This window comes from Peromyscus californicus, unplaced genomic scaffold, assembly GCF_007827085.1.
Source record: "Peromyscus californicus insignis strain IS unplaced genomic scaffold, ASM782708v3 Scaffold_15__1_contigs__length_86483966, whole genome shotgun sequence".
Lineage (NCBI taxonomy): Eukaryota > Metazoa > Chordata > Mammalia > Rodentia > Cricetidae > Peromyscus > Peromyscus californicus.
The window spans coordinates 57,961,943-58,032,237 of NW_026294447.1; the positions used below are offsets into that span (position 1 = coordinate 57,961,943).

Below are 70,295 nucleotides of genomic sequence, written 5' to 3' on the forward strand. Positions count from 1 at the left end.
AGTCTTTCCAGTCAGTATGGGCCCAAATGCCGATGCCCAGCCCTGAATTCCCACACCCATAACTGATCTCCCCATCATCTGGAAGGCAGCCAATGAGTCAGGCTCAGATTCTCCCTACTTCAGCAAGTCATTGCTCAATGGTTGATGCAGTTACAAACATATTTCCATTGGTAACATTTTCTTAAAGCTGTGTTGGAGCCTGCATTCTTTCTCAGTTGGAGATCAGTCTATGATGATCAGGCAGAATACTGGGCCTGGACCAACATCTTGCTTAATGTCCTAGTGACCTATGATATGCTCAGAGGACACCAGGCACAGATTTGTTTGAATGCCTATTTTCAACAGGCCTCAGACCTGGCCCTCAAGGCCCTACAAGGGGCTCAGGAGGGCCTATAAGCACTAGGTGTCTCTGCCAAGGGACATGCCCCTGCCCCTGGTGAGATGGAGATATCCTATCTCCCTCCAATAGCAGTCACTGCCCCCCTGCTAACCCATGGGTGGGGGTATGCTTGTGTTTTTCCTCAGAGTGCTACTATGCCAATATGGGTCCCAGCAAGAGATGGGTGCTTGGCCATAGATCAGCCTGCTTCCACCAAGGAGAAAATCACCCAAAATGGGTAATATATAGATTCACCTTTCTTGCTCTCATTGCCCCTCTAAAGGCTGAAGACTTTTGGAGACTTGCTTTTCCTCATTTTGTATGATGCCTTTTGAGATGAGGAACATTTGTTTAGCAGGCCAGGAGTTAGCTAAATATATTAAATGCACATGGTCAGCTAAGTTTCTCCATTACAGCTAACACATGAAATTTTCCAATTAAATCAGACAAGAGCACAGGTTATGGCCTTTGACTCTATTTTTTGAAAAGTTTTGGCATGATATAAAGAGGCTGTTTGATCCCTCCTGGATTTCACTTATGTTTTGATTGACAGAGTAGTGCTTTTGATCTTTCTCCTTTTGAAGTGTCTCCTACAGCACATTCAACAACAATAGGTGGCCACTAAGGTGACTCTGTAGGTGTTAATGGCTCTTAGACATCCAACTCATAGCCCTCTACAGGAGGTTATGCATGCCTGACTTTCTGAAATTCAAAAGGCCTGACACTCTGCATTGGGATGATTCCCCAAGGATGGACGCTCTTCGAGAGCTGGTAGTCAAGACAGGTAAGAGCTTGTTTGACAAGGCAACCTATCACAGGCACAGTCCAGTTGCTGAGCCCCTCTAAGGCAGGGTCAACAAGGCCAGAGCAAAGAACTCTGACTCCCATCCATGTAATAAAATAAAAGGGTGGAAATGTTATAGGACAGGCCCCTAGGTGCTGTGGGATGGTCTGTATGTCAAATCTGTTGCTCTGATTGGTCAATAAATAAAACACTGATTGGCCAGTGGCCAGGCAGGAAGTATAGGTGGGACTAACAGAGAAGTGAGAGAACAGGAAGCTGAGTGAAGGAGACACTGCCAGCCGCCGCCATGACAAACAGCATGTGAAGACGTCGATAAGCCACGAGCCATGTGGCAAGGTATAGATTTATAGAAATGGATTAATTTAAGATGTAAGAACTAGATAGCTAGAAGCCTGAGCCATTAGGCCAAACAGTTTAAGCAATATAAGTCTCTGTGTTTACTTGGTTGGGTCTGAGCAGCTGTGGGACTGGTGAGTGACAGAGATTTGTCCTGACTGTGGGCAAGGCAGGAAAACTCTAGCTACACCTAGGGTCAAGGAAATTGGCTCAGACAAGTTGCCAAGGCATTCACACAACATACTCCTTAAGAGCAACCTAGAGTCTGCCTGAGGGCCTAGCAACAGGAGCTGTCAGAGTTCCTGATTGTGCCCAGCCAATGAGGGATGTGTAGATGAAATTCTAAATGGTCTTAGTAAATAAGAAACATAGAGCCAAATACAGAGTCAAAGCCTAAGAGATCAGAGCAAGAGTCACAACTCCCTTTAGTTTACCACTCACTGCTGTCACTTCCCTTGAGAGAGAGACCTTCTCCTGTGTGACCCATCTTTTTATTGCCTTTCTGTTCTACCTTCTCATTGCCTCTAAACACAACCACATGATTTCCTCATCACTGCCTGTCAATACAGACCTCCAGGTCTCTATATTTGGTACTGGGATTAAAGGTTCGGGTCACCGCTTACTGTGTCCTTGACCACACATAGATTCTGCCTGCCTTGTGATTGGATTAAGGGCATGTGCCACCACCACTAGACTTCCACTAAATGGCTTACTTTTAGCTCTGATCCGCAGGCAACTTTATTTATTAACATACAAATAAAATCACATTTCAGCACAAATAAAATATCACCATATGGAAGACCTCACAGACTGGGTGCTAGAAGGAGGGTATATAAGGCCTTCCCTGTTATTGAATAAAGGAGTTTGTCATTTGTCTTCAATGGACTCCCGGTGTCTGTGTCATTGATGCAATACCTTCTCACCTCCTCGATTGAGGGGGAGGACCCAAGCTACAGTTGGAGATTACAAATTGCTCCTGAAAAGATACAAAGAGGAGATTCTATTAATTATTTAGGATATAAAATAGGTCTACAAAATAATTAGACCCCAAAAGGTGCAAATTAGGAGAGATCGATTACAGACTCTTAATGACTTTCAAAGATTATTCGGAGACATTCCCCATCTACTGACTGTTGTTGGGTTAAAAAAAAAAAGATGAACTGAGTAATTTGTTCAAAATTTTAGAGGGTGACAAGGACTTAAATAGTCCAAGAGAATTAGCAGCTGAAGTTGAGAGAGAATTGACTTTGGTGGAAAAGAAGACATAGGATGCACATGTAGATAGTGTTTTTCCAAAGCTTGATTTCATTTTGGTTATTTTACCCTCTAAGCATTATCCTACAGGAATTTTAATTCAGAGGGAAGATATTATATTGGAATGGATATTTCTACCCAATAAACAAAGTAAAAAATTAAAAACTTATGTAGAAAAGATCTGAGTTTATTTTAAAAGAAAAATTGAGACTTTGTCAATTAGCAGGAATATATCCAGTGGAAATTGTAGTACTTTAACTAAGGAGGACATTGAAAAGTTATGGGCAGAAAGTGAACCTTAACAAAGAGCTTGCAGTACTTTTTTGGAAGAGATTAACAGCAACTATCCCAAAAGCAATAGAATTGAACTTATAAAGAGAGCTGATTGGATCCTGCCTCATATTGCATGGGAAACACCAATATCTGGAGCTCATACATTTTATACAGACACAAACAAATAAAGAAAGGCAGGTTACAGGTCAGAAAATTTAAGTAAAGTGGTTCAAAGTCCTTATAATTCAGTTCAAAAATCAGAATTCTATGACATTCTGATGGTATTAATGTGCTTTTCACAACCTCTCAACATAGTTACTGACTCTCAGTATGCTGAAAGAGTGCTCTTACATATTGAGACTGCAGAATTTATCTCTGATGAGTCAGAATTAACTTTGTCATTTATTTAGTTACAATATATAATCAGGAATAGGAAGCATCCCTTATATATAACTCACATCCAATCCCATATGGGTCTGCCAGGACCTCTAGCACAAGGTAATAATGAGACCAATAAACTATTGATAGGTAATGGGCTGGAAGCCTCAGAATTTCATTTAAAAAATCATGCCAATAGTAAGGGTTTAAAAAAGAATTTTTCCATAACCTAGAAACAAGCCAAGGATATTATAAAGAAATGTCCTACATGTTCTTTTTACAATCAGACTCCATTACCAGCAAGATGTAACCCAAAGGGTACTCAGAGGAATGCAATCTGGCAGATGAATGTGTTTTACTTTGCAGAATTGGGAAAATTGAAATATGTACACCACACCTTTGACACCTATTCAGGATTTTAGTGGGCAACAGCTCTGAGCTCTGAAAAGGTTGATTCTGTAATCACACATTTGCTAGAAGTTATGGCCCTCATGGGTATACTTGCACAAATTAAGACTGACAATGCTCCAGCATATGTCTCTGGTAAAATGAAACAGTGTTTTGCTTATTACAATATAAAGCATATTATAGGTATACCACATAATCCTACAGGCCAAGCAGTCATAGAAAGATCAAACAGAACTCTAAAGGATATGCTAAATAAACAGAAAGGGATAACAGAAAACCTCAGAAATAGGTTACATAATGCTTTATTCACTTTGAATTTTCTCAATGCTAATGAGAAAGGAACAACAGCTGCAGAGAGACATTGGATAACAGAAAAACTACAGAATTAAATCAGCCTATGTACTTTAAAGATGTGCTGACCTCAGAATGGAAACCAGAATATGTGGTACATTGGGGACAAAGTTTTGTTTTAGTTTCCACAGGAGAGCATAAGCTGCTGTGGGATGTTCTGCATGGCAAATGTGTTGCTCTGATTGGCTAGTAAATAAAACACTGATTGGCCATTGACTAGGCAGGAAGTATAGGCGGGACAAGGAGTAGAATAAAGCTGGGAAGTGGATGGCTGAGTCAGAGAGACATTGCCAGCCGCCATGATGACAAACAGCATGTGAAGATGCTGGTAAGCCACGAGCCATGTGGCAAGGTATAGATTAATGGAAATGGATTAATTTAAGCTGTAAGGACAGTTAGCAAGAAGCCTGCCACGGCCATACAGTTTGTAACCAATATAAGTCTCTGTGTTTACTTGGTCCGGTCTGAGTGGCTGTGGGACTGGCAGGTGAGAGAGATTTGTCCTGACTGTGGGTCAGGCAGGAAAACTCTAGCTACAATAAGCTGTGGATACCATCAAAATTGATAAAGGTTTGATTTTAACAAAAGAGCTCTCTTGATTAGAAGAGGCGATAGTTCATCAACCAGCATGATTATTCAATTTAAATTAACTTATACCACTAACAAATGCTTTTCATTTGGTCAGATATTACTTGCCAAAAGGGAATCTCCCCAAAGTTAGGTTTGAGGAAGGGTTTCTGTTTTTGTCTTTCAGGAGAATGAAGGCTAAGGAATCTGAAGAACATTGGACAAATGAGACATCTGAAGAAAAAGACAAATCATCCAAAGAAAATTTCCCAAGAAAAATAGCAAATTTGTGTACTGGTATATCACATATAAGATTTCATAAGTCTTCCTAAATGTTTGTTTCTGCTCTTCTTTACAGACACTTAACACAAATGGTCTTTATGTAGTCCCAGTTTAATTAAAAATTAAAGCTGGCTTTGGAGTTGGAGCATGTCTCTCTTATTCTCAAAACCCAAACATGCTTGTTAGAAGAATATGCAAAATTGTTGTATCATGTCAGAAGAGCCATCTGATATGTGACAGAAGAAAACCAAAATTAAGGGACTATTCTATTGCCACTAATCTCATAATTCTTTGGTTCTATTTTGATTCTTTAAAACTTTTAAGGTATAAATTTTATATCAAAACTTATAAGATTTATATATATATATATATATATATATGTGTGTGTGTGTGTGTGTGTGTGTGTGTGTGTGTGTGTGTGTATTTTAAACTTTTGTCATGATACTAATGGCCATATAGAGTACTAACTAATTCTAGAAAAAAGGCTTCATCTAACTTCCTGTACAGGTTTTTGTGTTTTAGTCTCTACCAGTTTTCTGCAGGGAATCATGACCACTCCTAACAACAAATTTGAAGTCTCCAAAAAGATGATAGGGCCCCACAACGATGATTCCACATGGATGATGATAATACCACTAAGCTGACAAACATCACACAAAGATCAGCTTTGGACTACAAACTGCTCAGGACAATTTCCAGATGACTAGCTGAGATGATCCAGCCTCACAGACTACTCAAGCGAGGACTTGAGATAAGCCTTGTGCTTTCGAATTGTGCAGAGACTGGACAACAAATGATACAGCTACCACTCTGGAACTTGACAATTAACCCAAAATTTTTCTTTTCAGGATCCCCTAAAGATGCCTTCGCCCCCAGACAGCAGGAAGTAATTTTAAGAACATGATGCCTACATTCCCAAGAGGTGAGGTGGGTGGTTTTTGGTTTTTCAATGGGTTTTGGATAACTGTCATTGTTTAGGATGGTTAGTTACAAGTTGTTATTGTTACTGGTCAGGAAAATGGCTAAACAAAGGAGATTAGATTTAAAGTTCTTGTGTGAAAAAAAAGAGGCTATAGATAAGAGGTAGATTATTGAATCTACTCTGAAAAAAAAGATATAGAAATGATAGAATAAAGGGTACATTATTGAATCTACTCTGAAAAGATAAAAGAGAGGATATAGATATGATAAGATAAAAAAGGTAGATTATTGAATCTACTTTTAGAAGGCAACTACTAATTTTAAATATTTTGCATTGGATTGGATTTTTGTATATTGTATACAGATTTTGTATATTTATACAAATTTGAGATTGATTTTGTTAGAATATATTGTACATATATTTCTAATCTTGTTCAAGGCATTGTACCTATGCAGTTCATTTAACTATGTAATGCAATTTGCTAATCCTTGAAAGTTATTACCAACCATTTAAGATATAAGTAATGAAAGTTAGTAGTTAGTCATTACAATCAAACTTGTAGTCATATTAGGTATGTTTTTAAGGTCAAGCAGAGATATATTTTAGATAGACAGGTAATTTTCAAACACTTCAGAGATCTTTAGAATATGGCATCTAAGATGTTTTAATAACAGATTTTTTTTTCTTTTTTCATGATATTGAGACATGTCTGCTCCTGGCATCACCCATCTACTTCAGAGAAAATGATGGTCAATGAAGAAACTCCACATGGAGTTTACTTTCATTATGGCAAAAATTAGCCACTGTGCAAGGAAGTGCCCTTGCATGAATTGCTGACAGTATGGTGTCCAAAATAGACAAGCAGAACACAAAACAAAGGACTGCTGATCCTTGCCATGACAAGGTAGAAAGGCTCTTTAGAAAATCCTGCTTCACAGATGAGTCTGTCAGATATGCTAAGCCTGTAGGCCAAAGATGATGCCCCAACATTGCAGAGAAACCCTGGGTGACTGTCCAGGCAGCTGGCTGTTTGTCATAACTCACATTTTTGGAAATCACTTGTTTGTACTTCCTGTTTTACTAGGTAATATTATTTCCTTCTTGGGTCTCTGAGGGAGTTGTAGATTAGATAGTTATAGTTTTCCTTGTTAAGAAATTCAGGAGACCAGCCCACAGCTCCCATCCGGCCCAGCTCTTATCCAGCCCACAGCTCCCATCCGGACCAGAGGTGAGTGTCTGGGATCATACACAGGGAGGCCTGCCCCTAGGTCCCATCCCTGGGCACCAGCTGTTCCTGGGGAAGGCCCACCCAACTTGGCCCCAGTTTTCAGCCATCAGGCAATGCCCCCACCCCCCGCGAGAAGGTTCCCCTTCTCCAAGACCCTCAGCAGACCCTGCAATCTACATACCCTGCCTCCACACCCATCTGCCCGAGACCCCCGCCACTTCCTGAGACTTAGTGACCAGCCCCCAGCTTCCATCTGACCCAGAGAGCTCCCATCAGGCCCAGAGAGCTCCCATCTAGCCTAGAGAGCTCCCATCCAGCCCAGAGAGCTCCCATCCGACCCAGAGAGCTCTCATCAGGCCCAGAGAGCTTCCATCTAGCCCAGAGAGTTCCCACCCAGCCCAGAGAGAAAACTCTCATTGGACAAAGAGCCGTCATTGGACCAAGAGTAAACTCAGGAGACAGGGAATCTGCCAGCCCTGATTAGACCAAGAGTGGCTTTCTGAGAAGCAGAATCCACCACCTCTCATTGAACCAAGAGAGGCTTCCTGAAACGCTGAATCTGTCAGCTCTGACTGGACCAAGAGTGCTGATTAAGACCAAGAACGAATCCACAAGGAGATGGGCGGACGTCAAGGCAGAAGTACATACAACAAAATAAAGAGCAATACAGCAGCACGAAAACCTAGCCCTCCTCCCATGAACCTGAACATCACAAAGTGGAAAAAGCAGAAGAAAGCAACCTTAAGAATAACATCATGAAGATGTTAGAGGCTTGTAAAGAAGAAATCAAAAATGAAATTGAGGAAAATATAAACAAAAAAGCAGAGGAAATCAATAAAGAAAATGAAAAGTCAAACAAAAAATGGGAAGAACGCTATATAAAACTACAGGAAAGGACAAATAAAGCAGAAGAAAACAATAAATCCCTGAAAGAAAATCATGAAAAAGCAATGAAACAGATGAGGGAAACAGTCCAAGACCTGAAAAGGGAAATAGAAACAATGAAGAAGACACAAACAGAGGGAATGCTGGAAATAGAAAATCTGAGTAAATGAAGAGGAAACACAGATGCAAGCATAACCAACAGAATACAAGAGATGGAAGAGAGGATCTCTGGTGTAGAGGATACAGTAGAGGAAATGGATTCATCAGTCAAAGAAATTACCAGTGCCCAAAAAATTATAACACAAAATGTCCAAGAAATTTGGGACACCATGAAAAGACCAAACCTAAGAATAATAGGGATAGAGGAAGGAGAAAAATACCAACTCAAAGGCACAGAAAATATATTCAACAAGATGATAGAAGAAAACTTTCCCAACTTAAAAAAGGAAATGCTTATGAAGGTACAAGAAGCCTATAGAACACCAAACAGACTAGACCCCCCCAAAATAGTCTGCTCACCACATAATAATTAAACAACTAAATGTACAGAATAAAGAAAAAATATTAAGAGCAGCAAAGTAAAAAGGCCAAGTGACTTACAAAGGCAAACCCATCAGAATAACACCCGATTTGTCAATGGAGACTTTGAAAGCCAGAAGGACCTGGACAGATGTAATGCAGACATAAGAGACCATGGATGCCAGCCTAGACTAATATACCCAGCAAAACTTTCATTCATCATAGATAGAGTGAACAAGACATTCCAAGACAAAGTCAGATTTAAACAATACTTATCCACAAACGCAGCCCTACAGAAAGCACTAGAAGGAAAATTCCAACCTAAGGAAGTCAGATACACCCTCGAAAACACAGGCAATAGATAACACCACAGCACAGCAGTAAACCCCAAAGAAGAGAAGTGCACACACACTACCACCAAAAAATAATAGGAATGAACAATCACTGGTCATTAATATCCTTTAATATCAATGGACTTAATTCACCTATAAAAAGACACAGGCTAGCAGAATGGATATGAAAGCAGGACCCATCTTTATGCTGCATACAAGAAACACACCTCAAATTTAAAGATAGACACTACCTAAGAATAAAAGGCTGGGAAAAGTCTTTCCAATCAAATGGTCTTAGGAAGCAAGTGGGTATAGCCATCCTAATATCCAGCAAAATAGACTTCAAACTAAAATCAATCAAAAGAGATCAAGAAGGGCATTACATACTCATCACAGGTAATATCCATCAAGATGAAGTTTCAATTCTGAACATTTATGCCCCAAACACAAGGGTACCCACATATGTAAAAGAAACATTACTAAAGCTTAAATCACATATAAAACCCCACACATTAATAGTGGGAGACTTCAACACCCCACTTTCACCACTGGACAGATCTGCCAAATCGAAACTTAACAGAGAAATAAAGGACTTAACTGATGTTATGACTCAACTGGACTTAATCGATATCTACAGAACATTCCATACTAACAAAAAAGAATATACCTTCTTCTCAGCACCCCATAGAGCCTTCTCTAAAATTGACCACATACTTGGCCACAAAGCAAATCTCAACAGATACAAAACAATTGGAATAACCTCCTGCATTCTATCAGACCACCATGGTTTAAAGTTAGATTTCAACAACAACAAAAACTACAGAAAGCCTACAATCTCATGGAAACTGAATAATGCTCAGCTGAATCACCAATGGGTTAAGGAAGAAATAAAGAAATCAAAGACTTTCTAGAGATCAATGAAAATGAATATACCACATACTCAAACTTATGGGACACTATGAAAGCAGTGCTAAGAGGGAAATTCATAGCACTAAATGCTCACATAAAGAAGTTGAAGAAATCTCACACTAGTGACTTAACAACACACCTGAAATCTCTAGAACAAGAAGAAGCAAACTCACCCAGGAAAAATAGATGCCAGGAAATAATCAAATTGAGAGCTGAAATCAATAAAATAGAAACAAAGAGAACAATACAAAAAATTAATGAAACAAAGAGTTGGTTCTTTGAGAAAATCAACAAGACAGACAAGCCTTTATCCAAACTAACCAAAAGGCAGAGAGAGTGCATCCAAATTAACAAAATCAGAAATGAAAAGGGTGACATAACAGCTAATACTGAGGAAATCCAGAAAATCATCAGGTCATACTTCAAAAACCTCTACTCCACAAAACTGGAAAATCTAAAAGAAATGAATAATTTTCTGGATAGGTACCACAAACCTAAGTTAAATCAAGACCAGATAAACTATTTAAATTGTCTAATAACTCCTAAGGAAATAGAATCAATTATTAAAAGTCTCCCAACCAAAAAAAGCCCAGGACCAGATGGCTTCAGCACAGAATTCTACCAGATCTTCAAAGAAGAGTTAATACCAATACTCTTTAAATTGTTCCACACAATAGAAACAGAAGGAACATTACCAAACTCCTTCTATGAGGCTACAATTACCCTGATTCCTAAGCCAAACAAAGATGCAACAAAGAAAGAAAACTACAGACCGATCTCCCTCATGAATATTGATGCAAAAATACTCAATAAAATACTGGCAAACAGACTCCAAGAACACATCAAAACAATTATCCACCATGATCAAGTAGGCTTCATCCCAGGGATTCAAGGGTGGTTCAGCATACAAAAATCTGTCAATGTAATACACCATATAAACAAACTGAAAGAAAAAAATCACATGATCATCTCACTAGATGCTGAAAAGGCATTTGACAAAATCCAACATCCCTTCATGATAAAGGTCTTGGAGAGATCAGGAATACAAGGAACATACCTAAACATAATAAAGGCAATTTACAACAAGCCAACAGCCAACATCAAATTAAATGGAAAGAAACTCAAAGCGATTCCACTAAAATCAGGAACAAGGCAAGGCTGTCTGCTCTCCCCATACTTATTCAATATAATACATGAAGTTCTAGCCAGAGCAATAAGACAACATAAGGAGATCAAGAGGATACAAATTGGAAAGGAAGAAGTCAAGCTTTCGCTGTTTGCAAATGACATGATAGTATACATGAGTGACCCCAAAATTTCGACCAAGGAACTGATACAGCTTATAAACACCTTCAGCAACGTAGCAGGATACAAGACTAACTCAAAAAAATCAGTAGCCCTTCTATATAAAGTTGACAAACAGACTGAGAAGGAAATCAGAGACACAACACCCTTTACAATAGCCACAAATGATATAAAATACCTTGGGGTAACTCTAACTAAGCAAGTGAAGGACCTATATGACAAGAACTTTAAGTCCCTGAAAAAAGAAATTGAAGAAGATGTCAGAAAATGGAAAGATCTGCCATTCTCATGGATAGGCAGGATTAACATAGTAAAAATGGCAATCTTACCAAAAGCAATCTACAGATTCAATGCAATCCCCATCAAAATACCAACACAATTCTTCACAGACCTGGAAAGAACAATACTCAACTTCATATGGAAAAACACAAAACCCAAGATAGTCAAAAGAATCCTGTACAATAAAATAACCTCTGGAGGCATCACGATCCCTGACCTCAAGCTCCACTGTAGAGCTACAGTAATAAAAACAGCATGGTACTGGCATAAAAACCATCATATGGACCAATGGAATCGAATTGAAGATCCTGACATTAATCCGCACACCTATGAACATATAATTTTGACAAAGAAGCCAAAACTGTACAATGGAAAAAAGAAAGCATCTTCAACAAATGGTGCTGGCATAATTGGATGTCAACATGTAGAAGGCTGCAAATAGATCCATATCTGTCATGATGCACAAAACTTAAGTGCAAGTGGATGAAAGACCTCAACATAAATCCAGTTACTCTGAACCTGATAGAAGAGAAAGTAGGAAGTAGTCTTGAATGCATTGGCACAGGAGATCACTTCCTAAATATAACACTAGTAGCACAGACACTGAGAGAAACAATCAATCAATGGGACCTCTTGAAACTGAGAAGCTTTTGTAGAGCAAAGGACACGGTCAACAAGACAAAGTGACAGCCTACAGAATGGGAAAAGATATTCACCAACCCTACATCTGACAGAGGGCTGATATCCAGAATATATAAAGAACTCAAGAAATTAGACATCAAAATGCCCAACAGTTCAATTAAGAAATGGGCTATAGAACTAAACAGAGAATTCTCAACAGAGGAAACTCAAATGGCTCAAAGACATTTAAGGAGTTGCTCAACATCCCTAATTATCACGGAAATGCAAGTCAAAACAACTCTGAGATACCACCTTATGCCTGTCAGAATGGCTAAGATCAAAAAACACTGAAGACACCTTATGCTGGAGAGGATGTGGAGCTAGGGGAACTCTCCTCCACTGCTGGTGGGAATGCAAGCTTGTACAACCACTTTGGAAATCAATATGATGCTTTCTTAGAAAATTGGGAATCAATCTCCCCCAAGATCCAGCTATACCACTCTAGGGCATATACCCAAGGAATGCTCAATCATACCAAAGGGCACTTGCTCAGCTACGTTCATATCAGCATTGTTTGTAATAGTCAGAACCTGGAAACAACCTAGATGCCCTTCAACTGAAGAATGGATAAATAAAATGTGGTACATATACACAATGGAATACTACTCAGCAGAGAAAAACAATGACATCATGAGGTTTGCAGGCAAATGGATGGATCTAGAAAAAATCATCCTGAGTGAGGTAACCCAGACTCAGAAAGACAAACATGGTATGTACTCACTCATAGGAGGATACTAGATGTGGAACAAGGATGACTGGACTGCTACTCACATCACCAGGGAGGCTACCTGGAAAACAGGACCCCAAGAAAGACACGGGGATGGCCCAATGACGGAGAAATGGATGAGATCTACATGAACAGCCTGGACATGAGTGGGGGTAATGAAGGGCAAGGGTCGAGGGAAAGAGAGCTTGGGGGAGCAGGAGATCCCAGCTGGATCAAGAACAGAGAGGGAGAACAAGGAATAAGTGATCATGATAAATGAAGACCCCCATGGGAATAGGAAGAAGCAAAGTGCTAGAGAGTTCCCCAGAAATCCACAAAGATACCTCCACAATAGACTACTGAAAATGGTGGAGAGACAGCCCGAACTGACCTACTCTGGTGATGGGATGGCCAAACACCCTAACTGTCGTGGTAGAACTCTCAACCCAATGACTGATTGAAGTGGATGCAGAGATCCATGGCCTGGCCCCAGGTGGAGCTCCAGGAGTCCAATCAGCAAGAAAGAGGAGGGATTGTATGAGCGAGAATTGTTGAGACCATTATTGGAAAAAGCACAGGGACAAATAGCCAAACTAGTGGAAACACATGAACTATGAACCAATAGCTGAGGAGCCTCCAAGTGGATCAGGCCCTCTGGATAAGTGAGACTGTTGATTAGCTTGAACTGTTTGGGAGGCACCCAGGCAGTGGGACCGGGACCTGTCCTTAGTGCATGAGCTGGCTGTTTGGAACCTGGGGCCTATGCAAGGACACTTTGCTCGGCCTGGGAGAAGGGAGGGGGGACTGGACCTGCCTCGTGCCTCGGCTGAGTCTACCAGGCTGAGCTGAATCCCCAGGAGTGTCCTTGCCCTGGAGGAAATGGGCATGGGGGGTGGGCTGGGGGGAAGGGGAGGCGGGAGGAGGGAGGACAGGGGAATCCATGGCTGATGTGTAGAATTGAACTGGATTATAAAATAAAATTTTAAAAAAAAGAAATTCAGAAAAAAACTCACTAAAGAGGTGTGTTAAGTGTTTAAGTTTGAAAGACATCAAAAATTAGGATAGAAGGTAAATTAGATACAATCCTTTAGATTCACAAAAATAGGATAGATAATGTCAAATCAAATGGACTAGACATTGTTGATGTATTTATTGCTTGTATATATTGTATATAGCCATTGTATTTATTGTGTATAGTTTTTCTTACATTGGTTATAATTTTTTTATTTTTATTTTAGACAAAAAAGGGGAAATGTGATGCTATATTGTGCCCCCCAATATTGTGCACCCTAATAAAGCTTATCTGAGTGAGGATCAGAGGAAAAAGCTAGCCATTATAGTAAACATTGAAGTCAGGCAAAGGTAGCATATGCCTTTAATCCTAGCATTCTGAGACAGAGATCCATCCAGATCTCTGTGAGTTCAAGGCCACACTGGGAATAGAGCCAGGCATGGCGGCACCTACCTTAAATTCCAACACTAGTTAACCATAAAAGTCTGGAGGTCTGTACACACAGACAGGAAGTGACAGAGCTGGGCAGGATGAGGAAGTGATGTAGCTGGGCAGAGAGAGGAAGTGAGATTTCAGGGACAGAAAGGCATATAGGTGTGGGTATACAGGACGGAGGTCTCTTTGGACACTGAGGTGTCGGTGAAGTGAGGTTGGCTGTGGCTTGTCCTATTCCTCTGATCTCTCAGTTTTCACCCCAATATCTGGCTCAGGGTTTTCATAAATAAGACTGCTTAGTAATTCGTCTTATACTCTTGGATTCCAGCCTGGCTATACCCTGTGTTACCATAGGCCAAAACAGCTTCTTTATTAACCAATAGTAGCAACACATATTCACAGTGTACAGAAACACCATCCCACAGCAACACCCTCCATTATCTTGGTGTCTATAGAGGCTCATTCCCGGGAGGAACCCTGGAAATGCTCTTTAGAAAGCAATGTGCCCATCCACTTTATACTTGGAACTCTGACTGCCAGCTGCACCCTCTCCCACTTCCCTGTCTGGAGGCTCCTAAGAAGCAGTGTGTGTACGTGAGACCTTCTGCCTATCTCCTCGACTGGTTCTTCCAGGGCTGACCTGCTACTCTATGGGGCCACACCTGGGCTGGTCCCCCACTGGTCTGGGACTGTTTCTCCTGTTCTGGAGGCTGCAGCATGCACATAGTACCCAGCGGTGGAGGCTGAGGACATCGTCTCTGACCACGCTGGGCTGCTGTGGCTGCTCTGAGTGTAGCAGGTGAGACTGAGGACACAGAGAGGTCAAGTGACCTATCCAAGACCACATAGGCAATCAGCTGGTAGCAGGTCCAGGAACACCCAGGCAACTGGATTACCCACTGAGGTTTCTGTTCCCAGGTAGCCATGAAAACAGCAGGCAGAGCAAGGAGAAGTGATATACTCTTCAAAACCTAGACTTGAGTTACGAGTGAAAACCCAAGCCCCAACAGGGACAGTTGGCTCCACTGTTATTTGGGGAAAAGCTTCCCAAAGGGGCCCAATTAATGCCACTCTCCGACCAAAACCTCCCCTCCTCCACCCTGATGGTGCATGACCAATTCTAGCATTTGGGAGGTGGAGGCAGGAGGATCAAGATCCTCTTGCCGGTCCTGAGGGGGCATGGCTGAGCAAGACATATCTTGCTTTTTCAGAAAACTCCTACCTTGGTTCTGGTCCTGGGGGGGCATGGCTGAGCAAGATATATCTTGCTTTTTCAGAAAACTCCTGCCTTGGTTCCCAGCACCTATGGTGAGCAGCTGACACCTTTAACTTCAGCCTCAGGGGATTTGTCGCCCCCTTCTAGCTCCCTCTAGCACCTGCATGCATGTACACTAGCTCTGGCTTTCATACGCATTGTTAAGAGTGGGAAAGGATGGTCTAATACATTGACAGATTCTGGTTGACTTCAATTTGGCTTTTTATCCTGTCCAATGAGAAATGTTTACCCCTTCACTAAACCTGCTGGGTCTGGGCCTGGTTTCCCCCATGAATCTGTCCCTTCAGCTACTACCTCTGAACTTTACAAGGCCCTGGCAAGACACAGATTAAGGTAGCCTTATCATTTAGGGGCTTAAAGGATCCTCACAGAAGCAGGCTGGTGAGCCTTGCCCCCTGCCCTGGTTTGAGCACACTTGGAGGCTCCTGAATCCTACTGCAAGTTACAAGTAAAGCCACATGAAAACCAGCAGAAAACACACAGATTAGGGTGTTCTGGGGTATTTTCACAGACACCATAGTTTAAACCCAAGGCCAGCTGGAGTGAGCACCAGAGACCAGCAGAATTTAGGTCTCCTGTTGTGGGGTAGACCTCCTCCTACATCCCTGTGCTTCCTAGAAATGTCCCGGAATCAAGGGGCTGTACCTCGTCTACCTAGCTTTATTCTTACACTCCCCTTGACAACCAGAACTGCTTACTTTCTGGGACTCAAAGACTTTAGGTCATTTGCCCAAGGCCATGCATCAAGACTTGTCAGTCAAGGTGGGTTTGACTGGATTAGGAATCCCTAGAAAGCTGGTGGAGTTTTGTTTTGGGTGTGTCTGTGTCTCCAGGGCAGCCTTGACCTCTCAGGCAGGCTCAAAACTCAGAGCAGAGGACAGGTGGTGTCGGGATTTAGGTGTGCTGGCCTTGTAATCCAGACTTACTCCAGCAGTCCTGAGTTCCTGGTCTTCAACCATGAATTGAGTTATACCAGGGCTTTTCTGCTTCCAAGACTTTTGGACTTAGAAACTCTGCTACCAGCATCCCAGGTCCTTGCCACCATAATTACAAGGTCAAGCCCAAACTCCTCTGTTCACCTGCCACTGGAGGCTGAGGTAGCTTCCCAGTCCTTCTTCCCAGCTTCCAGCCTGTGTAGCACTCAAGAGGCACATGGGGAAGGAAGCCAAGAACTTGACAGCAGAGGGATTCAGGCCCTGGGGAAGTCAAGCCGCTGACCTTGCCTTTTCCTTAGCATGGTCAGAATGCTGACAGCTCCAGGGCTCAGACACCCTGACTAAGTCCCCTGCCCCAGTCTGCATCTTCTCCTGCATTTCTAGTCATAGGCAGATGAAAAAGTCCGGAAGCCCTGCAAGCCTGGGCTGCTGGGTTGTTCTCTGCCTTGTGATGTCAATTTCCTTTTTACATCTGGTCTTTGTCCCAGTTAGCTCCCCATCTCTATCACAAACTTTATGGTTGGTCATTTTAAAGACAGACTCGGGAGAGGGGACGATGAGAACTGCCTGGTCATAGCATGCTATATCTGCCCCATTGACCTCTCCGGGGCGGGCCTCACTACCGGCTTCCTGGGCAGCTAGCCTACTCTAAAGCAGCTCTGGCTGCTTTCACAACCAGTAGAGAGCTGACCTTCTAGCCCCAGAGGGGGCAGAGCTGAGCCTTTCCCCCTTTCACAATGAAAGCCTGTGAAAGACAGTGAATGACATCAGTAATCCAGGCCCCGCCCTGCTGAGAACTTCCTGGATGGAATCCTGCTGTTTGCAGAACGCTGCAAAACCATGTAGCAACTTGGCTAAACACAGACGACTTGCCATCTTAAGCCACCTCAGTATAACAGGCTCACTTTAAAGCAGGAAGTGGCAGCGGGCCCGCTTCTGTGCGAGCTGGTTCCTGAGGCGGGGTTGAAAAGACAGAGGCCTTACAGTAGCTGTGTACCTGGCTTGGCATCCATGTTGCCGCTGGCAGCTGGGTATGCCCTCCCCGTATCTCAGGCTGTCACTTACCAATAAGAGGGCAGCTCTGTGCAGCAGACCCTGGAGTAAGTACCCAAGAAACACAAGTGGTACTTTGAGGAAATGGGTGGAGTGGAGAAGCGGGGACTGGGAGGCTGGAGCTGCCCAGTGCTGGGAGGGAAGTGCTTTCTGGGTGTTCCAGGGAGAGAAGGGACTATCCTGACTTCTAAGGAAGTGAGGGAGCCGTGTGCCTGACAGCTAGGAGGGAGCTGGGGGAGGGCGGGATGCAGGGCACCATGAGTGTGTGATCCAGAAAAGACGCCAGGAAGGCTGTTGATGCCTTGCTTTCGGCCTCTAAAGCTCAGCTTGTTGGACAGAATCCAGTTCACAGGGAACCCAGGGACTGAGGAGACCCAGAAAGTGTTCTTCTGCTAGTGTCTGCACCCCAAAAGATATGTGGGAAAGAAGGGGCTTAGTCCAGCCTTAAGGGGAGAGGGGGAGCTTAATGAGACTCCTTCACATGGCAGGACAAAGGTCCATCCCTAGGTTTCTGGCTGGTGTAGTGGGTGGGGGAAGGGAATGCAGGCAGGACAGGTGATGATGGCCAGCTGAGTACCTGTTCGGGGTGCTGTGCAGAGTTCCAGATTCCCCGCTTCAGAGAGCAAGGAGCTTTCCTATGAAAGTCTGAGGATCCATGGGAAGAAAAATCAATTAAAAGCCATGAAGTAAAAAAAAAAAAAATACATATGCTGGAATATTCTTAGGAGGAGGGGGAAGGCTCTGAGCACAACTCATCTATTGGCTCTATTAATAACACATGAAGCCATAGCTGAAAAATAGGACAAGTGTGAAATCTATACATTAATGCTCAGCTAGGGAGAAGGAAGGTGAAGTGGGGGGGAGGGGGAGGGGGGAGGGACAGGAGAGAAGACAGTGACCTGGGGAGAGGAGCAGGGGGACAGAATGCACAAGAAGTGGGGAAACAAGGGAGTGGAGTCCGAGAGGGTGCGAGAGTGTGTGGAGAACTCTGAGTAACACAGCTACAGGCAGAGGAGGGACTATGTTTTCCTCTGTCCAGCTGGCTTCCAGTCCCTCTGATCTAGGTGACGGATGCCACATCTGAAATGCTCTTTTCACTCAGCTACCTCTGCAGGAGTCTGACGGTCAAGTTTCATTCACTCTTTATTCTCTCTCCGGAGTTTCTCCAAGCTCTCACCGCGTAGAAACAGAAGCAGGAGGGAGTGAAGGTTTTATCACACACACGTTTAAGTCCAGTTCAAAGCCTGAAGCTGCCTGTAACACCCAAAATGAAGGTCAGGGAAATAGGTGGCTCAAAAGGGACTGCTCCTGTTACATTGGAAGGCTGAGGAAGGTGAAGGCTTGAATGTCCACAGGCAGCGTGGGAAGGAGGACCTTGGTGGGTAATATGGGATGACTAAAACACTTGGCAGAGGGAATGTGGCTCTTGAGGCTTTACTTATAGGGAAATAGGAGCCAAAGAGCTCATGGGAGGTGACCAAAGCTGTGACACTCCAGGACAGAGAAAAACAAGAACAGCAACACCCTTGGTTCAATGGGCAGCAAGGGCTGTGCCCGTGTAGTCAGCAGACTGAATGAACTGTTCCGGTGGCTGGTGCAGGCCCCTGGGAAAATAGATGGAGAATTCCCCTACAACACAGTGCAGAAAGGCCGAGGGTGTGAGCACAGGAACTCATAACGGTGGGGCAGTGCCTTGCAGCAGACCTCCTGACAGACTGCTGCCAACAGCCATCAAACACGGGGTAGGGATCAAAAGAGGAATCACTCTGTGTGGCTGGAGTCTCTTCCTGTGAATTTCGTGGTTTATTCATACGGAATCCATGGAATTATGGAGCCCTCGCTCTTATAGCTAATTCTAATAACTTGAACCGTATGGCTAAGCAGACATGTAGGGCATTGTGTACACTGCAATCCCATCCGGACTGGGGAAAGGCACAGCAAAAGAACTGGGGAGCATGTCGGAAAAAGTTTGCCTCTGTGAACCAGGGTTTAGGTCTGGCTTTTACGTTCACTTGTATAGAGTAAACCAAACATGCACTTGAAAGGTTAGCATGTGAGGGGCTCAGGAGGTGGCTCAGAGGCGAGAGCACTTGCTGAGTGCTCACTGGGCAAGCAGAGGACCTGACTCTGGAGGGGGTGGGCAAATCGCTGTGGTTTGCTGACCACCACTGTAGCCACAGAACAGCTCCGAGTTCAGAAAAGACCCTGTCTCAAGGTAATGGAGAAATGGTAGAGAACACTCAATGATCTCAAGCCTCTTGCATGCACATGGGCTATACACACCTGCATACATGTACAAACACACACACACACATGCACATATACACGTGTGTATATGCACACATTAAAGCATTTACTGTGGCATAATATATCTAACAAAATTGATTGCCTTAACTATTTTAAAATGGCACTAAGTACATTGCCCTGCCCATCAAGGGGTCAGAAGATTTCTACTCTTGGGCTTGGGATGTGCTTCAGGGCCTAGCAACATAAGACTCTGGTTTCAACCCCCAGCACTACAAAACAAAACACCCACAATGACTTCTATCTACTACCCGAAAAGCAAAAAGCTGAGCTGTGTGAAGAGGAAGGGCTGAGCATCAAGAGGGATGTTGCGCAGGCATGAAGCATCCACTATGGAGCATTTGTCTTCAGAAAACCACTTACAGAAGGATTTGTTTGGGGTCAGTTTCAGAGATCCACAGTCTCTTGGCTCAAATAGTTCTGGTGTGCACATGGGAAGGCTCAACACTGCAGGAGTGAGCAGGTGGTGAAGTGGGATGGCTTACCCCGTGGTGGAGAGACAGACAGGAAGGACTGGTCTCAGATACCTGTAATCCCACCACTCAGGAGGTGGACCCATTCAAGGTCATCCTCCACTACATATCAAGTTTGAAGCCAGCCTGGGCTACATAAGATCTGTTACAAACAAACATATACCCCACGTTTATACTGTTTAAAGTCAGAGAACATCTTCCAACCCATCTATTGAAGGCACTTTGAAATATTCCTAAGCCCTATAGTAGAGCGGACAGTACTAATGACTTAGGGTTGTGCCAACTGAACTCATTAACGAATGAACGTACTTGGAACAATTCTTACAAGGATGGCAAGAATTACAGTTAGCTGCACTCAACTGGCAAGATAATAGGTTAGGTAACAATCAAGACCCTCCTCCTAGATTGCAGTTACGTCCTTGCATAATCTACTAAAATGAAGATGTTAACAATGACATATTCAAGTTCCTAAATCTGGATACTAAAAACAACTGTTCTAATATGCGGTAGGGAAACGAGATTTAAAATGACACACATGTGAAAGCAAGCAGTGGCTCATCTGCAAGTGTAGCTTTATCTTTCCTTCCCATGCTGGGGACCGCTCTGGGGCCACACCCATGCTAAGCATGTGTTCCCTCGCATTGGGCCGCCAGCCCCTAGCCTACAGCACCACACATTAAAAAGTGTGAGTATACTGAGTCCTGGCAGCGGGGCCACACTGCTGAACAGCTGTCTACTGCAAGTGGAAACCAGAATGATGCTATTTGCTCATGTAGTAAGAACTTGAAGAAAAGGTTGGAATGAACAGAACTCAAGAAAAAAGACAAGCCGGGCGGTAGTGGCACACGCCTTTAATCCTAGCACTCAGGAGGCAGAGCCAGGCGGATCTCAGCTGATCTACAAAGTAAGTTCCAGGACAGGCTCCAAAGCTACACAGAGAAACCCTGTCTTGAAAAAACAAAAAGGAGGAGGAGGAGGAGGGAGTGGAGGAGGAGGAGGAGGAGGAGGAGGAGGAGGAGGAGGAGGAGGAGGCCTGCTAACCATTTGGTTAAGACATCTGGGGACTGGGCTCAGAGGGTGCACGGCGAGGACTGGAGTTTGGGTCTCCAGAACTCATGTGTCCTAGTTTGCTCTCTATTGCTTTGATAAACATCATGACTGAAAACAACTTGGGAAGGAATGGGTCGGTCCATCATGAAGGGAACTAAGAGCAGAAACCTGGAGGCAGGAAGTGAAGCAGCGGCCACTGGCTTGCTCCTCACGACTTGTTTAGCTTGCTTTCTTCTATCATTCCCCCCAGAAAACTACCAGCATATTATGTAAAAGTGGGTGTGGTGGCATGTGCCAGTAATTGCAGTGTTCCTACAGTGAGATGGGAAGTAGCTCTTGGGCCAGCTAGCGAGGTGTGTGCAGTGGTTTAACAGCAAAGAGACCCTGTCTCAAACAAGTCGAACGCCAGTAGCTGAGGTTGTCTTCTGACCTCCACATGTGCGCTACTGCAAACATCCACCCTGCCCCTTCTTCCCTTCTCTCCTCTCTTCTCCTCTTCTTTCTCTGCTCTTTCTCTCTCTCACACACACACACATTCTCTCTCTCTCTCTCTCTCTCTCTCCCTCTCTCTCTCTCACACACACACTCACAGTTTTTTGTTTGAAAAAAAAAACCACCATGAAAACACCACAAAATATGCACCTGAGAATGTAACTATCTGGGTGTGGGGCAGAGCTTAGTGGGACAGCACTTGCTTTGGACACGTGAGACCCCAGACTTCATTCTAGCACCTCCTTACCATACTTCTATTACAGGAAATGGACTCTTTCCTGGAGGTAACCGTGATAGGCTTTACTTCTAAGAGCATTTGCTTTGGAAGGGCTGGATGAGAGACTATGACAGCTTTGCCTGATTCTCTCCCAAAGCACTTCAAGGATTCCCTTAGGACAGACTCACTCTCCTTGGACTATGCCTTTGAGAAAATAAACAGGAATAGACATCACTTACATGTAGTAGTTTGAGGATAAACAATTCTTCATGTTATAAAGTAACTACAACACTAATGATTTCTAATTTTTAACACTTTTTTCCCACATTTATATGTGTGCCCAAGTGTATGAACGTATACCAGGCATGCAGGATCTGTGGAGGCTAGAACAGGACATCAGATCCCCTGTAACTGGAGTTACAGGTGGTTGTGAGCCACCATGTAGGCATTGAGAAGTGACTCTATCCTCTGCAAGAGCAGCAAGTACTCTTAACTGCTGAGCCATCTTTCCAGGCCTGTTGGAGACAAGGTCTCACATATCCCAGGACAGCACCCAAATCTATGTAGCTTGAGGGTAACCCTGAGCTAGCCCTCCTCCCTCCACCATGTGAGTGCTATGGTTACAGTGTGGGGCACCATGCTGGTTTAGGAAGGGCTGGCTATGGAACCCAGGTCTTTGAGCATCCTAGGCCAGTACCTGCCAACCAAGACAAGTGCCCAACTGACCCATGACTTCTCAATGTTTTTGTTTGTTTGCTTGCTTGCTTTTTGAGACAGGGTTTCTCCATGTAACCCTGGCTGTCCTGGAACTAGCTTTGTAGACCAGGCTGGTCTCAGCTCAGAGATCCAGATCCACCTGCCTCTGCCTCTGCCTCCTGAGTGCTAGGATTAAAGATGTGCATCACAACCACCTCGAGACTTCTCAGTATTTTAAATGACCTTCTAGAGCTGTGTCTAATTTTCAGCTATTTTGTTGTTTGCTTACAAGTGTGGCTATTCAAGAGTCTTAAGGACTTAGTAAAGAAGGCCCTACGCTCTCAGAAGGGCTGGTTCCTTCTAGACTCAGCCTCAAAGAACAATTTTTTTTTCCTTGCCCGGAACTCCACCAAGGAGACTGCCATCTCCTCACCAGTGCAAGTGCTCAGAACCATGGAGAGCTACAGAAACAAAGCTAAGCTCTGCCTCAGGAGCTCCAACCCAGTCAACTGTCATTGTTTCAATGGGGCTACCGTGTCCAGGATTAGGATGGTTCTTTCCAATCTGTCCCAGTCCTCAAAGAACATCTATCTCAGGGCTGGAGCGATGACTGAGGTTTAGAGCACTGGCTGTTCTTACAGAGGATCAGGACTGATTCCTAGCACCCACATGGCAGCTCACAACCACCAATAACTCCAGTTCCAGGGGACTTGACACCCTCTTCTGACTTCTGTGGGCAACAGGCATGCACATGGTACACATACATACATGCAGGCAAAACATTTATATGCATTAAAAAAAAGAATTCATGTTTCTCTGGAAAAGTAGAAAAAGTATGTTCTTATAATGTATGAGGACAACAGTTTGAGCAATGATACAAAATTCTTTCCAAGGATGCTTCCAAGAGGTGTCATCCTACTACATTTCAAGAAGAGAAAGCTGAAGGAGATGAGGGCCTTTAGACAAAGGTATATACTATCTTCAGGTAGCAAGAGAGTAGGGCAATGAGACCTAAGGCTCAGATGTTTGTTGAGTAGCTATTCTACCCCGAGGCCCTTGGAAATCCCAAAAAAGTTTGCACAAGTGATGAGGCTGTATATTAATATCAGAAAAATTAAGGAATTCTTTGGGAAAGGTGTGGATACAGATGGAGCCAGATTTTGAGCCTTCATGAAGATAGTAGTAGCAGGAATAGGTATGAATGTTTGAGAAATATTTAGGAGGTTAACTTACCAATTTGGTGTCACTCAAGGGGGACAGAAGAAGTCAAAGATACTGCCTCCACGAGACTGGCCTATAGGCATGCCTAGGGGGTATATTCTTGATCAATGATTGACGACATGAGAGGTAGAGGCCCACTGTGGGCAGTGGTAGCCCTGGGCAGGTGGTCCTGGCTGGTATAAGCCAGATGAGCAAGCCATAGGAAGCAAGCCAGTAAAAGAGCATTCGTCCATGGCTTCTGCTTCAGTTCCTGCCTTGAGTTCCTGCTCTGACTTGATGATGGACTATAAAGTTTAAGTGTAAGCTAAAGAAACCCTTTTCTCCTTAAGCTGCCTTTGGTCACAGTATTTATCACAGCCACAGAAAATCCAACCAAGACAGATGACTTACAGAATTTGGTTGTGGGCAATAAGGGGTAAACAGTAAGGGAAACTGCTGAGATGAAGCAGGTGAAGATGGAGAGACTGGGATGGGGAGGCAGGATCAGTGTAGGTGCCCGTGGGACACAAAGCCCTGGAGTTTATCCAAAGCAGAGAGGATTGAGAACCGTCAGCATACAATGGTCAGCATACAGGTGACTGCTAATGCTGGGGCAGGTGAAGTGACTCAGGAGAGCAGACAGAATAGGGAGAGTAGCCTGGCCTGAGAGGAAAGGAACTGTCTGCTGATCAGTTCACAAGGGAAATGAAAACTGCTGGCATTTGTGGAGATGAATTCTGAACCTCTCCATTTGATTTGATTTGAGGAAAGAGTATGGCTATGTAGCTCAGATTAGCCATGTCCAGCCCCTTCAATTTCCCTCATGTAGGAAGTCATGGACTTCTGTTAGGGAGATGGATCTAAGTAGATTTGTTAAGAACTTGCAGGAAAAAGCTGACAAGATGATGCAGACCTGTAATCCATATATGTAGGAGATGGAGAAAAAGGTCAGAGTACAACATTATCCTCCATGAAAAAATGAGTTTTTGAGCCTAGCTGGGGCTGTGTAAGGCTGTTTTAATAAACAAAAACAAAATCCTTTTGGAGGGTGGGGTCATTCATGCTAGGCAAGCACTCTACCAATAGATCTATATTACATCCTTAGCTTGCCGGGCGGTGGTGGCGCATGCCTTTAGTCCCAGCACTTGGAAGGCAGAGGCAGGCGGATCTCTGTGAGTTCGAGGCCAGCCTGGTCTCCAAAGCGAGTTCCAGGAAAGGCGCAAAACTACACAGAGAAACCCTGTCTCGGAAAACCAAAAAAAAAAAAAAAAAAAAAAAAAACCAAAAAAAACATCCTTAGCTCACTAAACAATTTTTGCTTAACATTAATTACTCAGCTGGTACTGGGGCCATTGGTAAACTATGGCAAAAGCCAACATGAGTGTTTTCTCCAACAGATTCCAGAATTCCACAAGTAGAGATAGGTGAGGTAGTCCAAGGGTTGAAGTTTATCAGGCACATGTACCAGGAGAGGGTGATAAATTTCTAGTCTAGGAAAGAAAGATGGATTAGAAAACTGAAGGCCTATGGGGTATGGTGGCTCACACCTGTAAAGTCAGCATCCAGGTTGAGTGAGAAAGTGTGAGTCTGGCCTACATAGTGAAAGAGGCCAACCCAGGTTACACAGTGTGTCACAAAACACACACTACTGAAGGTCTTGGGTAAAAGTAAAGGGACAGTTGGAGAGAAAGTGTAACAATTGGGGAAGACAGGACATTTATGATTCTGGATGTGAAACTGTTCTTAGGAATAAGGACCAAGATACAGCAGTTGACAAGAGGTGATAATGAAGACAACTGGAGTTATGAAGATCAAAATACAGAGATGGTGGGGCTGGAGAGATGGCTCAGTAGTTTAGACTTCTTGGGGCTCTTACAGAGAAATTCATTTTCCAGCACCCACAATGGGCACCTTAAACTACATGCAACTCCAGGGGATCTGACACCCTCTTCTGGACTCCACAGGCACATGCACTCATGTGTGCATACTGAAATACAAACATCCACATAAGAGGTGTTGAGGTGACTGAAGTTAGCTAAATGTTTGGAATGGCTCAGGTGAGAGGCGAGGATTGTGACAGGGTGCAGGTGTTAAGTGGCACAGAGGAGGGCTGCTTTTGGTATGATCAGCTCAGAAAACCACTAGGAAAAGATTCAGGAACTCTCCAATAGAATTTTGAGCACAATGAGGATGGCACTTATGAAAACCAGTGCGGGAACACTCCTAATCCTTTCCTCAGAGAGTAACAGGATGCCATGATTGTGTTTAAGATGACAGCTCACTTTTACCCAGGCTTCTAAGCAATCTTTCCAGTAGTTGGGACTAAAAGGGCATATGATTCTGCCTGGCTGTGATTCTGAATATAATAAAGTCCTTGCTCTCCCCCATCCTTTTTTTTTTTTTTTTTAAGATTTATGTATTTATGTACAGTGTTCTGCTTGCATGTGTCCCTGCAGGCCAGAAGATGGCAACAGATCTCATTATAGGTGGTTGTGAGCCACCATGTGGTTGCTGGGAATTGAACCTGGGTCCTCTGGAAGAAGAGTCAGTGCTCTTAACCTCTGAGCCATCTCTCCAGCACCCCCCCCCATTCTTTAATCCCCAAGTTTAACACTACACAGGACACAAGGGAAGAAAATATGGCTAAGGCAACTGCCTACTGCACTGTAGTTGTCTTGGAACATGAGTGATGTCTCCTTTCCTTGTCTCACCACTCTTGGCTGCTGCTGCTTTAAGTGTTAGCTGTTTAACTCCACCATAGTGGCTTTGTGGTCTTCTGAGGGAGGAGCAGTGACAGAATCCAGGGCACTGCACATGCTAACCACACATTAGAATTATATTTCTAGTCTAATTTGCATGATTAACCCTTAAGTTCAAGTGTCAACTCGGAACAAAAAATGGCTCATAAAAATGCAAAAAAGGATGGTCTAATGTGCTGAGAAACTTAGAAGTCCTCCGCAGTTTCTGTGAACTTGCTAATTAATGTTTTCCCAGAGTACTTCGACTTATCTCAAATGTTTATAAACTTATCAACTGACTTTTATGACTCTTTCACATTGAAGCCCATGTTAAAGGCTACTCTGCAGCAGCACTGGCCTGAGCACTTCATGTTCTGCTCAACTTCCAAGTCACAGCTGGAATGCTCCTTCCTCTTGGAGGTCTTTATTCTATGAAGCTAGGATGGACCCTGACTTCAACCTCTCTGCTCTTCCTAAGAGATAAATAAAAGGGCTGGAGAGATGGTTCTGTGACTAAGAACATGTTCTGCTCTTGCAGAGAACCCAAGTTCAGTTCCTAATATCTACGTCCATCGGTGGTTGCTTACACACAAGAGCTAACTACAGGGGATCTGACGCCTCTGGCCTCTGTGGACACTTGTACTCACGTGCTCAACACCATAATCAAAAATATTAAAAATAAATAAAAGCTAGGTAAGTGCTGGTGAACTATGTGTTCATAGCCAACTTTCTCTCTGGCCCACAGGCTGCCTGTTTATCAAAGCACCCCCTTGGCCTCATGCAGGTGCTGGACTCTTAACCCCTTATCAAGCACAAAATTCCTGGCAGAGAGGACCAGGTAACTCCCATCTGTACAAACTTTTCCCACTGTACCATACTGACCTGCCTCACACACATACACAAAACAACTCCCTACAATTTCATATTGCAACAGCAAGGCAGTGAAATGTGGTTACAAACACTACTATGGTCATGCAACTTAATAGAAGATAGACAGACACACAGACAACATGAAAGGAAGGTGTTAGCTGGGAAAAGGAAGCGGCTTAGTGGGAGCATGAGTGGAGAAACTGATGGAGAGGTATATGTTTACTGAAATACATTATGTACATGTATGAAAATGTCATATGAAGCCCATTATTATGTATCCACTAGAAAGCACTATATGAACAAAGAAAAATAGAAGTTAATTTATGATAAAATTTCAACTTTCTTTTATTTATAAGCAATAGTTAGATTCATTTTCCACAAGCCATTTGACCTAGGACAAAGAATTTCACCAAGGCTGTACAAAATAAAATAATGAGTAAATGGTGTTGGTTTATAGACATGACATGAGATGCTTCATATACAGTTAGAATATTTCACCCTGATTCAAACTCCAAACCTAATATATGTATTAATTTCAGGGGTCTAAGTATCTCTTTTGTAGCCTAGATGTTAGGCTCTAAAAGATCTCTAGCTCCTACAACTAAAAAAAATACTCCATTTTTTCCTGCCTAGCTCTAGTAGTTTCAATTCTCAACAGAGCCCCAATTTCCTATTTGAATTAACTGCAAAATAACTAGACATTAGAACTAACCTAAAAGCACAGTCAGTCAGATGTAGTGGTGTATGTACTGTAATCCCAGCCCTGAGGAGACTGAGGCAAAAGGAAGGCTGTGGGTTCAAGACAAGCCTAGGCTATATAACAAGATTGTCATAAACAGCAAAAGAACAAAAACAAAAAACCTGACAATTTCTTTTCACAAAGCAGCCAAATTAGTTGTCTGTAAAGCAGCTAGCACGAATATAGGGATTGAATCAACCCCACGCTACCAGATGTAGAATTAGGATACAGTCAGATTTTTTTTTTTTTTTTGGTTTTTCAAGACAGGGTTTCTCTGTGTAGCTTTGCGCCTTTCCTGGTACTCGCTTTGGAGACCAGGCTGGCCTCGAACTCACAGAGATCCACCTGGCTCTGCCTCCCGAGTGCTGGGATTAAAGGCGTGCGCCACCACCGCCCGGCTTTTGTTTTGTTTTTTGAGACAAGGTCTAGTAGCCCAGGCTAGTCTGTAACTCTCAGTGATCTTCCTGTCTCAGCTCCCTGAGCACTGGAATTACAAACATGAGTCATCGCGCTAGTCTACAATTTAATAGTTGGCCTGATTTTATTCAAAGGAAGCTGGGGGCTGGGCACACACCTTTAATCTTAGCTCTTGGAGGCAGAGGCAAATGAATCTCTGAGTCTAGCCTGGTCTATATAGCATGTTCCAGGACAGGCAGAGCTAATACTCTATTTTTAAAAAAGGCGGGGGGGGGGGGGGGGGGGGGGGAGGCAGGCTGGCAGGCAGGCTGGGGTTGTAGCTGTGTGATGTTTGCCTAGTATACATAACTCACACAAGTAGATTCTCACTAAACACAGCATGAATAAGAGGTATCAGGTTCCCTTTAACTGACATTTCTTCTGTCCACTCTTGCCCTCCAGCCTTCTCATACTCACGCCTTAAATCAAACACATTTAAGGTAAGTTTCAGACAAATGGAAAATGACAGCAATTTCAGAGCATCAAAGACTTCTCAGCTAAGAGGCCACAACTCTGTTCGGCTGCTGTCTTGGCCAAGTGGCCAAAGAAAATATTCTTCACAGAATACCTATTACATTTCCTCAACCCTTAGTGGTTGAGAAAGCTCTGATTTCTAAGACTCTAGAAAGCTTTGCACAGCTACCACAATCCTTTCACAAGCCTATGCTTGTTCTGGTCTACCTCCCCAGCAAATTGGAAGATCTGGAGCAAGCTGGAACTTTTTTTTTTTTTTTTTGGTTGGCTTTTCAAGACAGAGTATCTCTGTGTAACAGCCCTAGCTGTCCTGGAACTAGCTCTGTAGACCAGGCTGGCCTTGAACTCACAGAAATCCACCTGCCTTTGCCTCCCAAGTGCTGGGATTAAAGGCTTGTGCCACCACCGCCCGGCATAGCTGGAACTTTTGAAGGGCCTCAAGGACTAAGAATTGGCCAAGACTATCACACAGAACACTTCTAATCTCTGCTTCCATTTTACTTTATGGAAGAATCCAAAAGTGAATAATTACTCCCAGGCACTACACTGTAGACAGATCAGCCAGAGCCCCTGCTCATACAGGTAGGAGGAAAACAGCATGCAATTGCTGGTGTAAGAAAGATGCTTTTTTAAATGCATGTCAATAATCATTTGTCTTCATGCCAAAACACAAATGTGTAACTTGGGGGTCAGGGGCAGAAGACTGCAAGTTTCAAGACAGACTGGGGAGCTATTTCGTTCAGAAACTTCAGGTATACATGGAGCCAAGACTGGCTTTAAACTTCTGACTCATCTCCCTCCCCCCAGACTATAAGCATGCACACGTAAACCTTGCTTCGACATCATGTTCAAAATTATAAGATATGTAACTGTTTAAACAAGGTTGATCAAAGATGCATATAATGTACTCTCCAGCCTCAACACTAACAACTCCAGTAGACAGGGGTAAAGCAGAATGTTCAACAGATGAAGTAGGTCGTTAAATGTAGAAACAAGTATATAATGACACACTTCCCCAAATTTTGGACTTTTCGTGGTTCACTTGAAAAGCATGTGTAGCTAGAGTTTTCTTGCCTGACCCACAGTCAGGACAAATCTTTGTCACCTGCCAGTCCCACAGTCGCTCAGACCCAACCAAGTAAACACAGAGACTTATATTGGTTACAAACTGTATGGCTGTGGCAGGCTTCTTGCTAACTGTTCTTACAGCTTAAATTAACCCATTTCTATTAATCTATACCTTGCCACGTGGCTCGTGGCTTACCGGCATCTTCACATGTTGTTTCTCATCGTGGCGGCTGGCAGTGTCTCTCTGACTCAGCCTTCCCCTTCCCAACTTTATTCTCCTCCTTGTCCCTCCTATACTTCCTGCCTGGCCACTGGCCAATCAGTGATTTATTTATTGACCAATCAGAGCAACACATTTGCCATACAGACCATCCCACAGCAAGCATGCAATCTTTGTGTTGCTTTAAAGTACATGTCATCAGCCGAAAGGATGCACAGGGGCAGAAACACTTCGCTACAATGTATCTTAAGCAATTTGACTTGATGATTTGCAATGGGGTGGGGGAAGCAAACTGTTACAGCTATAAAAAGGAAAGCACAGGGGGGGGAAAAAAGCAAACTGTTACAGCTATAAAAAGGAAAACACAGGCTGGAGAGATGGCTCAGAGGTTAAGAGCACTGGCTGCTCTTCCAGAGGTCCTGAGTTCAATTCCCAGCAACCACATGGTGGCTCACAACCATCTGTAATGAGATCTGGTGCCCTCTTCTGACATGTAGTCATACATGCTGTACACAAAATAAATAAATAAATAAATCTTAAAAAAAAAAAAAAAAAGGAAAGCACAGGCCGGGCGGCAGTGGCACACGCCTTTAATCCCAGCACTCAGGAGGCAGAGCAGGCGGATCTCCGAGTTCGAGGCCAGCCTGGTCTACAGAGTGAGTTCCAGGAAAGGCGCAAAGCTACACAGAGAAAGCCTGTCTCGAAAAAACAAACAAAAAACAAACAAAAACAACAACAAAAAAAGAAAGCACAAAATTTTCAAGGAGGCAAATGCAAAGACTTGTGAGCAAAAGGAATATTTATGACAGCGAGGAATAGGCGAAGCCTGTGTCAAGGTATCCAAAGATAGTAGGTAAATTTAGAACGCTATGATAGTCGAGTCCCACTACTGGAGCAGCCGACACCCTCAGTTCCAACAGGCACCCAACGGCTCGGTCTCCAGTTTCCGCGGGTCATAAAAGAATAACGGACACACTTCCAACGGTGAACCCTAGGCTGCGCGCGCCGCTTCCGCCGCGGTCGCCCCAGCGCGCGCCACCCACCGGCACGCGAGCTGCAGAGCCCTGGGCCGGCACCTGCGGCGGGCATTGCCCTGGGACCTTCACTCCCGGTGCCACCGCCCGCCGAACCCAGGAGTCGAGGACAAACGCAAAACAGCAACAAAAAACACAAGCACAGGCGTTTCTCGTCAGAGCAGACTTTATTGCGGCGACGCGGCCGCTGTTCGCACGCTCCGCCGGCAACACACCAGCCCGAGGCGCGCGCCCCCCTTCACCCCAGCTCTAGTTACCGTGCGCCGGGGTCACGCGGACCGTTCGCCGGCTCCTGAGGCGGAAGGCGCAGCGCCGACGCCCCACTCCCGAAAGTGGCCCGGGCCCCAAGCGGCGGTTTTGTCACTGTTGCACCGCGGAAGGCGGGGTCCGCGCGACGCGGAGCGCCGTAAGGCGACGGCGGCGCGGAGCTGACGTCACGCGCCGAGGGCCATCCAGCGCGCGTGAGGGCCACCACGCCCCCTACCCCAGCGGCCCCAATCGGGAGGAGCCGGGGTGAGTAGGCGGGGCCTCGGCGAGGAGTGGGGCAGTGCGATTGGTAGAGAGGGAGGAGCGAGAGCCAGGAACAGCGAGTGGGGTCGAGGCGGGGCGGGCCGAGGCCCTCGCGGAAGTCTCGCGAGGCCGAGCCGGAGCAGAGTGTGGCGGCGGCGGCGGCGGCGAGATCTGGGCTCGGGTTGAGGAGTTGGTATTTGTGTGGAAGGAGGCGGAGGCGCAGGAGGAAGGGGGCAGCGTAACGCCGGCCCGGAGGGCGGGAGGAGGCGCGGCCAGGGCGGGCAGCTGAGGCGAGGCGAGCCAGGCGGGGAGCAGGACAAGCAGCGGCCGAGCGAGCGCGGGGCGCACCGAGCTAGGGAGGCGGGGAAGCCCCGCGGCCGCCGCGCCCGCCCCTTCCCCCGCCGCCCGCCCCCTCTCCCCCCCCGCCCGCTCGCCGCCTTCCTCCCTCTGCCTTCCTTCCCCACGGCCGGCCGCCTCCTCGCCCGCCCTCCCGCAGCCCAGGAGCCGAGGCTGCCGCGGCCGTGGCGGCGGAGCCCTCAGCCATGGCCTCGGGCGACACCCTCTACATTGCCACGGACGGCTCAGAGATGCCAGCCGAGATCGTGGAACTGCACGAGATTGAGGTGGAGACCATCCCGGTGGAGACCATCGAGACCACGGTGGTGGGCGAGGAGGAGGAAGACGACGAAGACGACGAGGACGGTGGCGGTGGCGACCACGGTGGCGGGGGCGGCCACGGGCACGCTGGCCACCACCATCACCACCACCACCACCACCCGCCCATGATCGCGCTGCAGCCGCTGGTCACCGACGACCCGACCCAGGTGCACCACCACCAGGAGGTGATTCTGGTGCAGACCCGCGAGGAGGTGGTGGGTGGCGACGACTCGGACGGGCTGCGCGCCGAGGACGGGTTCGAGGACCAGATCCTCATTCCGGTGCCTGCGCCGGCCGGCGGAGACGACGACTACATCGAGCAGACGCTGGTCACCGTGGCGGCGGCCGGCAAGAGTGGCGGCGGGTCTTCGTCGGGCGGCGGCCGCGTTAAGAAGGGCGGCGGCAAGAAGAGTGGCAAGAAGAGTTACCTGGGCAGCGGGGCCGGCGCGGCGGGCGGCGGCGGCGCCGACCCGGGCAATAAGAAGTGGGAGCAGAAGCAGGTGCAGATCAAAACTCTGGAGGGCGAGTTCTCCGTCACCATGTGGTCCTCAGGTGAGTGCCAGCGGCGCGCCGCTGCTCAGGATGTTTTTGTTTTGAAGGGAAGCCATGTTTTATGTGTGTGATGGGCGCCGCCATCTTCTCCGCCCGGGCAAGTATGGCGGCCCCAAAAGATGGCGGGGGCGGCGGGCCGCGAAGATGGCGGCGCGGGGGAGGGGCGGCGCCCGGCTAGGCCGCAATGGCGTAGTTTGAGCGAGCGGAAGCGGGCTGTGGCGGCTGGCGGAGAGGGAGGGGCCGGCGCTCCTCCACGCCCGTGTCAACGGACGTACGGCGGGCCGGTTGAGGGCGCCGCCCCGCGCCGGGCCACCCGCCGGGCGTTGACAGGGCCGTGGCGCGGGGCGGACGCGCGCCGTTCCTCCGCCGTCCCCTGGGGGGTGTTGCGGCCCCGCCCCGCTGCCTCGGACGCGTAGCGTCTCCCCGAAGTCTTTCCCGGAGCGGGCGGCGCAGAGCCCTCCGCTGCTGCCCCGCGGTCACGCTGGCCCGGGCCGTCGCCGCTGCGGGGCGGGACTTGTGTGGCACGTAGGGCTCGCGTGTGCGGGTTCGGCGGCGGTTGGAGCCTGTCCCCCACGCTGCCAGCGCGCTCCTCGCCTGCTCGACCCGAAACAGGAGTTGGGAAAGGAAGGGCCGAGCATTTCACTGGCCTTTGAGTCTTAACGCATTGTGGATTTTGTTAAGTGTTGGGCCCTATGCGGATAGGCTGGGCTGGCTTGCACAGCTGTGGACATTTGTCACCAGACTAATAAATACTGCAAATTTCCAGTGTCTGTAGCCTCTTTACAAACAGTAGTCCCTGTTTCCCCCATGAAAGGAATTATAAAAAGTAGTTAATTTGCCTTACTATTTTAAACGGTTTTTAGCGAAAGTCCGTGTAGGGCCCAAAATAGCCTAAACTGAGAGTAAATTCCTTTCAGTTTAGAGGTACGGGAAAGCTGTCGACTGTTCGTTTTATCCAGTACTGGGTTAACATGCTAGCCAGCTTCATTGTTGGTTCTACCTAGACAGAATAATCCCACCGTAGCTAGTTCATGTAGCCCTTGTGATGATAAAATTTGAGTTTGAGAGCCTCTTAACGCTTTACTAAATTCTCGTATTTGGGCGCAGCCTCAATATGATGTGATTTATTTGTTAAAATTCAGAGGAATGAGTGAAATAGAGGAAGATCCTGAACGGAAAAGCTGGTCTAGTACTATCAAGATGACAGAAAGCTTGATGGGTCTGCGGTTCAGAGAGCCCTATAGAAATCTAGTAGGAAGTGCTCAGGGCGCTGTTCTGCACTGAATGAATCTCTGGTTAGAATCTGCTCAACTTTTAACAGGAGCTTTATGTTTACATAAAACTGAATTAGCCAGTACGTAGTGATTAATCAAACTCTGCCTGCCACACATTTTGGTGGCAACAAATAGTTTGTATACTGATGTGTTTAAACAAACCCTTTTTTTTCTTTAGTAGAAATGGAATAATGAAAGTAGGTTTAGGGCTTTAGGTGAATTTACCAAATTTGAGTACCAAGTACATTAACCATATAAAACAGCTTGTTTTACCTGTTTGACGTTTGATCTTACCAAATTGTTAGCTAGCTTTTCCAGACAAGAAAAAAACTTGGTAGTGTGTGGTATTGATGGATGAAGTACTGTGTATTGAGGCAGCCAGTTTAGGGGAGAAAGTGAGGGGCCTAGCTAATGTGGGTTGATTTACAGTTAAGTCAGCATTTAGTCATTACTTCCCTTGTGTGACTGGTTGCTTGCAAGGGCACATAGAGCAGCTTGGGAGCATTTTAATGTCTATTTCTTTAAAACCTTAATTGTCTAGTATGTTACTGAGTAGTCTGCAAAAAAAAAAAAAAAAACAAAAAAAACGGTAGTTATAAATATTTGATGGCAATAGCAAGGGATGGCCTATTTCCTCAGAAATGTCTTGGTGGTAAATGATCCTTCTTCCTTGTCTTTGTGGCTTGCAGTTATAACCAAAAAAGAGCTAAGTGGTGTGTGGTCAACTACGCATGTCCCAAGTTCAGATTCTGAAAATAATTTAATCTTTAGAACCTGAATTAAGACTGTACAATAAGAGAAGAAATGGAAGCAGATTAGTTAAATTAAATGTGTCACATGTATTGCTGTGGTAGAAATGGATCTTATTTGATCCTAGGCGTGAGTTGCAACTCCACACTGTATAGTTTGTTGAATTAATGCATTAGACTGGCTAAACTAGGAAGCCTCAGATTTACATAAGCACCAAACTTAGTTACCTGTAGCCCATGTAAAAAATAGTTGTACATGTGGTTAGTCTTGTTATTTTTTGAGACAGGGTTTTTTGTGTTTCCCTGGCTATCTTAGAACTCGCTCTGTAGACAAAGCTGGACTGGACTCAGAGATGAGTCTGCCTCTCAAGTGCTTGGGATTAAAGGCAGGAGCTACAACTGCCCAGCAACAATAGGGGCTAGTCTTAAGACATTAGTAATTTGTTTTTACCTCTTGGAATTTTGGTTTAAACACATTTTAGTAGGAATTTGTGGAAACCATATTCTTGGGTTTTGTAGGTCTCGTTTTTTGTGTGGTTGTTACCTCCTTGAACTTGAGAGACAGCATTGTTTGTGGAGGTCATGTTTTGATTGAAACAGTAGCAAAGCACTGTAACCATTACTTTAGAAGGCATAGAGGCCTGCCCCTTTCCTTCACCTCCTCTCTTGGTTTTCATAGTTCAGTAGTTTCTCTATCATCAGATACTGCACTGGGGCCAGGCGTTGGTGGCCCACGCCTTTAATCCCAGCACTCGGGAGGCAGAGCCAGGTGGATATGTACAGGAACAGAAATGACTCAAAGACAGCTGTATCTCTAAAGCCTACCCCAGCGTGGGTGATAGCTCACAGGCTGGGAACCTAGAGCACACTGCACAGCCTCCAGGTAGCTTAACAGGTTGGAGAGTGTCCTTTCCAGGTGCCTTGGTTGATCTAAACCCCTTCCATGCAGATGGTTTGGTGTGAGAATCCTTTTTTGCAGCTCAGTTTCATTCTCTGAGGGGAGTCTCAGCTTTTATTATTTACTCTGGCAGGGAGGGGCCTAGAGAATCTCTTAGTTTCAGGGACTTCCTGAATCTTTTTGAGTTTGCCTTCCTGCTTTAAGGAGCTTCTTGGAAGATGGAATGTTTCAATCTCTCTAAGAAACTGTTACACAACAAATGATTATCACTTCTTGCTGCTTTTTATTTTTTGAGATCTGATACATCCCTGGCTGTCCTGGAACTCACTATGTAGACCAGGCTGGACTCAAACACGCAGAGATCTGCCAGCCTCTGCCTCCCCAGTGCTGGGATTAAAAGAGTGTGCCACCTCGATCTGCTACTTGTTTTGAGGCAAGGGTCTAACATTGTGGCCAAAATTGGAGTGATAATCATAAATCACCACAGTGACTTCATCACAGACCTATGAGTAGTCACTTCCCCATCCCCCTCTTTTCACTATATTTCTGTCTCTTGAGTTTGCCTATACCAGATACTTTATATTGATAGAATCAGATAATATTTGCCCTTTGTGTCTGGTTTCGCATGTGCTCGTCCATTTTTAGTGGCAGGATGATCCCGTAATATAGATGATTATGTGGATAAAATTAAAACTTTCTATTTTGGGTACTTACAGTTTGGCCATGTTTTGAAATATTTGTAGTTTTCAGTTTGGTGTTTAGTTTTTTCCTTCATTATTGACAGCTGTATTTTTTTTTTTTAAATAGTCATCAGGTTCATACAGGAGTGACTTTATTTTTATACAATTAATGATAAAGGAAATCACTTAGCAAAAGCATTCAACCTTTAGAGAAACCTAGGTGGCTCTAACTATCTTCTGTTAGATCTACTATGGAAGGACTTTGTGCTTAATTGAGTGAAAACATGGGACTCTAGAAAACTACCAATCCTAAATTGAAGTAGAACCAAATGTGTTACATTTTTTTCTTGTTCTATACATTCAGAAAAACTCAAAGCTTGTCAGTATTGGCCATTTGCCATTCCTCTGTGGTAATCTCATTTACCATGTTGTTATCATGGAGTAAAGAGACGATAGTCATGAATTTCCACAGAACCAAGTCCCCAAAACTCTCCAAAGCAATCCTGTTAACTACATGTCCTACATAAGGCAACCTCAGTCTAAGACCCCAGTTCTGATCTGGTGACTGGAGTCCCAGCCTGCTAAAAAGCCTGTGTGACCTTTGACTCTCCCCTGTAGGTTATTATTAACTTTTCCTTTAGCTGCCTCTGACAACTGCTCTCTCCTCTGCCAACAGAGCAAAAAAGTCCCTTTCAGGAAAGGTCAGGACTTCTGTCCTATCTACTGCCACTAGCATTTTAAGCTTTTGAAAGAAAAGACATAAAAACAGAGGCTGAGGTTGTAAATGGTCAGTAGTTAAGAGCCTGTTTTTCAGAAGGACCAGGTTTGATTCCCAGCACCACACGGTGACTTACAGCTGTCTGTAACTCCAGTTCCACCTTCTGTCTTCCTTGGGCACCAAGCATGCATGTGGTGCACATGACATACATTTAGGCAAAACATCCACACACATTTTTCAAAAAGGACACAGACCTACGCTGGACTCGTAGGTGAGTGTTTTTCTGCTTGTTTTGAAGTTTGCCTAGGGAGTCCAGTCTCTGAAAACAGAAACTTAGGACTCTTTTATAGTGGGTTATCAGCAGAACAGTTATTACAGAAAACATTTCCTAAGATCTGCATTCTTTTGTTTAACTCCTCCTCTGGCTCAGGTGGCTGATTGTCTCTGTGTTCTTGCTTCTACTTTGAATAAGAGTAAGACTAATCAAAATATGAAAAATAAAAGTGAAAACTTTATAGTTTCAAAACTCAGGATATTTACTTCGAATTTTATTACATAGTTTTATCAGGAAAGTACCATACAATTTTTTTTTTCTGTGTATGTGTGTGTTGTGCAGTCCAGAGGACTTCCAGAAACCAGAGTAGGATGTTAGGTGCCCTGCTCAATGCAGTCCACCGTATTTCTTTGAGATGGGTCTCTCACTGAGCCTGGAGCTAGGCTGGGCCAGCATGCCTCTTGTTTCTACTCCTCCACTCCCCCCACTCCCACCTCCCACTCCCCTCAATCCCCACAGCTTTGAGTTTAACATGAGTACTGATCTCTGAACTTGGATCTATCAGTCTTACTTACTGAACCATCTTTTTGTGAGCAGTACTTGTGAAGTAGCTCAGACTGGATTTATATTTAAGACAGTCTTCCTCTCAACTCTCTAGGTGCTGTGCTTGCTTGTGCTCTCTATACAAGTCTATTCAGAACCATGGATTTGCTGATTTGATATCTGAAACATGATTTGGATGTTGAAAACATTAATTTTATTAGTTAGACTTCTAGGAAATGGTGCAGAGATCCTAGGTGCTAGTTGGCTGGTATACTGGTGTGTATTTGAACATACGTGGTCTCTGAACATGAGGTTGGGCCATTTCCTCATTCAAAGTAACTTGTTAGTAAGGTCCGTAGTGGCTTTTTGTGGTATGGGGATCTAGCCAGAGCCTTGCACATACTAGGCAAGCACTTTCCCACTGAGCTATATCTCAACCCTATGATTAATTTTTAGTAACAGCCCAGTGGTTTCAGGGGATTGTACTAGTAACCACATTGTACTTGCTTTCTAGGGAGCACTGGCCAAGGCTTCTAAACTTGGTTTTGGTATTGTTTGTTTGTTTGTTTGTAAAATGAAGGAGGGATTCCCTAGTCTTTTCTTCATCATCATCTTTTTTGAAACAGAATCCTGCATTGTAGTCCAACCTGCTAAACTAAGTTCATGGCAATCTTCCTGCTTCCGTCTCCTGAGTCCTGGAATTACAGATGCGCACTACTACACACATCTTTTTGTTTGTTTGTTTTCTATTCCTTTGACAAGGATTAAATGCAGGGCTTCATGTGTGTTAAATGTGCACACTTACCACTTAGTCACATCCCAGTCTCCATTTTCAATCTTTAAAGCAAAGAAATTGTACTTCTTTCTTTACAAATGACCAAGTGTTTCATAAGAAGCCATATACATAGTTTCTTCTTTTTTGAGTTTAGTGCTCGGGAAGAACCCTGAGACACCCTTGCCCTCAAAACTAAGATGCCATCATCATCCTGGTACTTCCAGCTCTCCTTTCCTTGGGTTTTTGCTTGTTTGTTTTGTTTTTTGTTGTTTCTTGTTTTTTTTTGTTTGTTTGTTTTGTTTTTCGAGACAGGGTTTCTCTGTGTAGCTTTGCGCCTTTCCTGGAACTCACTTGGTAACCCAGGCTGGCCTCGAACTCATAGAGATCCGCCTGACTCTGCCTCCCAAGTGCTGGGATTAAAGGCGTGCGCCACCACCGCCCGGCTTGTTTCTTGTTTTGAGACCGAGTTTCTCTGTGTAGCTTTGGCTGGCCTGGAATTCACTCTGTAGACCAGGCTGGCCTCGAACTCAGAGCTCCACCTGTCTCTGTTTCCCGAGTGCTGGGATTAAAAGCTGCTGCACTACCACCTGGCATTGTACAGTGGTTTCTAAAGTTGTTAAAGGTAATTCTTGTGCTATTGTTTCTGAATAGTGAGCAGTGCCATTTCAGTGTGGGTTTAGATGGTGTTGGTGCTTTGTAGATGTCGCTTTGAAAGTGAAACTAGAATGGCCAGGCATGGGGGCTCAATCCAGCCAGCAAGTGCATGAGTAGGTAAATGTGGACATTGGGAAAATAGAAGCCAGGATCATTGGGGTCAACTCTAATGAGCTTCTTTCATGGATGGCAGTTAAGATGAAAAAGGAATTGCACTCTCCTTACTTGATACAAAGATGAAAAAACTAAAAAAGTGGGGCTTTGGGTGTGACTAGAGCAACTATAGGCTTAGGGCAGGAGGATTACATGTATGTATACATGCCACAGTGTGCATGTGGAGTTCAGAGGACAGCTTTCAGAAGTTGGTTTTTCTCTATATCATGTGGGTTCCAAGGATACAACTCAGGTCATTGGTCTTGGAAACCAATGCCTTTAACACTGAGCCATCTTCCTGGCCTACAAGAAACCTGTCTTTTTAGAAAGGAAGAAAATCAGTTCTTTTGAGAAATCCACACTCATGTCTTGCTTGTATATTACCCTTTTTCTAAACACCTCTTCTTGCTTTCTCTCCCCTAAGTCTCATTTAAATCTATGGTAAACTTTTAACAAACCCCATTTTGTTTCAAAAAAAGAAAAATGGGGCTAGAGAAGATGGTGTGCAAAATGATAATAAAAAAATTTCTTTTCCATCAGCCTGGTGTCATGTTTCACAGTGATTCTTTTTTTTTTTTTTTTGGTTTTTCGAGACAGGGTTTCTCTGTGTAGCTTTGCGCCTTTCCTGGGACTCACTTGGTAGCCCAGGCTGGCCTCGAACTCACAGAGATCCACCTGGCTCTGCCTCCCCAGTGCTGGGATTAAAGGCGTGCGCCACCACCGCCTGGCTTCACAGTGATTCTTGGATCTGCCAGAAATGTCTAAAAGGTGTAAAACTTGAAATATTACCTAGTTGGAATTTCCTGTCTTCTACTTTTGGTTTTTCAAGACAGGGTTTCTTCATGTGGCCCTGACTATCCCAGAACTCACTCTGCAGACCAGAGTAGCCTCAAACGCAGAGATCCTCCTGCCTCTTGCCTCCCAAGTGCTGGGAACATTGTTGTGTGCCACCGTGCCCTCCTCTTCCATCTTTTTTGTTGTTGTTTTTCGAGACAGGGTTTCTCTGTGTAGCCCTGGCTGTCCTGGAACTCACTCTGTAGACCAGAAAGGCCTTGAACTCAACTGAGATTAGGCTGCCTCTGCCTCCCGAGTGCTGGAATTAAAGGTGTGTGCCACCACCTCCCAGCTGCTCTTCCATCTTGTGGATATACTTGCTGTGGTTGTTGAGCTTATCATTCTTTAGAACCGTTAAGCCTGGTGGAGAATACCTCATCTCGTCAGGTTGTTCGAGTTCTGACTTCAGAGGTATGAAATGAAGCAAAGATTTAGGTTTGGTGAAATACAGTAATTTGAAGCGTGAGATTGCATATAAGTGAGTTTACCTTTGAAATCATACTTGACGAGTGAGGTGTGCAACAACTAAGGATTCCATACTTTACATCTTCAGCTTAAAGTCCTTATGTGAATATGTTATGCTGTGCTGAAAAATATTGATGAATATACCCAGGTCTTTTAACTAACTCCTGGAATTTGGGTGTTACTTTATTTATACCTCTGATTAAACTAAGGTTCTTGAGGCAGGGAGAGAGGATCTTAGATTATCTAGGTGGGCCCTAAATATAATCACACCAATCACCTGAAGGAGTCAGAGGGAGAGGGACATCAGACAAAGAAGGGATGATTAGGAAGCAAGAAGTGTTGTGAATTGTGATTGTGCAGGGGTCATGAGTCAAGGACTGTGGCAAACACCAACCACCATCCCTATCCCCAAACTCAAGAGATACAATCCTCATAGTGACCATAGATTGTAGATGTAATTCAGTGGACTGGTTCTGACTCCTGATCTCGAACTATAAGCCACCATCAGAGGGGACTACTTACTGTGTATGCACATTGTCTGCAGGTAGCTGGAAAATCTGTTCTATAGTGCAGAGTGTGGTCATCCCCAATGGCCTGAGGCCTGCTGCCCCCTTAAACAGAGGAGGGAAGAGAAGAGAAGAATTTGTGCTGTGCATAGTAGTGCATGCCTTTGGTCCCAGTGCTGGTGAGGCAAAGGTAGGTTGATCCTGGTGAGTTCAAGGTCAGCCTTGAACTGTGAGCTTGGCATTTTTAACAGGGCACTGTTGCCACTGCACTCCTTTTTAGTGTTCTCAGTATTTTCCACATAAGCCTTGGTTTACCTTGTCAAATCTGGTTCCATGCTAACTTTGCCTTCAAAGGAAACTAGCAATGAACCTCTTAACAGATGTGTCCAACCTGCAGTCCATGGGCCATATGCAACTTAGTATATTTATGAACATGGGCTAACACATTGGTAGACGACAGTGGCCAAAGATGGGACATATCCCCTGGGTCTGGTGCATTAATAATTTTAGACCAGCATTAGATCATTTTCTTCCTGAGCATGGTTTGCCTTGACTTGTGTACAGTATCACCTGTTGTAGTTCACAGAAATCAATAGTGTCTTTGACATTCAAAGTGGATCAGCTTGCATTCTCTTGTACAGAAAATTTTTCAGTATTAGGAGATTAACAGAAAGTAATGATAGACAGTGCAGAAGTTTGTATGTGGTGTGTGCATACCTGTAACCATCACTAGCACTCTAAGGAGATGGGGCTGGAGGAACATGAGAGAGGCCAACCACATAGTAAGATACTAACACCAAAAACAAAACAGACATGGAGAGATGGCAGCTCTGTGGTTAAGAGCACTTACTGCTCTTGCAGAGGACCCAAGTTTGATTCTCAGCATAAAATAGTGGAAGGTAAGAATGCTGCTTTGCTGACACTGCAGACATGTGGGTATATGGTGATGACAAAATGGATGATGCAGCCCTGTGTACATACGTTTCCATCTTCTTAAATGTTTGATCTCCTTTGCAAGGTTTTGTTTTTTCCATTGTTGGAATTAGGGATAGCTCCGGGACCCTTCTCAATTTTCAGTGGGTGTGTTCAATGTTTCTGTAGCTATAAATGAAGTCTGTATGCCAATGAATGGCACCATTCTCCAACCTAGATTCCTTTTTATTCCCTGTACTTAACTTTCTGACAGCCTGCGTGGACATGTCAAAGCAAAGAGAAGCGTGGTGGTGGTGGTGGTGGTGGTCGTGGTGGTGGTGGTCGTGGTGGTGGTGGTCGTGGTCGTCGTAGTCATCATTATCTCTTCCACACTTGGCTACTTCAGCAGGTGACACCATACCATCCTCCAAGAGATGTATCTGGTTTAGTCTTCCAAAAGAAATCTTTACCGTGTTTTAAGGACCTCTTGGAAATGTATTTATTTGGTACCAAATCATGTTTCTCAGAAATTATTCCTTTTCCGAGTAGAAAAATTACTACCTTAATCCCCTTTTCTCTAAATAAAATTTCATCTGTAGGTCAAGTGTATGAAGGAAGGGCCAGGTAGTAACACTGGGTTTTGTGGGTTTGTGTTCTCTGTTAAAGCCAATCAAACCCCCATGTCTTTGCATCAGGAAAGCAGCCTTAGATGACCTGTAAAGAAGTGGAAAGGATTGTATAAACAAACAATTTTGTTTATAAAAGTAGGAGTGCTTTTTATTTATATGTAGGTGTGTGCATATGTGTGCACAGGTGTCAGCTGAGTCCAGAATAGGGCATCTGGTCTCCAGGAGCTGGAGTTGTGAGCCATTGGGAATGGGAACTCAACTCCCAAGTCCTCTGCAAGAGCAGTACACTTTCTTAAACCCCAAGTCATCTCTCCAGCCCCCCAAACATGTTTTGATTTTTTTTTTTTCAAAGAAGGTGACTGCATTTGTTTTTGTTTGTTTTTTTGACATGTTTTGATTTTGAGACAGGATCTCACTATGTAGACTAGGCTAGCCTCAGATTCAATTGCCTCTTGTCTTCTGGGATTAAAGGCGTGTATCATCCCACCTGGCCCCACCTTGATTTTGACAGCCTTGAACTGGGACTTGGGTCTCAAAGAGTAGTAGGCTAGCGACTGTTGTCCAGCAGATCTCCATGCCTGTTTTCTGCCTTCCTAGAGCTGGGGTTCTACATGCTATGCCTGTGTTTTTACATGGGTCCTGGAGAATGAACTCAGTCTTGTGGAACAAGCATTTTTATCAGCGGCTGTCTCTCCAACCCCTCTCTCGGGTTCTTACCCTTTTGAATATAGTAAGAACTGGGCCTCAGAAAAGGGCTGGAGGTGTGACTTCATAAGAGTGTTTCATAATTTAACTTCCCTCTCTAAAAATGTGCTCCCTGAGGGTGGAGACTATATTGTCTCTGGCCACTTTGCCAGTGACAGGCATCTTCAAGGCCCTAGCTAATATATGTGGAACTAATATAAGGGTTAGTCTAGGTTGGGAATTCTCTGTGCTGCGGATTTGACACTTGTCAAGTATTCCCAGGCTGGCCTCAAACTTTCTTTGAAGTTGGGAGATGACCTTGAACCCCCCAATTCTGGTTTACAGCTTGTGCCATGAGGCACAGGTTATGTAGTACTGGAGATTGATTGAACTCAGGGCTTCATGTTAGGCAAACACTTTATCAACTGAGCTACATCCATAGAGCCCTTTGCTTTTGTATCAGAAATGTGTATAGCTGACACCAGCAGAAGGATGGTCAGTACAAGTTCAAGACCGACTAGGGTTGGCCAGCAAGATGGAGGGGGGGCGGCACTGGGAAAGAAGAAAGAGCAACACTAGCTTCCCTGCCAACCATCATGTTTCTGTACAGTTAGGTTTGGTGTGGTAGTGTATCTTGGTGAGAGACTGACCTTGCTAAGGACAGAGCAGACTGAAAACTAGAATTGAAGTGAAATTATCTGACAGTGTGGAGTCCCACCTCTAACTGCTGATTAGTCACATAGCCTGTTTTAATTGAGAGACCCCTTCATACATCCATCGATAGGATTTTATCAATACATGGATGTACTAGTGTGTTCTTTCTAGTTCCTAAGGAGACACTTGGGCTTAATGGTTCAGCACACAGGTCTCTGGGTTAGGCTTAAGAGTTTATATCCGATAAATAAAAGTGTTTCATTTTTATTTTGTTTTAAGTGGGGGGGGCAGTGAGACCCTTTGATCCATTGGGTAAGCTGCAAAGCCTGATGACCTGAGTTCAGTCCCCAGGTCATATATGGAGGAAGGAAGAGAACAGACTGAGTTGTCCTCTGACCTTCATACACATCTTCCCCCATGCATGTCTGTGTTTTGTACAAACAGAATTTTTTTTTTTAAACCACTAGCCCCGGGTAAGTTGCTTAATTTTCCTGTGCCTCAGTTTCTTTGGTTTGCCCACTTCATAGGGAATGTATGTAGTGATAAAGGTAGTGCTGTACACAAACATTGAGTAAAATGTCACTGCTGTTATGTAAGATTTCTAGTGTTGATTTACAGTGTTTTCTAGACTAAAGAATGGTGGAGTAAGCTATGTGAGGTGGTGCATCACACCTGTAATCCCAGTACTTGGGAAGTGGAGGCAGGAGGTTCAGGCTAGCATAAATAAGAGGGTGGGGATGAGGCTCAGCATGCTTGCTGAGAAAGCTGGAATGATGACCTAAGTTTGATCCCTACTAAGTATGAAAGGAAAGTACCTATCCCTAAAAGTTGTCCTGTTTTGTTTTGATGTTTCAAGACAGGGTTTCTGCCCTAGAACTCACTTTGTAGACCTTGAACTGAGAGATCCGCCTGCCTCTGCCTCTCTAGCCCTGGGATTAAAGGCGTGCATCACCCCCACCCAGCAAATAAAATGTTCTTAAAATAAGATAAAACTTGTTATTATAAAAAGAATTGTGGAAGGTTAGAGAGGGGTTTGGTATTTGTGTCTCCTTTACTTTTCCTTGCTAGGAGTGATAGAACTTGGATTGATTGCTAGACTCTAAGAGCGTTCTTTGTCTTTTATGTACTAGTTTGTGAAATGGGTAAAAAGGCAAAACTGAGACATGAGAGAATCCAGTTAGACAAGAAGGTTAAACTTGGAGAGTATGTGACAGTACACTTGTGGAGAACTAGCTATTCCTGGTAGGCTAACTCAGAGCTCTCATGTAAAAGTCTGTGGGGCTTTAAATTGAAGGTTTGGGTGACCCAGGAGAAGAATTAAGAGTTCAAAAGATGGAGGACAGAGAATGGCTGGTTGAGAACTTGAGGCGGTAGCTATAAATAGTTACTTAAGATTCCACTGAAAGCTATTTTTATATTCAATGCATTTGTCTAGTTAAGATGATCAATCTCGTGTGTTTCAGATGAAAAAAAAGATATTGACCATGAAACAGTGGTTGAAGAGCAGATCATTGGAGAGAACTCACCTCCTGATTATTCTGAATATATGACAGGCAAGAAACTCCCTCCTGGAGGGATACCTGGCATTGACCTCTCAGACCCTAAGCAACTGGCAGAATTTGCTAGGTAAGTTACAAGAATGTTACTTCTTTTCTATTATAGGAAGTGCTTGAATCTTGCCAGCTGTATTCTTTTGTTCCCAAGTGACAGTGATGGTTTGTATTCTTTCTATAGGGACACTTCTGAGAACAAAAGCAACAACTCTTGGTTTTGGTAATAGCTAATGCTGTTAATGTGTGAAGGGCAGCATTCTAGATCTTTGCAGACTGTGAGATGAGGCACATACTCTTTGGGTCCACAACTGGTGTTGCTGTGGAGTTAAGGAAGTTGCCCGTGATTTGTTTTGAGGTGGGTGTGCACATCGCCTCTGTGCCCCTTTGTTGGTCCAAGCATGTTGCAGTGTGTCCAGGTTTATCCTGAATGCTTTGACCACAGCAGGAATTTTATCAGTTCATAGTTAGTGTGTGATGAGTGTAACTCCTGGTGTTTTCTTAATTTAAGTTGGGCTACCCAAGCTGAGCAGTCAAGATCCGTACTCACTGATACTTGCTTGTTTGTTTTGCCTGAGATAGGATGGGTTCCTGCAGAAGTCTCTGCTGTTTATATTAATTAGTCAACCTAGATGCCCCTCAACTGAAGAATGGATAAAGAAAATGTTGCACATATACACAATGGAGTACTACTCAGCAGTAAAAAAACCAATGATATCATGAAATTTGCAGGCAAATGGATGGAACTAGAAAATATCATCCTGAGTGAGGTAACCCAGACTCAGAAGGACAAACATAGTATGTACTCACTCATAAGTGGATACTAGTTGTAAGGCAAAGGATAACCAGATTACAATTCACAGCTCCACAGAAGCCAGCTAACAAGAGAGACAGATAGCCCAGCAAAGGAGAAATAGATTAGATGAGATCTACATGAGCAAGCTGGGACTTGGGAGGGTGGGTAATGGAGGGCAAAGAATGGGGCATGATTGTAGGCAGTTTTCATGAGGACATAGTAGGGTAGGGGAGCACGAATATGTAACATTTTAAGTAAAATAGAATTGCCATTAGTCCAGCATCTTCCCTTGCCCAGGGAATTAGCAATTCCATTTTACTTAAAATGTTATTTTTCATTTGTTATAGCTTAGCAAAATTAAGGCTCTGTGCAGATTTTTGCTACCATTTGTGTTTTCTGGTACAGTTACTAGACTCATATTAAGCTACAAATAAAGATTGAAATTATAATGTACAGAGTTGGCAATGACATACAGTTTGGGGGCGTACTGAACCAAATACTGTGCCTGAGTTTAATACTGTGCTAAGACAGTATCACTATAGCCCAGACTGACCTGGAACTTGTTATTCACCCCAAACTGACCTTGATCTCAAATCCTGTTTCAGCCTCCTAAGTGCTGGGATTATAATATAAGTGTGTTGTATCTCCATACCCAGCTTGAACCTAGAGTGTTCATGTTAGGGCATGCATACCAGAACAGAATGGCACAGTAGAAAATACAAATGAAGTACAGTCATACCTGGGAATTGGGATGGTTAAAGAAAATGAATAGAGTCGAGGTAAATTAGAATCAAATTATTTAGGTCCATGAATGCTGACCAGAGATGTGTGGGCTTTTTGCAGAGGCGCTGCTAAAGACTTGAACAGGGAGGAAGAGCTTTGGTTGGGGAAGATTACTTTATAGCCAAGTCTAAGATGGATTGATGCAGGTTCCCCCTGGATTCGGGAGAAGGCTTCAAATAGAATAGTAGGGTAGACAGAGTAATGACAGTAGGTAAGGACCATTTGCTGTGTGTGTGTCTAGTTGGGGAGAAAAAAAGGCCACCAACATCTACCTTAAATTATCTCCCTTCCATCAGTGTTCAAGGTAGGCAGTGTTTGGATTTAGGGGTTAAACATTCATGTGGACATGATGGTTTTAGGAAGGAAGTTAGAATAAAGTCATGCTAAAATCATGATATCATGGAAGTTCTAAAAAGGGAAGTTTGGTAAAAATCCTTGTGTTGGGAGAGTAAGAGAAAGCAGTGAGAGTAGAAGAGAATCGTTTGAAATAGAGACATGCAGCAGAGTGACTGCCAATGAAGAACCTTCTAAAAGACCAGGAGAGGGAGGAGTACAGTCTCCATTGTGACACATTGCAGCACTACTTCTGTGGCAGGGTAGAGGACTGAAGAAAGACTTGAAAGAGAGAGGGAAGCTATAGGTTGTGAGCGGTATAACTTAGGCACAGGTGACTCTTGGCATTGTTTTTACCCCCTCCCCCAATAGCTCAAAGCACCAAAGATAAAGAACTACAGAGAATGATGTTGTGAATGCCATTTAAAAGGAAGGAGCACTCACTGTTCAAAGTCTTTATGTGGCCCAGGACCTTGTCCATGCATGGAAATGCTGCTGAGCCTCAGCCCAGCTCTCAGCAGTCTTTCTTTTACAGTCAGCTCTTAGACTTCCATTCTGTATTAGAATCTGGTGTTGCCTTGCTTACTTTGCTAGTGTGTAAAAGAAAAAAATGAAAGTTTGGCACCAAGGGGGACTGAGGATTGGATTCAGCCCCATCTTGGATTACATCCCTTACAGATCATGTTAACCTACATGGACTTATAGAACAATGGTGGTAGAGAGGAATATCTAAGCCTCCATGCCCTGTTATTTTCAGGTCTTCACATTGTGAGACTCTGTGTCATCATGAAATAGGGTCTTCTGGAGGCCTTTGACTGGAACTCTGACAATAGAATACCAAGTTTCACTGTTGGGGGTCACACCACATGATCTCCGCCGTTATGACGAAACTGTTCTTCTGGCCTTCCTCCTGCCCTCTGTGCTGTGGCTGAAAGTTCCTATGTTTCTCTCTTTCATCCTGTGGCAGAGTGGGTATGCTGTCCTGGGCATGAAGCTGAGCCAAGAATGTCTCAGACCTGCCACACTCCACCTAGACTGCTTAGCATATATAGTTACATATTTAAGTGACAGATGGAAGTTAAAAAATACAGTGAATTTTATTTGCAAGTCCTGTCTTTAAAGCTGGGGGTAAGAATTGCTGGTTTTTAGAAGTGCTTGCCTTGCTTGATGGGAAACCCTAGGTTTACCGTGAGTCTAAGCCAAGTGCTGCTTCTGTTATCCAGTGCTAAGGAGAAGCACATAGTCATCCTCAGCTGCATAGTGAGTTTGAAGCTAGTCCTGGGATACAACATGAAATGCTGTCTTTAAAAAGATAAAAAGTTTAAAAAAAGAAAGAAAGCTGGGTGGTGGGGGTATATACACCTATAATAACAGCACTCAGGGGCAGAGGCAGGCTGATCTCTGTGAGTTCAAGGACAGCCTAGGACTACACAGTGAAACCCTGTCTGGGTGCCCCCCCCCAAAAAAAAAGGTCTTGGTTTTGAGGTGGTGCCACATTGGGGGGGGGTTCTTTATACTTTCCTGAGTTGCCTGTTCAGGCTGGGGCCTGGTGAAGTGAGTTTTATCTCCTATTTAAGTAGGCAGTTCTTTTTGTTTATTTCCTTAGAACTGCTAGCACTGTGAGATCTTGTAGTCTGTGCTGGGTGTGATGAGTACACACCTATAATTCCAGTACTTGAAAGGCTGAGGCAAGATTTCAAGTTCAAGGCCACGCTGGGTTTCCTGATGAGACCCTGGTGCTTGCAGAGGATAGCTGTGTGACAGCAGAGACTGTCCTAACAGCTCAAGTTCTGTCTGTTGGCTCTGCTTTGAGTTTGTTGTGCATCAACTTAGTTGGGACTTTGGTTAAACAGTGCTCTGTTAAAATTTTGCATGAGCTGTGGAGTCCAGGCTTGATGGTAGTGCTCCTTCCATGTGTGACAGGGTGATGCACTGGTGTACTGTCAAGTCTAGCAGCCATGCTGCACAGCAGGCCCTCTAGTTTAATAAAACTGTGGAAACTGTTAAGGGCGCCTTTCTGCTTATGTTGTTTTGTTTCAGTCTCTTGGTCCTTTGGTTGAAAGATAGTTCAGACTATCAGAATCATGTGGATTGTTTAGTATAAATGACATGATAATTTCAAAGAGTGAATTCATTTTGCTTGGTGCAGTAGCGGGTGTTTATAGATCTACCATGCAGGAGCCTGAGGCGAAAGATTGACAGGCTCAAGGCCAATCTGGGCTATGTGGCTGGGACCCTGTCTCAAAAACCAAAGGAACAAAAGGATGAACTCATTTCTAACCACATGACCAGTGATAGTAGTAACTGTCACTGCCCAGGTGTCCAGTGTGTGTTGTCTTTGACTCCTTGCAGCTCTGATGTAGGGAGCATTGTGCCTGCTTACAGAGTAAGAAATTGAGGCTGAGAAATTGAGTGATTTGCTCAAGGTCATGAAGCTAGTAGAAGCCAACTCCAAGTCACATATCCATTCTGTCGTTGTCTTCATCGTGTCTGGGTCTGTAAGGTATCCCAGTCAATGAAAGAAAAGGCATCCAGGTGCTGGGGGTGTTGGGGGTGATGGTAAGAGTGGCCTTCATTCTTCACTTGGACAGCAGAGCTTCACTTAGGGAAGAACCACTCTGCCGTTATGGATAGTTAAGTCCTCCATTGATTCTGAGTCTTAGGTTTGTCCAAATGCATTGTAAATTCTCATTCTAAAATTCATACTGAATGTTAGCACACACTTTTGGCAATGACATTTTAAGGGGAGGGGAAGTAACACCACCAACCAGGAGTGTGGAAATAGGAAAGTCACAAATTCAAGGCCAGTCCTGTGTTACGCACACAGCAGGTTCAAGACCAGTCTGGGATATACATGAAGAGCTTGTTTCAAAACACCCAATTGACATTTGAGAGAAAGCCTGGTGATGGTGGTGCATGCCTTTAGCTGCCTTTAATGCCAGCGCTCAGGAGGCAGAGGCAGGTGAATTTCTGAGTGCGAGGCCAGCTTAGACTACAAAGTGAAATTCAGGATGGCCAGGGCTACACAAAGAAACCCTGTCACGGGTTGGAGAGATGGCTCAGCCGTTAAAGGCTAGGCTCACAACCAGAAATATAAGAAACCCTGTCACAAACAACATAAATAAATAAGTAGAGACTTGAAAAAGGTAGAAGTGTTCATGAATTGCTGCTGTTTCATGCTGATCTAACCTCTAGGTGGCGCAGGAGCGCTGGCCTCCTATCCTACTCTGAACTGAACCCCAAACTTCAGAATTTACTGGCATTTAAGACAACAGAGACTGGTACAGATTGATTACACATGTAATCCTAGTACTTAAGTAGACACAGGCATTTGAGACCAACAAAGGCTAGTTAAGAGCAGGCACTTAAGTAATGCTTGTTAGCTGGCATACTGGTAATCTACTTAAAGTGTGTCTGCAGGGTTGGAATTGGGAAGACTATTTTGAGATTCATCGTCAGGCACTGTAGTAGCTTCCTCTCTGTCTCTAGGCATGGACGGTTTGCCAGGTCACAGGGTTTGGCAGTGTAGGGAGGACCAGTTACTCTCCCCGGTTTGAGCGGAAAGAATAACCTGGGCCTCTGTTACTGTTACAAGTCACCTTTGGTACATTGTCGTTATTGTTAAGAGACCATTGGCTTATTGTTTGTGTATCAACCTTTATAGAAGAGTATGATGTGGCAGAACTAGGGATAGAAAGATGTTTTCAAATTTTAAATCTTTAATTTTCTATGAACTCAGGATTTTTTGCCCCTTGATCATACACAGGTCTGTAGGGAATGTTTGGAAAGAAAGTTTTCATAAAAACCAAGGTTGCTTGACTAAGTAGCATATGGACAGTTCTTTGTTGGCAAGCTGTATGGATAGTAGCCTCACCTGGGGTTCTCCCAGCTGCCATATTACCAAAGTTCTTTTCTCACAGGGGAGCTCCCAAGCCACAACCAGAAATTTTTTAAAATAAGCTAGCTGTGGTGGCAAAACCCTGTCTCAAAAACAGAGTAAAATTAAAAGTCCTATAAAAACTGTCATCTCTTTCTACCACCAAAATAAATACTTTACAAGCAGTGTTAGAGGCAGTTACTCATTGGGCGATGGTAACACATGTCTTTAATCCCAGCACTCAAGAGGCAGAAGCAGGTGGATGTATCTCCGTAAGTTCAAGGCCAGCCTGGTCTACAGAGTGAGGTCCAGGACAGCCAAGGATACACAGAGAAACCTGTCTTAACCCCCTGCTCCCAAAAAAAGTGGCGATGCCACCGGTCCACCAGTCTCTTGGAAGTAGCCAGTACACATTGGGGGTTTCCTTTGAGTGTTAGTGTTTATTACATGGGTATAGGGTGTAAATAATTCTGCTTAAAAGTACTATTCAATTGCACAATTATATCCCCGAACGATTTGTGTCTGTTTGACATGGGCCCATTTTGTGTGTGTGTGTGTGTGTGTGTGTGAGAGAGAGAGAGAGAGAGAGAGAGAGAGAGAGAGAGAGAGAGAGAGAGAGAGATTGTTTGTTACTGTATTTTAAAGATGTTGTATAATTTTGAAACTTTCCGATGCCCATTGTTCCCTTTTTTATAAGACACCCTTGTCATCAAAGCAGCTGATTTGGGTAACTTGCCATGGCCCCACCCTGACTAAGTGATTAGTCTGAAGTTGTCAGGACTGTTGATCTTTGTGGGGCTTTTGATTTTGTTTAACGGGATTAGGTGGGAAGAACAGATGTTGGAGTCACAAGATAATGGTGCTGATGGTGCCGTTCTAAGCCACACAGCATTCTCAAGAGGCAGCAATGCAGCCTTTTGGAGCACTAGCACTTACCTAGGAAGTCAGAAGAGCACCACTTGCTCTTCCGGCCAGCAGTCTGGGCAGTTTGGTCCTTTCTCCTTTGTGGAAGGAAGGCACCATCAGCTTAATGTTGGTGCTACAAAGGAGAAATCTCAGGACTATTTGATTTATGCTTGTCGAGTGTGACCCACTCCTACAAATCTGTCTTTCTCTTTCTCTCTCTCTTTCTCTTTTTTGTTTTTTCAATAAGAATGAAGCCAAGGAAAATTAAAGAAGATGATGCTCCAAGAACAATAGCTTGCCCTCATAAAGTAAGTAATGCGAGGGGAGTGTTGGTTAGCTGCTGTTTAGGCTTCAGACAGTTTGTAAGGAACTATGTACTTTGATTACCACTTTTGTAAAACAGAGTGAGGAATTAGGATTTTTGGTTTATAAATACGAGGGAGTTAATTTTGTTTTGTTTAGTTAAGTGGGGCTGCTATAGGGGCCAGTGTTCTTATTCTGTATATTGACTGTACTGTGTTAGGACTATTTTCTTTGGATCATAAACAAGTCTGTCTTAAGACACTGGGTTGTTCTCACCCACAAGTCTTTATGAAAGACTCTCCTAAGCTCATGATTGAAACTTGGAAATTATTTTGGATGTTGCTAGAATAGACCAAATAAAGACTTGGTGATTTTCTTCAGTTTTCTTTTTACTCTGTTAATTGTGCTACTAGAAGGGTGCATAACCGTTTTCAAACGCAGCTCTGGTCTTTAAAGCAAAGGGGGGTGGCTGAAAAGCAGTTTGAGGTGTCTGGGGGTGGTGCTCAAATTTGATTGGACTTAAACAGGGAAAGATATAAATGCTGAGAAACAAAGGGGAAGAAACCATGAATAAAAGAATTTCCCAAAACAGCAGTTGGAGAAGAATAAGTGTGCTTTGGTAGAGTGCTACTGAAGACCATGCACCTAAGTCTCTGTACTGGTTGTAAATGCTTGTGGTGTGGAGGTGTGGGGTGCATGGTGGCTTTTATCAGAGCCAAAATGAAGACGCATTTGAAAACCGTTATGCCATAAGCGCCGGGATCTCTTTGCTTCTCTGTATAAATGGGAGCTGAAGCTGGAGGTCAAGGTGGAAAACTGGCTTTCCCCTCCCTTTTGCCTGTGAAGCTGTCTAGTGGTGACCTGTGCTGTCCTTCTGTCATGCTGTCTCACCATTTCCCCACTCACTCCATCATGGGCAACAACTGCAGAAGAAATTGTTGAGGACATGCTGCTCTCGGGCACCACACATCCATCTGCCTCCCCCGCACTGGTATCGCTTTGCCTGCCTCTTCCTTTTCCCAGTGTCTCACCAAATAAATTTCTTCTGTAGTTGCCATTCCTTGGAGACCCTCTTGCTTCTTTCTCTGTCAAGAAGGGGAAAGAGGCAAAGAGAGAAGAGGGAACAGTAGGCGATGGAGAATGACAGCCCATTGTTGCAGCACAGAATACGGGGCCCACCAAAGGTAGTGGTGGACTACCGTCATTTTAACTCCGTTTATTTCTCAGTGCTTCTGTTACTTCATCTGGGGGCTGTAGCTGGGTGAGGCGGCCGTGGTGTAGCTGGAAGCCGGGGTGCTGGGTTCTACTCCCAACTTGGCTGGCTACTGCTCATAGTGTGACCTTGGGCAAGTTTACCTCAATTCATCTCTAAGCCTCAGTTTCCTCATCTGTAAAGCACGGGTTTGCCGTAAATAATAAGGCCTTTTTCTCAGCTTTCTGATTTGTTTACTTTTTTTTTTTTTTTGTCTTAAGTAGCCTTAATGTTCTGTAATGCTAAGTAAACTTAAAGGGGGGTTGGGGAGGTTGTTTGCTGTAAAAACATCAGTGAAGGCTGTTGAGTTTTTGAGTCCTTTCTCACAGTTTGCAGTGTGAACCACTAAGCTTCTTTCTCTGTTTTAAGGGCTGCACAAAGATGTTCAGGGATAACTCTGCTATGAGAAAGCATCTGCACACCCACGGTCCCAGAGTCCACGTCTGTGCAGAATGTGGCAAAGCGTTCGTTGAGAGCTCAAAGCTAAAACGACACCAGCTGGTTCATACTGGAGAGAAGCCCTTTCAGGTAGAGCCAGTTCCTGTTCCCCAAACTGCAAGTTAGGGTGGTGATTATCAGGCATGGTTGGGGGTTGGCGGTCTCTTATTCCCACTCCTGATATGGCTCCCTGAAGGTCTGCCTGGGTTCCTGGTGATTGTGTGTGACTGCAGGTGTTGGATCCTGGTTGAATGATGTCTGTTGAGAGAAACAGGATTATGTGAGAGTAAGCCCACACTAAATTTGTAGCGTGTTCACAGAGACTCAAAGGTCCCATGTTTTGGAAGTGAGTAATGTGTTGAATTACTGATAGAATGCTTATAAAAGGCTATGGCTACTGTGAGCGGCTCCAGGTGACACTCGGTGCTGCTTATAGAAGCAAATGAGTCTGTAACACAATTCTGTGTGACACTTGGCGTCACAAAATGTCTTAATCATCTGTACTCTACTTTCTGGGGTGTCTATGGAAGTACTAGAGCCTTAAACTGGCACTTAGCACAACACATTTGTTTCTCAAGAGTTCACCATGGGCTTGTAGTGTCAGAGATCTCTGTCTGTCAGTTCTAGAATATGCCCAGAAGGTTCTCCAGGACAGGAAGGAGACAGGCTCAGTAAAATAATAGGTGGATAGGTGGTTTTCCATCCAAGCAACGTGCCATTGACCCCAGTGTCTGGTCCCAGTTGCCAAGTGGGTTGATGTCTGGTTTTTCCTTGACAGTGCACATTCGAAGGCTGCGGGAAGCGCTTTTCACTGGACTTCAATTTGCGCACGCATGTGCGAATCCATACCGGAGACAGGCCCTATGTGTGCCCCTTCGATGGTTGTAATAAGAAGTTTGCTCAGTCAACTAACCTGAAATCTCACATCTTAACACACGCTAAAGCCAAAAACAACCAGTGAAAAGAAGAGAGAAGACCTTCTCGACCACGGGAAGCATCTTCAGGAGTGTGATTGGGAATAAATATGCCTCTCCTTTGTATATTATTTCTAGGAAGAATTTTAAAAATGAATCCTACACACCTAAGGGACATGTTTTGATAAAGTAGTAAAATTTAAAAAAATACTTTAATAAGATGACATTGCTAAGATGCTCTATCTTGCTCTGTAATCTCGTTTCAAAAACAAGGTGTTTTTGTAAAGTGTGGTCCCAACAGGAGGACAGTTCATGAACTTCGCATCAAAAGACAATTCTTTATACAACAGTGCTAAAAATGGGACTTCTTTTCACATTCTTATAAATATGAAGCTCACCTGTTGCTTACAATTTTTTTAATTTTGTATTTTCCAAGTGTGCATATTGTACACTTTTTGGGGATATGCTTAGTAATGCTGTGTGATTTTTCTGGAGGTTGATAACTTTGCTTGCGGTAGATTTTCTTTAAAAGAATGGGCAGTTACATGCATACTTCAAAAGTATTTTCCTGTACAAAAAAAAGTTATATAGGTTTTGTTTGCTATCTTAATTTTGGTTGTATTCTTTGATGTTAACACATTTTGTATAATTGTATCGTATAGCTGTATTGAATCATGTAGTATCAAATATTAGATGTGATTTAATAGTGTTAATCAATTTAAACCCATTTTAGTCACTTTTTTTTTCCAAAAAATACTGCCAGATGCTGATGTTCAGTGTAATTTCTTTGCCTGTTCAGTTACAGAAAGTGGTGCTCAGTTGTAGAATGTATTGTACCTTTTAACACCTGATGTGTACATCCCGTGTAACAGAAAGGGCAACAATAAAATAGCGATCCTAAAGAAAGATAATGGCAGAAAGAGATCTGTAAGCACAGCCTTATTTTCTTCTGTTGTCCAGAATACTTAGAATTCTTGAGCCTCCCAGAAATTGGAAGCTAAATAAAGCAACTCGAGTTTCCTTTATTTTGCACTCAGTGACAGTGACTGTGATGAGATCCATGCATGGACACTTAATATTTCCTACACGCCCTGAATTCCGAAGGAGTAGGCAGTAGGCACCCTGAGCTAAGGAACTACCTCAGAGTACACCAGATGGCCCATGGCCAACAGGATTGCCCTTGATATCTTGGTGCGTGTGGGAGTGATGCATTTGCGTGGAGCCTGATGCTTTCTGAATGGAAGGCACCAACTGGCAGTGGGTGTACCAAGGGAGGACGGGCCTTTCTTCTCGTCACTCAGGCTGCCTTCAAGGGCAGTGGCTCCTTGGCTTGTCCAATAGGAAATCCAGTGCAGTCCTTATTAGATGCTAGCAGCTGTAGCAATTGAGTGCCAGTAGCTGTTTGATGCTTGTAAACACACTAAGTGCAGAGCGGCAAGGCGATTAGATTATTAGAAAGTTGTACTCAGTGAGTACTTGACTTGTCATGTTGTGACCTCTTCAATGTATGAGTATAATTTTTGAATTTACTTAAAGTCAAATACCAGACTTGTTAAATATTTTATAAACTGCCGTGATACATCAAATTTTCATTTATTCAAAATGCAAACCTAACTGTCTGTCTTTCTGTGCTGAATGCTTAACTACAAGGTAAATGACAAACCAATACCAGATTTAGTCACAAAGAGGCTGGGAGACCAACCAGTCGAACACTTAGCCTGATTTCTTATGGCCTCACCAGGAGGATTGGTGACCTAGAAACAGTGACCCCGTGGCTCTGTGGAATTTTGAAGTGCCTTCTGAACCATAAATGAAAATCGTAACTTGGGACACTTGTTTTTATTCGTCCAGAATCTGTTATCCAATGAGTAGTTGACGGAACTGAGTTCATCAGCAGACCGAGCTGTGCTTGGATGACAGGCTTTGCTGTGCCTGGCAGTCAGGAGAGAGGTAAGCCTGAGGAGGGGGCCCCTTCCGAGCCAAGTGCCCCGTGTGATTCTCTGCCAGGTCTGGGCAGAGCTTCATCAGTGCTTTTGTGAGCACCCAGGCCTTCGCTCCCTACCATCAGGTTGAGCTTTCCCAAATGCCCTGCAGTAGGAGTCCAGAGCCACGTTGCCCACCCTCACCCAGTGTTGTGCCACCTTTGAGCCTGGCCCTGGCACTTCCTCAAGACCCTTGCCCAAGGCTCCACAGCAGAGCAGACCTGTGCAGTGGGCTTGCCAGCCACCCTGAGAGTCAGGCCTAAGTCTGGAGTGAGGCCTCATCCTCTGTGCCTTGATTCCTTGGGAGATGCCCTCAGCCATCTCTTCTGTCCCTTTCTGTCTGAGTGGAACAGCCATTGTCTTTGCCCTTTCTGTGTAATATTGTCTTCTCAGTGTGCAGTTAACTTCTGTTAGGAGTTCATGTGGGGGTTCAAAGACAGCTTGGTATGCAGGTCCTTGCTGACTGCAATTTGGGCTTAGGACAGCAGCATAGGGAACTAACATGAGTGGCAATGGCCAGAGGAAAGCTGCTTCTCATTGGCTTTGGCTTAAACCCATTTTGCTTGTTAGAATTTATTATTTTGTTATACATGTAATTTACTAAAATTTGAAATGGTGTTCTAACAGTGAGTCCATTGTCTAGAGAATTAATCTGATTTGTAAGTAATACTGATAGACATATTTTCTTACATCTGAGCAGAAATAAATGCATGTTTTTAGCAAATGTAATGTAAAAACTCCAGAGGATAAGTTTACACCTAATAAGATGTTGTTTTCTATTTTTGAATTTGTTATTTGCCCCTCTTTGGTAGTGGGGTTGGGGGCATATTATCTGTATACAGAGCTGTCACTCCAGAGTGACGTTTATTTCCCACAGAGATGCTGAGCTCACGCCGTGCTGGTCCCATGCGATGTGTGTGCTTTGCCCAGACTCCAGGCTGGAGGAGCTGAGGAAAACCCAAGACTTTTTTCCCCCTATTTGGTTTCCATGCACAGGTTCTTCTGAATGCCACTTGTTTTGCTAAGTTTGGGGATAGAAGACCCTTTGAGGGATTGGTATGTGTAATGCTTGCCCATGTTTCTAGGCAGAGTTGTAGCTGGTGTCTTCACAGAGATAAGAACCTGCTGTCAGTGAGGTGTGCGGTGCTCCAAGGGTGATACGGTGCTGGCCTGGCTTAGCACCCACCCACCTTCCCACTCTGCAGGACTCACCTGTGGTATAACCTCAGATCACTCACACTAGAGTGTATGTCTATGACCCAGGAAGTCTTGCCCCCTAATTTCACCTACTCCCCACACAGGCAAAGAGACCTGACCGCTTCTACCTTTCCTCTGTGCTCCAGAATTGGCTTAATTTTGTCAGTCTGCAATGTTCATGTTTTATTCTCTCAACATCTAGCCTACAGCAAGAGCAGGGACTTCGAGGGTCAGAACAAGGGGTGAGCACAAGAGTTGCCAGTAGATGCCAAGACTACTAAAGGCTTTGTCCTAGCAGCCCTTTGCTAGCCCAGATTGTTCGGCTCCAGCCATAAGAGGCCCCTATCTGACTTTGCAGCTCCTTGGTGTTAGTGTTACTTCAGCACCTTCCAGAGCCCAGGCCTAGCAGGGCCTGGCAGATGCACTCCACCTAAGATTTCAGCTGAGGCTAGGAAGTCAGAACTCCCAAGGCATATGTGCTTGCTTGCAACTCTGGGTGAACACCTCATCTTCTGCTCTTTGGCCAGAACAAAAGGTACTTCATGCTTCAAATCACTCACCTCCCAGCAGCATTGACCAGACTGATTAGGTCTCCAAAGTACTGACCTTTTCCCACCGCTTGTCACTGTTCTCAGGGTGTGCTTAGGTGCCTTGCTTGCCTCAGATGGCTTAAGTACAGGCCCTTCAGACGAGTGGCACCAGGCGGGAGAGGATAGGTGTGTGGCTAAGAGGCTTCCTGGCATCTTTGGGCCTAATTGGTCTGTATGGTGCCAGGAAGATCATCCTCCAGCTGGGACATTATTTAGACTTTATAGGAAGGGTGGGTGGCAGTTGTGAACAAATGTCACTCTGTCCCTTATAAAACCAGTAAGAGAGCATTGGGGCTGAATGTTGGCAGCAGGTTATCAGGCAATGCACCTTACACAGACTGGTACAAGGTGTGCCCAGCCAGCGTTCTGGAGCCCATTGAGGAAGGGGATGTGTTAATTGGCAGCACATTTTCTGGCATTCCACAGAGTGGCAGGTTTGATGATACTACTTAAGGCCACTCAGACACCCCAAGAAATGACATTGGGGATGGGCAGCTGTGCTGGGTTGTTGTCTCCCTGCCTGGGGCCACATGGTGTCTACATACATACATAGTGTAACGGAGGGGAGAAGGCGTCAGTACCAGAGTCACCTCTTTCATAATGCCAGCAGCTGTTAGACTCTGATGTCTACAAATGACAAGAAAAGTTGTGTTTTCATCTTCTGGGAACTCCTATAGGCCTTGGCTCAAGGACTTTGCATTGTGTGTCATGTACATCTTTTTAAGTGTTCTTTGCTGTTCTGGAATTGTCCTTGGTTTTTCCTTAGCTCATAGATCATAGACACAGAAATATTATAGTATTTAAAGCATCCGCATCAAGCATCAGATGGCTTCGCATCCAGGAAAACATGATAACTCAGTTTGAAGCACCAAGCATGTGTAACATGGCTCTATACAATACAATAAACGCTAATGTTAAGCTTTTTAATGCCTGTGGTTCTTGTTTGTTCTCACTTTGCCTTAAGCCTGGGGGTGAGCTCCCCAACCTGGTCTGAGGGGTCCCGAGTTCCCAGGGAAGATGCAGTGGCATCCCTTCTCACCCAGGAACAGTGACACAAAGTGCAAGAAATGTTCCACTCCCGGGCCAGGAGTTGTAGTTAAGAGCCCTGCCTATCGCCAGAAAGCACAGCCAAGTGCTTATCAACCAGCTGGGCTTGTGATCCCCAGTGTTAGCCCCGAAAGCTCGGAAACCAAAAGATGGATTTGTAAACCAACTGGCCGGGACTTGGCTGGGAATGAGCTTTTCTGCCTGGGGCCCTGGAGCCTTAATGGTGCTTGCAAGCAAGGTTCTCTGCCCCCCCCCCCCCATGCTGAAATGGGGCTGCAGGCATCATGTTGCTGAGGTGGCAAAGCCCCAGCCCCTATGAGCCCAAAACTGCTGAGGCCATAAAGGACTGAGCAGCTGGAATGAACATCCGTTCCTGCATCTTTGGCTGGTAAAACAGGCTGTTCTCTGGAGGTATTCCTGAAGACCTACCAGCCGGCCTCTCTGAGTGACTGACGTGAATTTATCTTTTCATCTCCAAACCACTGGAGGAATTGGGGGACATTTCACATTGGCACTAAGTGAAGGAAACACTAGACAAGCCTTTTGGCTTTCATTCTTCTGCTCCCTTGGCCTGACTTACCTCTTCCAACCTCCGTTCAGAGAAGCGCTGGATGCCCTTTACAAACACAGTGCATGGGGCTTTCTGCCCCAGCTGGACCTTTCTGAGCTAGAACAGTAAGCCGCTGTGGACGCAGAGAAAGCTGTGCCAGCTGCCCCCACTCGAGCCTTGCTGGCCTTGCTGGACCGCTGCACTGTCAGCAGCCTGGGGCTCAGCACCAGACTTGCAGCAACTCCCCATTTCCTAATGGAAAATGGCCTATTCCCATGTAACAGTTCAGCCTCAACCCAGGCCTGTGCCCCAACCTCCAGAGAAATGAGTGTTCCCTGGCTTGCTTTGCGGGGATTACCAGGTTCGTGCCTCCTCGGTCTAGTGTTTATGTGTCAGAGCCTGTTTTAAGGAAAGCGTGGCCCTACCTCAATGGTACTTACCCTTACCTAGTAGAAGGTGACATAGACATTAAATGTGCCATGGAAAAGTGTGGGGTTAACTGCAAGTCAAGTGGTGGTGCACACCTCTAATCCCAGCACTTTGGAAGGCAGAGGCGGGTGGATCTCTGGGATCTCTGATTTTCAGGATAGCCAGGGCTACACAGAACAAAGACAAGGAAGAAAAAACGGCAGGCTCGGGGACAATGAGGCGGGACATACAAACTTAGGGGATTCTCCAGTTCTTGCCACGGGTTATATTAACCAGGTAGGGCCACCAGTACTTGACCCCGCTGTCCTTCACCCTTTGCACATGTTGGGCCTAGCCTCCCGTACCCGGAAGCCCTTCAGGCTCTGGCCTTGCTCCACTCAGAATCCTGTTTATGTCTTCCGCTCCATGCCATTCAATTGCCCTTCCATCTTCAGCTGCAGGAGGATGCAGTGGACCCCCATGCATTCAGCAATGCAAGTGCTGTCTGGGTCATGAAGCTGCAAATGAGCAAGGTGCAGGCTTGCCGGTCCAAGGCTTGGTTATGTGTGGGGAGGCTGGGTGGGAGGGGCAGGTGACGGCAAGTGTGGAGCTTGTCCCTCTCACCCCTAACTGAGCCAGCCTCATCTGAGAAGCAGTAGCCAGGTGGCCTGGGGCCAGCACACAGGAGTCCAGGTAGAAGAGACATCTGCCAATGAGAAGAGGGCAGCCTGTCTCTGAAGTCCAGAGGAAGGCCTGGGGTAGGTACCATGTACACCCCTAGAACACAGTGGAGTGCTGTCCCTGATGGGTTGGGAGAGCCTGCTGTCCTAGAGATAGACTAAGAACTGGTGGTGAGGGTGAGAAGGGTCTAAGGGACGAGGCCTGGGTGGGAAGGAACTTACGTGAGCCTGGTGGAAGGAAGGGGTCTGGGTCCTGAGGCCCCCTGAACTGGAGCTGGCTTTTCCGCTTCACTGCTGTGTCTCTTTAAGAAATGGGTTCCCTTAGGTCATGGGGATACTGCCCTTGGAAGAAGGGATTGATGTAGTTCTCATGGGACCCCAGTTCTGTCTGTCATAGGTGGATCCAAACTGAGGTGACCATTTCCCTCCCTCTACCATATCAGGAAGCCCAGGTGGGTGCTGTGAGGTCTGAGGTCAGTAAGCAGTAGGAAACAGCATGGTCTTGGCTTCTCCCAAAGTCCTCTGGTGCTTGAACCACCTACCACTCCACGTTGTCTGTTACCTCTGGCCACAGCTTGGCCAGGTATTGGGGAAGGTGGCACAATCTTCTGTCAGCTTCACATCTGTTCTGCCTTTCTTTTGTAGTAGAATTGCGATCTGAAGCCAGGCATAGTGGCACATGTGTAAGTCCAGAACTTGAAACACTGAGGCAGGGCAGAAAGACCTGAGTTCTAGGCAGTTTACGCAACATGGCAAGGTCTCAAAACCACTGCCACAGAGGCAGGTGAATTTCTACAAATTTGAAGTCAATCAAGTCTACATAGTGAGTTCCAGACTGGCCATGGCTACGTAGACCCTGTCTCAAAACAACAAAAAAGAAAGGGGTGAGGAGAGGAACTAGAGAGATGGCTCAGTGGTTAGAGACACTTTTTTGTTCTTACAGAGGACCCAGGTTTGATTCTCTGCAACCACATGGCAGCTAAGGATTGTTTGTAACCAACCCCAGTCCCTCTTCCCGTCTCTTCAGGCACCAGACATTGCACATGGTGCACAGACATACTTGGAGGCCAAATGCCCATACACAAAAAATCAACAACAAAACCCCCAAAAAAGACACACTGTGCCAATTTTCCTGCAGCCCTGTAGGTCAAGGTAGTCTCCAAGTGGTGGACCAAAGTTGATGTCTGGGACTTCTGAGGAAGCTTTGCCAGCCAGACGTGCACCCCACTTCTCACTTCTGACCTCCATCCTTGCTCTTCATTTGACAGAAAGCCCAGAGAAGCAGAGAGACTGGCCCTGGTGGGCCCGTGAGAGCGCTGTCAGTCATCTCTAATGCACTGCCCCTTGGTTTCTCTATTGCATGCTGCCAGGTGCATCCACCAAAAGCTTCAGGGCAGAGCTGATGGCTTATCTTGTCACATCTGGCAGCCACTGGTGGGATCCGGTCTATGCTGTGCAAACCAGACTGGCAGGCCCAGTGAACAAAGGAGCAGATCAGGGTGTGGGGGCTGAGGCTTGGGGCATCTGAGCAGGTGTACACAGAGGCGCCTAGACTGCTTCAGGGCAGACAGGAAGTATTCCCAGCATCCAGGAATGAAATGCTCCAGACCAGGAAAATGCTTCAAATGTTTAAAAAAAGAAAAAAAAAAAAAAAAAAAGCCCTGCAAGTGTTGGGTGCAGTCAAAGAAAGGGAGCAAAACTGTGACAGGATCTGGAAACTTATGTGTCATTCTTTCCTTGACCCTGTCAGTCAAAGCGCCATAAAGGGTAAGGCTACAGCCCAGAGCTCTCGGAGGAATGATTTGGGAGACACAGTCTGCAGAGCAGAGAGCAGCAGAGCTAGGCCCAGGAAGGACTGAAGCCTCCTGCCCTGTGCCGTGGCCTACAGTGAGTAGTTTCTCATGAAATGAAAGCAGTCCTGGGGCTGGAGAGGTAGCTCAGCTGTTAAGAGCACTGACTGCTCTTCCAGAGGACCTGGGTTCAGTTCCCACATGGCAGCTCACAACTGTAACTCCAAGAACTGACATCCTCACACAGACATACATGCAGACAAAACAACAAAGCACATAAAATAAAAATTTTATATATATGTCTTGAAAAAACAACCCAAAAAAAGTTTAAAAAAAAAAAAGAGAAGGAAAGCAATTATGACCTCTTGTGCTATGCGAGCAAGCCTTTCATAGGTCCCTGCACTAGTGAGTTCTGGACTGCAGGGACAGCTGCTTGGCATGTGACATCTCTCAACAACCTTACAAGGTTGATGCCATAGTCTGATTTTGCAGGAAGGTCATCTGTGGTAAGGGGCCTATCTGATACCATAGCCCTTACTGCACCCCACCATCCTTCACAGGGCAGCAGAAAAACCCAACAGCCAGGATTAGCCCAGCCAGAAACATAAGGGGACATGTTTGTGTATCCCCATGTCAGAATTTATTAAATAGCAATAAATTACTAGTTGTGTGTGGTGGCTCACACCTCTAATCCCAGCAAGACATCAGCAAGGAGTTCAAAGGCAACCTTGGCTATATAGTGAGTTCCAAGCTAGCCTAAGCTACATGAGACGATGTTTGAAATAGAAAAGAAATTCACAAGTATTTGTCAAGAAAATCTCAACTGTGCTTGATAGCCAAACAATGGCAACTAATCTTTTGTTTCAGTCTTTTCTTTTTTTAAGATTTATTTGTTATTTTAGGTATATGAGTGTTTTGCCTGCATTTATGTCTACACCATGTGCCAGATGCCCTTGGAAGTCAAAAGAGGGTGTCAGATCTGGAACTGGAGTTATGGATGGTGGGAATCAAACCCAGGTCCTCTGCAAGAGCAACAAATGCTCTTACTTAACCCAGCTCATCTCTCCAGCCCCTTGTTTCTCTCTTCATTACTAATATTAACTCTAATCACACATCACACAATTATACATAATGGCAGAACGGCCAAGAGAGGGTTAAAGAGGTTTCTAGTTTAAGCAAGGCTGCACAGAGGGCAGAGAGCTGACATAGGAAGAGGCAGGCTGCTGGGGACCAGATGAGTCTTCGGAACCACGGAACCACGGAACCACGGGTGCAGTCTGTTAGGTGGGCTCTTTGAAGTGGGTGTGTTCAAGTGGAGGTCAGAGGAAAAGTTGAAGGAATTGATTCTCTTCTTCCACTCTGTGGGTTCCAGGGATTGAACTCAGGTCGACAGGCTTGGCAGCAAGCTCCTTTCCACACTGAGCCATCTCACTAGCCCAATGCTCATTTTATAGCCCCAGGTGAGGTGTCCCATCCAGTGTGATTGGTAAGTTCACATATCTGGTGTTTCCGATGTGACTTGAGATAGTCACAGAAATCACTATTTACTGGCACAAGTAAAATTATCAATTTGTGCTTCCCAGGGTGGTGGCCGATGGTGTTTACTTGTGTAAACATGATGTGGAGTCATTCTTTCTTGGCATTTTCACTCAAAACTGAGTAACTTAGGTCAAGGCTGTGGTGTTTATGAGATGAAGTAACTGAAGGCCAAGCCTGGCCTGCAAACTGCCATTCCCTCCATCTGTGTGACTCCAGCCCTCTCATGATCCAGGCTGGTCTCTAGGACACACTACCCTCCTCCCACCCTTTCCAACTCTAGGTGTGGACTGCATCTTCTTACTTAGCTGTTGGCTCAACCATACTTTTAGGCCCCCTCCAGCTATGGCTCTTCCTCCATAACAGATAGCTCCTAATGACTCTGAGGCCCAGGTAGCCACATAGTGCAGGAACATTCCAAACACAGTGGTACATGCTTTTCATCGCAGCGCCAAGGAGCATCAGTGGGTATCAGTCATCACCTTTGGTGGGAAGTCAAGGAACAGTGTCTTTCAGAGCTGTGGGCTGGAAGCCTCCAAGGGGAATCTGGGAATTGAGGGAAGAGCCTTGGCCACAGCCTGAGGTATGACAGAAACAAAGAACAGAATGTGTACGTGGCTTGGTGTCACCAGCCTGTCACCCCAGCGTCTCTGGAGGCTGAGGCAGGAGGACCACAAGTTCACGGCTTGCCTGGCACACAGACTGAGTTCAAAATAAAAATCTAAGAGGGCTGAAGGTGTAGCTCAACAAGGGTGCATGCATAAGACCTCAGGTTGAACCCTTAGTACTAAAAATAGGACAAGACAGTAAGTACTTCTGCCATACTTGATGGGGTGCGGCCGTTCTGTGTGCAGGAACAGGACATGCCCTGAGATTGCAGATGGTCCAGGAACTAGAGGATGATCTGAGTTAGAGGCTCAGTTTAGGGAAGTTCCCTTCACGCCCTCAGCCTGGTTTCTTTGTACATCACCTCCCACCCTTCATAAAAGCTGGGTATGATGACACAGGAGTCTGACCCATTTGAGGCCAGCCTGGGCAACATAGCAAGATCCTGTCTCAAACATAACACATAACTCTCATATAGTACTTACCAGATTGAGAGCAAGTCAAGGAGAAATAGAAAATGTAAAACAAGTTTGAGCTTGCGAGACGGATCAGCAGATGAGGACGCCTTCCTCCAAGCGTGGTGACCTGAGTCCAGTCCCTGGAACTCCACGGTGGAAGGAGAGAATGCCCACAAGTTGTCTGCTAACTCACACCCGTGTGCCCCCAGCACACAATAGAAATTAAGATAGCCTCACTAACCACCACCAGTCCTTTTAACCCAGACTCATTGCTGAGCCCATCAGTCAGCTCTCATGGTGGCAGTGGTGACCGTGCTACATGTGGTGCTATCAGTTTCTACTGTTTGGAGCTACTATGGAGGTTATCAATTCAGAGGAAGCCACAGGGCAGCCTCAAGTGGCTCCTGTCCATCATTCAAGCAAAGGGCTTGGCTGTGTCTTGTAGCCCTAGCACTGGAGGGAGGCAGCTGACTCCGTCCCAACAGCCTTGCTTGGTCATGTTAGGACCTTTCTGAGAAGCGCAGGTGTGTGGAGTTGAGGGTGATGGGGACCCTGAGTGCCCTGTGGCCTAGGCCCTATCCAGATTGCCCCTGGGAAATACAGCCACTAGGCTGAGAGAAGAGCCAGGGACAGACTCCTACATCCTGCCCAGGGAGTATCACTTGTTTTCTTTTACAGCAAAGAGGAGAAAAGTCGGAGGGAGGAGGGGACATGGGGGGGGCAACTAGACACCCCATTCTGGCCTCCTGTCCTTAGAAGCTGAACAAGCTTGATTTCACATACTGGAGTTAGGTACTAAGGGGTGCTATGGCAGAGCTGGGACACATGGGTAGCTCTGATCTATACTAAGGAGCCATTGGGCCTCAGCCTGGGAAGAGCCTCCAGGTGCAGCTCGGGTGGCTATGGGAGGCAGAGACTTCATGTGGCAGGCTAGGGTGGCTCCTTCCAGGAAGTAGTCCCTGATGCTGAGCTGGGCACTGTTGCCAGATATTTGATTACACTGTGTAAAGATGTGTCACTGTGATTGGTTTAATAAAAAGCTAAACAGCCAATAGCTAGGGAGGAGGTAGAGGCGGGACTTCTGGACAGAGAGCTCTGAGAAGAAGAAAGGGGGAGTGGCCAGCTGGAGGCTAAGGAAGCAGGACACGCAGGGGAGAGGTTAAAAACCATGAGCCATATGGCAACACATACATAGATGAATATAAATGGGTTAATTTTTAAGTTATAAGGGCTAGTTAGAAACAAGCCTAAGCTAAGACTAAGCTTTCATAATTAATAAGAAGTCTCCGTGTCATTATTTGGGAACTGGTGGGACAGAAAAAGACTCATTACATTTCATACAGACAGAGAAGTCATGCCAGCTGTTGCTGCTGCAGTCACGACATGGTCCATTCCTCAAGTACTCACAACAGTCGGCTGCTCCAGAAGATTTCAGAAAGTGGGCTCAGCAACTTCCAAGAGCTGAGGCAGTAAATGCAGCTCCCACTGGTGCCTGCCAGCATGAGGGTAGGCACTCAGAACTGAGGGGAGCAGAGGACCTAGCCACCGCCTAGTGATTTCAGCTTTGGTTCACATGGTCAGAGAATGCTGGGGGCACTTAGTAAAGCTAAATCCAATCCTGAAAAAAAAATCACTAAATAGATACAGAATGTTTAAAAATGTGTCTGATGCTAAAGAAAAACAAAAATGGATATAGACAGTTATAGAAAAAAAATAGTTTAAAGATAATAAAGTGAAGTCTTTAAAGAAAGAGGAAAATAATAATTTTTTAAAAAGCCATGTAAAGGATGGGAAATACACAGGGCGTCTGGATCCTGTGTGGTGCTTGGTTGATTTTGAATTTTTTGAATGCTGATGAGCAAATGACAGCTGCTGAGAGACACGGGATTATGAAAGGGACTGCTGGATTAAACCAGCCTAGATATTTTGAGATGCCGTGGCTTCAGAATGAAAGTTGAAAAATGTGTTGTGTTGGGGGAGAGATTGTGCTTTTGTCTCCACAGCAAATGAAAGGCTATGGATTCCTTCAGAGTTAATCGAGATTAGATTTGACTGGGGAAGACCTCCTGAAAAGGAACAAAAGAAAAATTACAAGACAGGTGATGTACGAGCTGATCCTTTGACCAGGGAACAGCTCTGAGACTGGATGAGACATGATAAATCTTGTTGGCTACAGAGTCCTCATGACTTGTTACATGCATGGATAGAGATGTATATTACAGTTTGCTTATACAGTCCAAACAAACTGAAGAAGTTAACAAATGCCTTTTACCTGCTCAAACATAGAACAAAAAGTATGATCTTTAACTGACTTGTGCACACTGTACATTCCATATTGTATTGATGCAGACATACAAGTTACCTTTAAAAGTCTGTGTATTTTCAGAGGGGAAAAGAAAGGGACCGGATACCAATAAAGACAAGTAGCCCAGGTGATCCAGCCTCTCAGAGTGCCTCTGTTGCAGTTTCCTCAGAGTTCTGCATCCAGAACAACTTCAAGGCTGTTGACTGAGATGGTCCAGCCTCACAGACCATTCTAGCCAGGACTGCAGATAAGCCTTGTGCTTTCCCGTTCCACAGACTGGACAAAAAATGTTAGGACCAGTTTTCCCAGGACTTGACCATTATCTCAATTTCCTCAGGTCCTCTAAAGATGCCATCACCCACAGACAACAGGAAGCAGTCTAGAGAACACAACGCTCACATTCTCAAGAAGTGGGGTGGGTGTTTTTTGGTAATTTGGTGGGTTATGAATGTTTGTCATCATGTGGGAGGGGGGGAATATAGGAATATAGGATTAAAAAGGCACTATGAACCTCAAATATTTTACATCGGTATGGATTTTAGTATACTGATACAAATTTAAAGTTATTTTTGTTATAATCTATGTATGTTTCTACTCTTGTTTGGGGTATTGTGCTTATGCAGCTCATTTTAAAATGTAATGTATAATTAAGAAATGCAGATTAGAAGTTAGTCATCTATAATAAGCAAACTTGTAGTCATATTAGGTATGTTTTCAAGGTTAAACATATATTTTAGGTAGATAGGTGATCTTGAAATATTTCCAAGACCTACAGAGTATGGCCTTTAAAATGTTTTAATAAGGTTTTTCATAACAGTGAGATACATCTGCTCCTGGCAGCACCAATTTACTTCAAAAGATGATGGGCATCAAAGAACCTCCATATGGAGTTTGCTTTTATTGTAGCAAAGTTAGCCATTGGGCAAAGAAACTGACCTTGCCTCGACTGCTGATAGTATGCTATCCAAACTGGACAAGCAAGACACACAAAAAGGCAACTGCCTAACTTTGATAAGACAAGGTAGGGCAGTCCTTCAAAATTCCTGCTTTACAGAAAAGTCTGTCAGATATTCTAGGCCTGGAGGCCCAAGATGGATGCCCCAGGATTGCAGAGGAACCTGGGGTGACTGTCCAGGCAGCCAGATGTTTCTGTCATTTCTATAGTTTTGGAAGTTGTTTCCTTCACACTTCTTGTTTACTCAGGTAACATTATATCCTTCTCAGGTCTCTGATGGAGTTGAAGATGATACAGTTAAAGTTTTCCTTGTGTTTACTCAGGTAACATTATATCCTTCTTAGGTCTCTGATGGAGTTGAAGATGATACAGTTAAA

General features: G+C 44.9%; 1 protein-coding gene across 2 annotated transcripts; it reads left to right on the forward strand.

Moving 5' to 3' along the window:
- Window positions 1-31,175: 31,175 nt before the first annotated feature.
- Yy1 (YY1 transcription factor) lies at window positions 31,176-60,506 on the forward strand. 2 transcript variants are annotated; one of them, XR_008218385.1, is made up of 6 exons: window positions 31,176-33,260; window positions 46,126-46,288; window positions 53,155-53,215; window positions 54,832-54,990; window positions 55,679-57,764; window positions 58,674-60,506. XR_008218385.1 is itself a non-coding variant. In XM_052738952.1 (5 exons), the coding sequence occupies exons 1-5, from the start codon at window positions 32,594-32,596 to the stop codon at window positions 55,859-55,861; spliced, it is 1,233 nt and encodes a 410-aa protein (XP_052594912.1). In that variant the 5' UTR covers window positions 31,176-32,593; the 3' UTR covers window positions 55,862-60,506. The 2 variants fall into 2 exon arrangements, 1 of the variants encoding a protein (XP_052594912.1); XM_052738952.1 differs by having other exon boundaries at window positions 55,679-60,506.
- The last annotated feature ends 9,789 nt before the right edge of the window (window positions 60,507-70,295 follow it).

Coding starts and splice junctions, on each gene's coding strand:
- Yy1 (XM_052738952.1), top strand. CDS start 32,594: ATGGCCTCGGGCGACACCCTCTACATTGCCACGGACGGCTCAGAGATG. Junction 53,216..54,831: donor CAATAGCTTGCCCTCATAAA/GTAAGTAATGCG, acceptor CTCTGTTTTAAG/GGCTGCACAAAGATGTTCAG. Junction 54,991..55,678: donor CTGGAGAGAAGCCCTTTCAG/GTAGAGCCAGTT, acceptor TTTCCTTGACAG/TGCACATTCGAAGGCTGCGG.